The sequence below is a fragment of the Arachis ipaensis genome, chromosome B1 (assembly GCF_059453495.1).
Source record: "Arachis ipaensis isolate K30076 ecotype BB chromosome B1, ASM5945349v1, whole genome shotgun sequence".
In the NCBI taxonomy this organism is placed as follows: Eukaryota; Viridiplantae; Streptophyta; class Magnoliopsida; order Fabales; family Fabaceae; genus Arachis; species Arachis ipaensis.
Window position 1 is genome coordinate 89,500,984 of NC_142436.1, and position 72,089 is coordinate 89,573,072.

Genomic DNA, 72,089 nt, shown 5'->3' on the forward strand with positions numbered 1-72,089 from the left:
TTTCTTGCAATCTAAGTTTCTGCAATTTATATTAGTTGCACTTTAAGATTCAGCACATTTACCTTCTCTGCTCTTTAATTTACTGCAACTGTCCCTCTCCCTTTTAATTTCATGCAATTTAGCTTCTGTCGAATACAAACCACTCAAATCAACTCTTGATTCGCTTGACTAAATCAACCACTAAACTAAAGTTGCTCAATCCTTCAATCCCTGTGGGATCGACCTCACTCCCGTGAGTTTTATTACTTGATGCGACCCGGTACACTTGCCGGTTAGTTTTGTGTGTTTGGGATTCGTTTTTCGTTTTCCGAAAATACACATCAGTACTTATTCACTAAACTTTAATGGCATTCATAAATTAAAACGATTAATTTTAAAATAAAATTTCCTACCTCTATACGAAATCAAAACAACGGAAGTTCCGAAGAAGCTTTCTGATCGAGCTGTTGAAGAAGAAAATGTCAAAAATTGTCGGTACTTCCTAGAACTCTAATTGGTCGAACTCAAAGAAAAGGGGAACTACATCATTATCAACTTCTACAGGACAAAAGTAACGCCAACACATAGAGCAAAAAAATACAAATACATTTATCAAATTAGATTTTTTATTAGAATTACAAATCTCAAGAAATCGAAAGTCGAACATCAAAGGTTCCATGGTTCTCCTCACGGTTCACTCTCTTTCTCATTTCCTCTCCTTATGGTTCGATGACAATAAGAAACAATGAAGCAAAACTTGGTGATATGTGTCACATTTATATATATATGTATGCATATTAAGCCACACGTGGCTTGCTTTCTTTCTTTCATTATTATGTATATATGTAATGGATATATATAATAGCATATATGTATATATCTTTGGCGGAGAAGAAAAAACTACAATAATAATAATAATAATAATAATAATAATAATAATAATAATAATATTGTTGTTATCTTTTTTTAACTATTTTATTATAATAAAAATTATTTAAAAATTCTAATAAATTTTAAATTTAAAATATCATAAAATTTAATTTAATTACTTTTAGAAAAAATAATTTTTTAAATAAAATAATAAATCATAATTAAGATATTATTTAATTTTTAAAAATTCGGAATGTTATATCTTCTCTTTCTTGCTCAAAATTTTTTGAAAGGTTTCTTTCGGAGTGTTGTGCTTTAGCTTGTTGTAAACGCCTCCTTAGAGTCTTCTCAGGTTTAGGATCAGGAGTCAAGAGGAGTTTTTTTATCCCAATTTCTGGTCATAAACAAGAAAAGAAGAAAAGAAAGAAAAGAAGGAAGCTTTTTGTGCTACTTGGACCAAAGAGTTTCCAGTTAGATGTGAAGAAGAAGAAAAAGAAGAAAAAAAGAAAAGTGAAGATGAAAGATGAGATGGAAAAGTATTTTGAAAATAGGGGATAAGAGTTCGAATAAATAGAAGTAGAAAAGGAGAGAAGTAGAAATAAAAGAAATAATTAAGAATTAAAATATTTTTATTTTTATTTTATTTATTAATTAATTTTCAAAAATAGAAGAGAGAGAAGAAGAAGGAATTTTCGAAAATTAAGAGAGAGAAGAGTTAGTTAGAAAGTTTTGAAAAAGAAGAGAGAAAAGAGAAGTAGTTGATTAAGAAAAGATTTAAAATTAAAATAAGATAAGAGATAAGATAAGAAAAGATTTGAAATTACAAAAAAGATAAGAAAAGATAAGATAAGAAATTAAAAAAAATTTGAAAAAGATTTGATTTTAAAATTGGAAGTTAGAAAAGATAAGATAAGAAACAAAAAATATTTGAAAAAAAAAAGATAAGATTTTGAAATTTGATTTTGAAAAAGATTTAATTTTAAAATTTGAAATTTGAATTCTTAAATTTTGAATTTTGAAAAAGATAAGATAAGATTTTGAATTTTTGAAGAAGACAAGATGAGATTTTGAAAAAGATGTGATTTTTGAAAAAGATATGATTTTTAATTTTGAAATGATTTGATTTTTAAAAATTGAAAACTAAGATAAGATAAGATAAAAAATTTTGAAATTAAAATCTGAATTTTTATGTTAAAATTTTCAAAAATTTAATAAAAATAAAAATAGAATTTTTTTTATTTTTGAATTTAACGATGAAAGAGAAAAATAAGTAAAAGATACAAGAATTAAAATTTTTAGATCTAATGCCCCTAATTTTCAAAAATTTTGGAGGAAAACACAAGGGGACACCCAACTTAAAAATTTTGAGATCAAAACACAAAGAAAATTCAAGAACACTTTGAAGACTAATAAGAACACAAAGAACAAGACTCAAGAAATTTAAAGAACACAATAACATGTAAAGAACACCAAACTTAAAATTTTTGAAAACTAAAACACAATTTTTGAAAATTAAAGGAAAACAACACGAAGATACCAAACTTAGAAATTTGACACAAGATTTAACCAAAGAAACTATTTTTGAGAAATTTTTTGAAAGAAAGACTTATAGGGGACAAAAATTTTAACCAAGAACATAAACAAAAAAGACGCAAACTAAGAACAAAGATTAAACAAAGAAAATAAAAATATTTTTAAAAAGCATTTTAATTTTTTTGAAAAAATAGAGAAGAAGAAAATAAAAATAAAAGACTCAACAAGAACACAAACAGAAAGACTCAAACAGAAAGCTAAGGATGTTTGAAAATAAAATTTTTTTAAAAAAAAGGTATTTGGAAAAAGTTTTAAAATTTTCGAAAAAACTAAGGAAGAAGAAAACAAAAATTAAAAGACTCAAATAAAATAAAAATTACCTGATCTAAGGAGCGAGACAATTCGCCAGTTTCTCCAAACTCAATAATCCCCGACAACGGCGCCAAAAACTTGGTAGCACGAATCCCCACACATTCGTACTGTTCTACCAGCAAGTGCACTGGATCGTCCAAGTAATACCTGAGTGAGTCAGGGTTGATCCCACGAAGATTATGGTTTGAAGCAAGCTATGGTTATCTTGCAGGACTTAGTCAGGCGAATCAGAAGGTTGTTGGATTACGGAATTTAGAATTTATATAATAGGGTGCTAATATTTTATGAATTAAAGGATATCAGTGATAGGAATAAGGTAAATGATTGGAGTTGCTTTGCCTTTCTGAATTAACTATGGTATTACTGTCTTCATTACTTGTGAGTGTTCTCTTCAATGGAAGGCTGTAAGTGATTGGCGCCTTTATTGAGAGGTCGTCAATACTCCTCCAGATCTGAACCCCATGGTTAGTGTAGATCCAACTCTGCTTGAGGGTGAAGCGCGTACAGTCCATTCTCCTTAATAATCCTACTCAAAACGCCACAAACAAGGTCAGATCTTCCGGATCAAAGAATACTCTATTTTAGGGTTCTAGCCTCTACCACAGAGACCCTAATCTCTCCGTAAATTGGTTGAACTGGTGTCTCGAGAAGTCCCCAACGAAGTCGTGGATTAGCCGTCTTAGAGATGTATGATTCAAGTTGGTGGTGCGTGCTTTCCACTGAAGTATTCACACGAACCCAGGTAGACGCGGGTGTTTGTTAGGCACGTTCGTCTTAATGTGATGAACAGAGCTGATTGTCACTGATCATTCTATCCACCACGTTGAAGTACGAATATACATCTTAGAATTAATCAAACACGGATCGAAGGAGAAACAATAATACTTTTATTAATTCATAGGACTCAGCAAGGCTCCTCCCCTCAACCTAGGAGGTTTAGAAACCCATACTGAAAGGAAAATACAATGTAAAACTCGAAATAATGCTGAATGATGTGCATCCTCTCTAGAGGTCTGTGAATAACATGAATCTAATCCCTTAAATTCTAAACGAATGACTAGTAAGGGTAAAACAGTCTTTTTAGTGCTAAAATTCACTTATGGAGCCCACTTGGTGAGTGTTTGGGTTGAGCTTTGATGAGATTCATGTGCTATGAGGCTCCTAGGGCATTGAACGCTAGCTAGGGAGTCCTCTCTGGGCGTTTGGACGCTGGACTCTGGACGCCTGGAAGGGGGCAGAAAGCTGGCGTTGGAAGCCAGTTTTGGGCCTTTTAATTTGAAGCAAAGTATAAACTATTATATATTGCTGGAAAGCTCTGGAAGTCAGCTTTGCACAGCTTTTGAGAACGCTTCATTTAGACTTTTGTAGCTCCAGAAAAGCTATTCCGAGTGCAAGGAGGTCAGATTCGGACAGCATCTGTAGTGCTTTCTCTGAATCAGACTTTTGCTCCAGCTCCTCAATTTCAGCCAGAAATTACCTGAAATTGCACAAAAACACAAAAAATCATAGTAGAATCCAAAAATGTGAAATTAACACTAAAATCTATAAAAACTTAATAAAAACTAAACAAAACATACTAAAAACTATACAAAAATGTTGCCAAAAAACGTATAAAATATCCGCTCATTAGTATGGTTTTGGTTTCTCGTAGATAATATATAATGTTTTGTGAAAACATCAAATAGATGACCATAGGATAGGTTAAAAATGTGGGAATATGTTAATTCTAGTAACCTTGATGGAAATGTGGAATTATATTGTGAATGAGTTGATGAATGATGATTTTGCTGAGTTGGTTGTAGGAATTGTATTAACTAATATTGTTTATGGGAGTTGATGAATGATTATTGATGAATGTAAGTATTGATGATGAAATATTGATGATTGGTTGAGTTATATATATATGTGTGTGTGTGTGTGTGTGTGTGTGTGTGTGTGTGTGTGTGTGTGTGTGTGTGTGTGTGTGTGTGTGTGTGTGTTGAATAATGAATGAATTGAGAGTTGGAAACGATTTGAAAAGGGTTTGAAAGGTGGATTGGTTGGGACCCAAGAAGGGTGGCAAATTATGAATTTTTAAAGGAGATGCTGTCGAAATTTTTATAAAAATTGGAGATTTGGTTTGAAGTATTATTTAGATAAGCATGGATAAAAGAATTATATTATTTGAGTTTGATTTAGAAAGAAAAGAAATGCATTATGTTTTGGAACTTGATTTATTAAGAAAAGTATTATGTTGGAGTTTCAATTTATCAAGAAAAGTATCATGTTTTGAGTTTTATTTAGTTAAAAAGAGAATTATGTTTTGAATGTGAATTATTGATGAACAGAATGGGAGGTGTGATAATGATAATTGTTGAATGAATTGAATGATGATGAGGATGAATTTGATATGAAAATTGTTATGTGGGGATCGTGGTTATTTACCGCCCACCAGATTTTAAAGAAAATTGTTTTTTGGGGATTGTGGTTATTTACCGCCCATCAGATTTGATATGAAATTATTGTGGAGATCGTGGTTGTTTACCGCCCATGTGTGTGCTGTTGAAAACATCTGTGGGGATCGAGGTGGTTTACCGCTCACCAGGTGAGGATTGTGGTACTGTACCACTCACCAGTTTTCAACAAGACGATGTCTGGGTTAACTACCGGATATGTTGGGTTGGCTATATAACCGACAGATAAGACTCATCAGCCATAGGGCAGGCATACATCATATGCATATGTGTGTTTTGTTTGATTGTTCATTAATTGGACTTGCCTATGTGATTATTATGCTTACCTGCTATATTTGCTACATGTTGTATCTGTATTCTACTTATGTTTGCTTTGTCTGTACTTCTTGTCTGTGCACCGGAGTTTTGGAGGATTGGAGGAAGGCGAGTAGCTGAGGGAATAAGTAGAATTAAGTTAGACTTAGGAGCCTTTGATAGCTCACCTTGTATTATGGTTTTAAACTTTAATTTTAAGCTTTATATCTGAGTGTCGGATTTTTATGATTGCCTCTGACTTTCTCGGGACCTTATATCTTATGTACGTGGGCACCTTTACCATACTAAGAACCTCCGATTCTCATTCCATACATAAATTGTGTTTTTTAGATGCAGGACGCAAAGCACCGTACTGAGTATTCTGGAGACTCTTGGAAGTGAAGAACTATCTTGGGACTTGGTGTTTGTATTTTATTTATGTTTATATATGTATATAGATTCTCCATCTTGTATTTTATGCTTGTCCCTCTTAAAGGTTGACTTGGAGAAATAGGTTGTCAGTTTTATGAGTTTGGGATATTTTGGGTTACATGTATGTATGTACATATATATATATACTCTGGCCGGCCTTTGCTTCGGAGGTCGAGTTCGGAGCTTGATATTTGTATTTTGAAATTCTACTCTAGGTTTATGGTCTTTTAGCCTTCCTTACGATCTTGCTTATCCGTCAACGCTTATCTTTCGTGAGCGACGCAATTTCTGTTTCGATTTTGCTGAACTTCTTTTTCGAGGCTCTTAGTTATAACTTCTTTCAACTATATCTATGTACGTATTTTATTTTTAGAGGTCGTAGCACCGAATTTTTTATTTTAATAAATAAAATAAATGTAATATTTACCAAAATAAATAATTTTACGAGTATTTACTGATTTAAATTCCCTTACCATATCTCGTTTACAATGTGAATGAGATGATTTTTCACGTAAACGAGATATGGCACGTCAGCGTGACACGTGTATATCTCATTTACACTATAAATGAGATATACGCAATGTCATCTCGTTTGCACTATAAACGAGATATGGCCTGTCCGCGCTTATATATAGAAGTCGTTTACAGCTTAGTTCCGGGTCCCAGTTTGACTTTGTCAACTTCTTTCTCCCCTCTTTTAACCCTTTCTGACTATACCTTTGACCTAATCGATGATGGCGCACCAAGCGGAGAATGACGGAGATATCAACAGGCTGAACGAGACGACACATTTCGCCGAGGCGGCTGACTTCAAGGTCAGTTTTGTTCTATTTGTTTAATTTAAGGATGTGGACATTGTTAGGGTAGTCATAAAGAACTAGAACGTAGTTATGTGAATTTGGAGTTAGGTCTGTAGGAGGAATTTAGAATTCTATTCACTTGTGCTAGGTTGGTATGACATAATTATTAGTTTGGAACTCTGTTTTTCTTGTGTTTTGTTGTTAGTACTTATACGGTGTAGTTAGCATTTTGCCTATTATCGAATATGTAATGTGGAGACATGTGTAGGCTAGAAAGTTGAAATATTGTATTCTTAAGGTTAATTTTTTTTTCATTCTTCAGAGGCCTCGCCTCCTATTGCCCCGGTGAGTCAGCCATACTTTACCTCCACCGGACGCCATCATCCCGTATCTGGCTGAGGCTGGATTCGGTGACACGGTGCCCCTCAGAGATTTTACTTTTGACAATTCCCAAATTTCGGCACTGGTGGAGCGATGGCGTCCAGAGAAGCACACGTTTCATCTCCCGTGGGGTGAGGTCACTATCACCCTACAGGACGTGGCGTACCACCTAGGCCTACGTGCACACGGTAACCCCATCGGGGGTGCCTCCGTGACTTTGGTAGGTGGTACCATACGGAGACGTGGGCATTGGTAGAGTAGCTGCTAGGCGCCAGGCCTCCCGTGGCAGCACAGCAGGCGGAGCAGAGGAAGGAGTCCTTCACGTTGAAGCTTGTGTGGCGGCGGGATCGTGTCCGCCAGATACCCCCGACAGACGATCCCGAGACCCTCCGACAGTACGCCAGGTATTATATCATGTTACTGATCGGAGGGTATCTGATGACCGACGATTCTGACAATCTGGTGCACCTTCATTGGCTACCGTTGTTCCGAGACTTTGAGAAGTGTAGGGCGTTTTCCTGGGGCTCGGCTGTGCTGACTTGGACGTATCAGTCACTTTGTTCGGTGGCACAGCAGGGCATCATGGATATCGCTGGCTGCACTCCGCTATTGATGTCTTGGATCTATCAGAGATTTTTTTAATAGTGTCCACCAAATAGAGGGGTCTACTAGTATCCTCTGGCTACGATGTAAGAAATGTCTATTTATGTATTTGAGTTAAATAATTTTGTCAATTCTTTTCGTATGTTACTTAACGAACCGTATATGCTCTCCAGCGATGTGTTAGGTTGGTTAGATTGCCGCAGCAGAGCAGGGATCAGCATGAGGCCAGGGTCCTGCATTTTAGGGTTTCGATCGACCGGCTACAGTTCGACGAGGTTAGTTGTAAAATACTTATGTTTTTATTTTGGATAATTAGATAGATATCGTATGCTTTAGTATGCTTGTTATATGGATAATTAGATAGATTTCGTATAATAATTGTGTTTGTATTATGTCGAAAACTTTCTTTCTTCAGTTTGCATGGAGAGTCTATGATGACCCTGCCATGCAAGCTTTGTGTCCACCCTGGTTTCGTGAGGAGGAGGAGTGGGGCACATGGTGCCGTCCCGCTATTGTACTTTAATATCGTCCAATTTCACCACGTAGATCGGGTGAAACGGCAGTTCAAAAGAGAGTAGCAAGTACCAGGCACTCCGATAAATCTTGATAGGTGAGATTGATGTTATATTTCCACTTACTTATCTGTTGTTAGAGTTCAGTTATTATGAAGTAAGGAAGTATTTAACACACCGTTTTCATTGACAGGTACCTGACTATCACTGGTCGTGGTGTGGATGTATGGTGGCCACTGAAGCTGAAGGAGTGATACAATAGATGGCACCAGAGGTTTGATCCCGGTTGCTGGATCACTGTGCACCACACCTTCGATACCAGGCCGACCCTAGAGTACTATGACTGGTGGCGTGGGGCTTGCCGTGTTAGGCATGACAAACTATTTAAACTTAAAAGACGGCACTCCAAGTCAAGAAATGTCATCTCCATCCTGAAGCAGTTTCGGCACCTTGTTGTGCGAATCTTCCCAATCACCGTAGATCCGTGCAATTGCCTTTTGCTTTGACATCCACACCTTTCTGTATGAGGGTTTGAAGTGATAGCTAGCCTGGACCGCACCTTGCAAAATCGGGATACTGACAGAGGGGTTGGACTGAATCAAGGGCAATATGACCCTGCAGATGAGACTGCTATCTAACTGATGATGGTCTTGAGACATGGTGGGTGCTAAACAGCTGTGTGGTCCACCAAACCTCCGAACCTCCATAATCACAACAAAAAATTTATGCTTACACTATATCTCTAACCTACATAACATATCATAGAAAAGTACTTAAATTCACAATTAAATTTAAACTTACCAGTATCCGAGATTCTGACGAAGGGCCACACGGAGGCTCCATTGACATCCACTGTCGGCTTGATGGCACTGCACATAGTACTTTAACCGGTCGGGCTCGATCACCCGGTACTCAGCACTCCTGTAAATATTGTAGGTCTTCACACCTTGAAGCACCGCCTCTCGGCTTCTAAAACCTGTGTCTGACCCGAAACTCTACACTGCCGTCTAGGTTGTAATACACTTTACAGGTGTCAGAAATCGGGGTCCTCTCATGCATGGCGTCCAGATCTAGACTGTGATAGTGACTTGGCACAGGCGATAGCGCCAAAATCGGGTGAGGTGGAGGCAGCACATGGCACGCCACAGCCCCGGCAGGTGTCTCTGGCATAAACTCATCCTCATCGCCACCATCAGAAGAGTCACTGTCCACCAAGTAATCCTCGTCCGACTACTCCTCACCCTCCTCTGCCTCATGCTCCAGAATCGCGACATGAATGGGTGGTGGTGCGAGAGGTCGGTTGTCCTGAACATAGGTTTCGTGTATGGAACCCCCACTACCACAGTAATCCACCTCGGTAGACAGCTCCATTACCTGTTCACACATGATCCTCCCATGAATGTCGAACATCAGTGGCACATGCTCGTCCCCATGAAGTCGGAATAGTCGAAACCAGAAGACTCCATTTTCCATGGGTGCCAGCAACTTATACCCTACCCTACCTATCTCCCTCGCTTATGTACCACCGAGCTTGCTCAATATCAAACTATTCAAATCTTACAACGTCTCCACACGCTGAGTGCGAAACAATATCGGATCCTGACACTCAAATGTCACCCCGTTGTCACCATTTCTCATACGACAATTGGGATAAACAAGTACAACTATGAATGGATTGTTACTGGCCATTCAGCTTTGTTTTTGTGAGAAAACGAGACAAAAAAAGGATATGAAATGTGTGTGGAGAATACCAAGGGTTACACATCCTTTTATAAATACTTAATATTTGTCTTTTATTATCTCGTTTACACTGTAAATGAGATGACGTTTCCACATATCTCGTTTACAGTGTAAACAAGATATACACGTGTCACGCTGACGTGCCATATCTCGTTTACATTATAAACGAGATACGTAAAAAATCATCTCGTTCACAGTGTAAACGAGATATGGCAAAGGAATTTAAATCGGTAAGTACTCATAAAATTATTTATTTTGGTAAATATTACATTTATTTTATTTATTAAAATAAAAAATCCTCGTAGCGCCTCACCACCCCTGATTTACTGACTTATTGCTATTTTAGCCTCATTGTTGTTAATACTTATTGTTGGATTTCTTTGTTGACTTTATACTTTATTGCTTGGTATTGAATGTTCATGCTTAATAATTGTGCATACCAAGTACTTGTGAATTGCCTTCAAAGCACTCTAAATCTTTTGAATTATATGTTTTGGCCATCATGTGATTTAAATTCTTTAACCATGACTAGGCAATTTTCTGATTGTTGATGTTGTGCATTTATCTTAATACATTGTGTTGATCGACCATATGCATCCATATTGTTTATAGCTTTGATTACCCGGTTATGCTTATGCCTTAATAACATGTTAACCCTTAATTGTTTAATTATGTGCTCTACACATACTTGAAACTAGTTATTTTAGCACAATGCTTCATTTGTGAAATTAGATTGTAAGCTCATCTAGTGACATCTTTTTGAAATTCTCAAGCTATATGGACCATGCTTGCTATATGATTGATTTTACCTTATATCTCTCTTTTCCTAAGTTTCATAGCACCCATGTGCCCCACTTGATTGATGTGTGATTTCTATAGTTTCTTTTGTTCATTTAGTTCCGTTGCACATCAACCAATTTCCATTCATTATCCATTTCACAATCACTTGATTCTTGCTTGAGTACTTTCATGCTTCTTTATTACTTGTTTGTTTGTCTTAACCTACAAGTTTTATTTAAAGTATTTCAAGCACACTAAAATGAGTGAAGTGCATACTTCTTTTGTGTAGTTGTGACATAGCTTTTAAATGCTAATGTGTGAGTTTTAAGCCGCACGCAATTTAGAATTTCTGTAACAGCCCAGATCACCCGCTAGCACGATATTAGCCGCTTTGGCACACAAGGCCTCACGGTTTTTCCTTTGACGATAGGGATGATAGCCAAAGCCCCCCACACTCACTCGTCAAAATGCGTCATACTAGGGAGAGGTATCCACACCCTTATAAGGCATGCTTCGTTACCCTCTCCAATCGATGTGAGACCTTACAATCTACTCCATAAGGGAGCCCATCGCCCTCACTGGCACATCGATCCGGGCTCCGACTCTGATACCATCTGTAATAGTCCAGACCACCCGCTAGCTCGATATTGTCCGCTTTGGCAGTTTTTCTTACCACATTCTAACAATCCATGCTTCCTTGCTTTTACATTTACTCGTCTTACTATCCTGTTTTCTATCTTTTAGGATGACTTTCCATAAGAAAAAAATGGAAGTAGAAGAAAGAACATGCAGCAGCTGGTTGATCCACCAACTGAAGGTGTCAATCCATGAAGTCACTGATGAGCGGATAATTTATACGCTTTTTGGCATTGTTTTTAGTATGTTTTTAGTAGGATCTAGTTACTTTTAGGGATGTTTTCATTAGTTTTTATGTTAAATTCACATTTCTGGACTTTACTATGAGTTTGTGTGTTTTTCTGAGATTTCAGGTATTTTCTGGCTGAAATTGAGGGACTTGAGCAGAAATCAGATTCAGAGGTTGAAGAAGGACTGCTGATGCTGTTGGATTCTGACCTCCCTGCACTCAAAGTGGATTTTTCTGGAGCTACAGAACTCGAAATAGCACGCTTCCAATTGCGTTGAAAAGTAGACATCCAGGGCTTTCCAGCAATATATAATAGTCCATACTTTGGCCAAGAATATACGACGCAAACTGGCGTTCAACGCCAGCTCTCTGCCCAATTCTGGAGTTCAGCGCCAGAAAGGGATCAAAAACCAGAGTTGAACGCCAGAAATGGATCAAAACCTGGCGTTCAACTCCACAAATGGCCTCTGCACGTGGAAATTTAAAGCTCAGCCCAAGCACACACCAAGTGGGCCCCAGAAGTGGATTTATGCAGCAATTACTTACTTTTGTAAACCCTAGTAGCTAGTTTATTATAAATATGACCTCTTACTATTGTATTAGACATCTTTGGATTATCTTTTGATCCTGAGTTATATCTTTGGACGCCTGGTTCTTAGATCAGAGGGGCTGGCCATTCGGCCATGCATGGACCTTTCACTTATGTATTTTTAACGGTAGAGTTTCTACACTACATAGATTAAGGTGTGGAGCTCTACTGTTCCTCAAAGATTAATGCAAAGTAATACTGTTTTCTATTCAATTCATCTTATTTCGCTTCTAAGATATTCATCCGCACTTCAACCTGAATGTGATGAACGTGACAATTATCATCATTCCCTATGAACGCGTGCCTGACAACCACCTCCGTTCTACATTAGATTGAATGAGTATCTCTTAGATCTCTTAATCGGAATCTTCGTGGTGTAAGCTAGAATGATGGTGGCATTCAAGAGAATCCGAAAGGTCTAAACCTTGTCTGTGGTATTCCGAGTAGGATTCAATGATTGAATGACTGTGACGAGCTTCAAACTCGCGATTGCTGGGCGTAGTGACAGATGCAAAAGGATAGTAAATCCTATTCCAGCATGATCGAGAACCGACAGATGAATAGCCGTGCCGTGATAGGGTGCGTTGATCATTTTCACTGAGAGGATAAGATGAAACCATTGACAAGGGTGATGCCTCCAGACGATTAGCCGTGCCGTGACAGGGCATTTGGATCATTTTCCCGAGAGAAGACCGAAAGTAGCCATTAACAATGGTGATGTATCACATAAAGCCAGCCATGGAAAGGAGTAAGACTGATTGGATGAAGATAGCAGGAAAGCAGAGGTTCAGAGGAACGAAAGCATCTCTATTCGCTTATCTGAAATTCTCACCAATGAATTACAAAAGTATTTCTATCCTTTATTATTTATCTCTTAATTATCTAATCCAATCACATTTAACCCTACCTGACTGAGATTTGCAAGGTGACCATAGCTTGCTTTATACCAACAATCTCCGTGGGATTCGACCCTTACTCACGTAAGGTATTACTTGGACGACCCAGTGCACTTGCTGGTTAGTTGTGCGAAGTTGTGAACCATGGTATTGGCATCATATTTTTGGCACCATTACCAGAGAAAGAAAGAGCGATGAATTTTACATAATTAAAGTGTAATCACAATTTCTGCGCACCAAGTAACCCACTTCCACAAGTAACCCCTTACTCATCTTTGGTCGGTTGATGAACAAGCAGGTCCGGAAGTGGGTTGGTATTGGAGTGGGTCTGCTGCCAAAGTCTATGACTCACGCAATGGTTACTTGTGGTTGTGTAAGCAGCTGTTTGGTTGGGAGGAGAGGGAGAATTGGCTTTGGCTTTGGCGTCAGCTTGTTCCGGAAAAGCATAAGTTTTTGGCTTGGTTGTGTCTTAAGGAGGCTCTTCCTACTGCAAGTTTTTGCTTTAGAAGAGGGATGTCGTCATCGGATAGGTGTCCAAGATGTCTTTCTAGCCAGGAATCGGTTATACATTGTATTCGGGATTGTCCAAAAACTCAGTTTGTCTGGCAAAGGTTGGATATTCCTTGTCATCCTTTGGATTTGAAGAACTGGTTCTTGTATCATAGCAGAGAGCACCCGTTCAAGTTCTTTTCAGGACTTTGGTGGATATGGCGAGCAAGGAATAACGACATCTTTAATCCCCATGAAACTTGGCCTCCGGAAAAAGTCATTTGTCTGGCATTAACTTCAGAAAAGGAGCTTAGAAATATTTTTGAATTACAACGTATGTCCCTTCCCTCTACTCTAAATGGTTTTTGGAATCCCCCATCCATTGGTACTTTTAAGATTAATTGTGATGCTAGTTATTTTGGTTCGGGTGATAGTGTTGGTTTTGCTTGTGTTATTAGAGATTGTAATGGGAGCTGGCAAAGGGGGTGTTTGGGAATGATTGAGAGTAATAGTATTCTTCAAGGAGAATTGTTTGCTATTTGGAGAGGATATCTCTTAGCTTGGGATGTGGGTCAACGAGATGTTATTTGTGAGACGGATTGTGTGGAAGCATTTAATCTTGTTACCCAAGATGGTTTTGGGTTTATTGATCCACTGGTGCTCAAAATAAGAGATATCATGCATTGGAATTGGCGTGTTGACTTTCGTTTGATTATGAGAGATGCAAACACGGTGGCAGATACTATGGCAAAGATGGCGATGAAGTTACAATTTTCGCATGTGGAGCTTCTTTCACCTTGGGAGGAGTTTAAGAGTAGTCTTAAACGGGACTGTCCCTCTATTTAAGCAGTTCCTTGTTTTATTTCTTTTGTTTTTCTTTGTTTAATTTATTTCAGTCACCAAAAAAAAAATGTTTAAACCATATGCGTTGATACTCTTGTATATATTTTATTTCGAAAAAAAAAGAGAAAAATAAAGCAATAAAAAGGGGACAAATGTTAACCCCAAAAAAAGTAATAAGAATAATGCATATGGCATGTGACTTGAAAAATTGCATGAGTGTGTGAAAAAGTGAAGAATGGGTAGTTGGGTTTGCATCCGAATTGTATAGGTTATTATATGTGTTAGGTCAGAGTTTAAGTTAATCAAAGATTCAAATTTCAAGCTCACTTGACCATATGCATCCTTACCTTTACCCTAGCCCCATTACAACCTTTGAAAGTCCTCATGATATTTGTATGCATGCATTGAATAACTGTTGATTGATAGATGAAAGACAAATCTTAAAAAGCATGATTAGAGAAGAATTGAGCGGATCAACCCTAAACACTTGAGCGATTAGAGCATATACACATCCGGTGAGGGGTTCGATTGCTCAATTCTATGTTTCCACACGTTATTATCTCCTTCTTGCAAGTTGTTAAATTCTTTTCAATAACTCAATTCAATTGTAGATTTGATTTGATTGTAATTGCTTTAGACCTTATGTTTATACATGCTTTCTTGGGAAGTGATTTATTTTGACCAAGTAGTTGCATGAATGTAGATAGGTTGCATTTAGATAGTTTACATTGAATAAATATTGATACCCCTTTATTGTCTTTCTTGATTTTAGCATGAGAACATGCTATTGTTTAAGTGTGGGGAGGTTGATAAACCCCAATTTTAGGGTTTATTTTGTGTTGAACTTAGTGAATTTTATCAACTTATCTCAACTTTATTCAATGAAATAGCATGGTTTTGTGAATTTTTCCTAAACTGTGCTTAAGATTAAAAACATGCTTTTTAAACTCTTAAATTGCTAAATTTAATTTACTTTAATTTTATTCGATGCCTTGAAATGTTTATTAAGTGATTTGAAGCTTAGAAGGCAAAGATTGGATTGAAGAAATGAAGAAAAAGCATGCAAAGTGGAGAATTCATAAAGAAATGATAATTTTGTGGAAGTCATGGCCATGCTTACGCATGTCTCACGTGTACGGGTGAGTGGAGATTGGTCAGGCCACAGGTACGCGTGACACTTGGCACGTGACTCACTTAAAGAAAACATGGCTGGTGGTTTATGAGCTCATTCAAGTCCAAATCCAACTCATTTCTGAAGTATTTGAGACAAAATTCAAGAAGGAACAAGGGGGAGCAATTAGTGTAGCCTAGGAACCATGTTTTAGGTCATTTTTTTGAGAGAGAAGCTCCATCTTCTCTCTGGAATTATAGTAAATTTAGGTTAATATCCTCTTAGATTTAGGTTTTAATTCTTGTTTTGATATAGTTTCTTTTACTTTTCCTTGTTCTATTGCTTTAATTTTCTTGGTTCTTCTTGTTAATTTCTCATTTGTGCCATTTTTTAGTTTATGAACACTATTGTTAATTTCAATTTTCTTTCATGCAATTTGATGTTTTATGTTCTCTTAGTGCTTGTTTAAGTTATTGTTGTTATTTTCTTGCATTTGGTAGTTTTAGATTTTGTTATTCATGCAATTTATTATGCTTTTATTTTTATACGCACTAAGTATTTGATAAAATATTTGGCTTAGGTTAAAGTAGATTTTTGAGCATTCTTAGCTTGGAAAGAGAAGTTTGGTAGTTTTGAGTTATTAATACCCAACTTATGTTGGTGATCTAGAGTTGTTAGTTAATCTTGTTTCCAGTGATGCTACTTATGGATTGGGATTAACTAGGTCTACTTGATCTTCTCCCGATGTTGGAGATAACATAATAGGCTTAACTTTTGGTAATTATTGTGTTATGATTAATGACTAGGATAGAAAACATTGATTCTTAATCCTTGCCATGAATGCCTCTTTAATATTTGTTATCTTAGTTGTTTGATTTACTTTCTTGTCATTTAGATTATTGTCTTCTTCTCTACAAACCACTCCATGAATTTCATAACTAGTAACATGCATACCTCATTGTAATTCCTTTGAGAGATGACCCGAGGTTTAAATACTCTCGGTTTTTATTGGTTTGCATTGTGACAAACAAAATTAAACTTTGGTGTGGGTCAATTGTTGGTTTGGAACTATACTTGCAACGAAGCGACTCTTTTATGGAGAAAAAATTTCGAACCGACAATTCCTCCGACATCATACCTCCACTAATTTGATTTCGGATTTCACTCCACCATTTCCAAGGCTTATTAAAAAGTGGATGACATGCGTTAAAAAATGTGTGACTACAGTTTCATACTCTGTTATTGTGGATGGACAAGTTCATGGTTTATTCAAACCATGTAGAGGATTACGTCAAGGTGACTCTCTATCCTCCTATCTATTTTTGTGTGTGTAGAAGATGTTTCCTATCTACTCCATAGAAGAGAACAGAGACTAAAATTTTAGGATTGAGACTTAATCACAGATGTCCTAAGATCAACCTTCTATTCTTTATATATGATTCAATTTTATTTAGCAGAGTCACGGAGGATAATTGCCTAAACATGTTCGGATTTTGAGAAACTGAGAAATTAGAGGTCAAGTGGTTAATCTAGATAAGTCACCAGTCTTTTTTAGCCACAACACCCCTAATACTACTCATGATCACCTTACTGAAATTCTAATGGTTCCTCATGTTGGAAATCAAAATAAATATCTTGTGCTATCGGTAGTTATTCAAAAATAAAAAAGAGACACATTCAACTACATCAAAGACACAAATTTTCAAAAACTTTAATAGTAGAAGAGATCAGTATTGTCTGCGAGTACAAGAGAAGTCCTAATCAAGGCTGTAGTTACGGCAGTACCTCTGCATACAAGTTACCGGAATCACTGATGGATGAAATACAGAAAGCAATGCCTAATTTCTGGTGGGAACAAAAAGGTATGGAAAGAAGGATGCATTCAATAGGGTGGAAAATGTCTTGTAGACCGAAAGACCAGAAAGGCCTCAACTTTAAAGAATTAAAAGCCTTTTAACCTTGCAATGCTAGACAAGAAAGGTTGAAAACTTTTAACTCAACCTAACTAATTGATTAGCAAGGTTTATAAGAGCAAATAGTACATATATTCCAATCTCATGAGAGTAGAGTCAGGAAACAATCCGTCATTGAGTGAAGAAGTATAATTAAAGGATGCAAAGTGATAGAAAAAGAGTGTTATGTGAAAATTGATAGAGATAACTGATGAGCGGATAATTTATACGCTTTTTGGCATTGTTTTTTAGGTAGTTTTTAGTATGATTTAGTTAATTTTTATTATGTTTTTATTAGTTTTTAAATAAAAATCACATTTCTGGACTTTACTATGAGTTTGTGTATTTTTCTGTGATTTCAGGTATTTTCTGGCTGAAATTGAGGGACCTGAGCAAAAATCTGATTCAGAGGCTGAAAAAGGATTGTAGATGCTGTTAGATTCTGACCTCCCTGCACTCGAAGTGGATTTTCGGGAGCTACAGATGCCCAATTGGCACGCTCTCAATTGCGATAGAAATTAGACATCCTGGGCTTTCCAGAAATATATAATAGTCTATACTTTATCCGAGATTTGATGGCTCAAATTGGCGTTCAAAGTCAGCCTAAAATTTCTGGCGTAAAACGCCCAAACTGGCACAAAAGTTGGCGTTTAACTCCAGGAACAGCCCAAGCACGAAAAAGCTTCAATGCTCATCCCAAGCACACACCAAGTGGGGCCCGAAAATGGATTTTTGTATTATTTACTCATTTCTGTAAACCCTAGGTTACTAGTTCATTATAAATAGGACCTTTTACTATTGTATTTTCATCTCTAGAACACATTATGTAACTTTTATGTTCTGAGACCTCCATGGGAGGCTGGCCACTTGGCCATGTCTACCCTATTTTCACTTATGTATTTTCAACGGTGGAGTTTCTACACCCCATAGATTAAGGTGTGGAGCTCTGCTATTCTTCATGAATTAATGCAATTACTACTGTTTTCTATTCAATCCAAGCTTATTCTTATTCTAAGATATACATTCGCACTTCAACATGATGAATGTGATGATTATGTGACATTCATCACCATTCTCACTTATGAATGCGTGCTTGATAACCACTTCTGTTCTACATGAAAACGAGCTTGAATGCATATCTCTTAGCCTCCTGGTTCACGACGCATGGTTGCCTCTCCTAACAACAGAGCCTTCCATTCCGTGAGATCAGAGTCTTCGTGGTATAATCTAGAATCAATTGGCAGCATTCTTGAGATCTGAAAAGTCTAAACCTTGTCTGTGGTATTCTGAGTAGGATCTGGGATAGAATGACTGTGACGAGCTTCAAACTCGCGAGTGTTGGGCGTAGTGACAGACGTAAAATGATCCATGGATCCTATTCCAACATGAGTGAGTACCGACAGATGATTAGCCATGCGGTGACAGTGTATTTGGACCATTTTCACTGAGAGGACAGACAGTAACCATTAACAACGGTGATCCCCCAACATACAGTTTGCCATGGAAAGGAGTATGAATGATTGGATGAAGGCAATAGGAAAGCAGAGGTTCAGAAGGAACAAAGCATCTTCATACGCTTATCTGAAATCCCACCAATGAATTACATAAGTATTTCTATCTTATTTTCTGTTTTAATTATATTTTAATTATCAAAATCCCATAACCATTTGAATCCGCCTGACTGAGATTTACAAGGATGACCATAGCTTGCTTCAAGCCGACAATCTCCGTGGGATTGACCCTTACTCACGTAAGGTATTACTTGGACGACCCAGTGCACCTGCTGGTCAGCTGCACAGAGTTGTGTGAAAAGTGTGCGATCACGATTTCGTGTACCAAGTTTTTGGCGCCATTGCCGGGGATTGTTCGAGTTTGGACAACTGACGATTCATCTTGTTGCTCAGATTAGGTAATTTTATTTTATTTTAAGCTTTTATTTTTTATTTTATTTTTGAAATTTTTTTTCAGAATTTTTAAGAATGAATTCTAGAGTTTCATGATGATCTGTTGAAGTCTGGCTAGCTGTGAAGCTATGTCTAATCTTTTGGACCGAGGTTTCAACTTATCATCACAAGAGCTTGTTGATTTCTATCAATCTTGCTGTTGAATGTAATGATCTGCCAAAGCTTGGCTGGCCATTGGCTATGTCTAGTGTTTTGGACCGAAGCTTTCACTGAAAGCTTGGCTGGCTAGTAAGCCATGTCTAATTCCTGGACCGGAGTTTTAAACTAACATTGCATGATTCTTGGAATTCTCATTAAGAATTTTGAATTCCTTATTTTCTTTTTCAAATAATTTTAAAAAAAATACAAAAAAATTTTTATAAAATCATAAAAACCAAAAATTTTGTGCTTTTTTTGTTTGAGTCTAATGTCTATTTTTAAGTTTGGTGTCTTGCATATTTTTAATTTTCTTGCATTTTTCGAATATACGCATTATGTTCTTCATCGATCTTCAAGTTGTTCTTGATGATTCTCTTGGGTTTGATCTTTAAATTCTCTTGTTTTGTGTCTTTTATTATTTCTCATGTGCATTCTCAATTTGTTAGTGTCTCGAATATGAAAATTTCTAAGTTTGGTGTCTTGCATGCATTGTTTATCTGATCTTAGTTTTCCATGATTAGTTTTATTTTGTTGTTTTTCATCATTAAAAATTCAAAAAATTTTCAAAATTATGTCTTTTGAAGTCAATAATACAGAGAATTGAAGATTCAGAACATACAGCAGAGGAATTACAGAGAAAAGGCTGGGCGTTTAAAACGCCCAGTGAGGAAGGAAAACTGGCGTTTAAACGCAAGCCAGGGTACTTGGCTGGGCGTTAAACGCCCAAAAGGGTAGTATTTTGGGCGTTAAACGCCAGAATGGATATCATTCTGGGCGTTTAACGCCAGGACAACACAAGGGAGGTAAGTTAGTTCTTAATATAAATCCTTTTCAAACTTTCATAATTTTTCAAAATCAAATCTTTTTTTTTAAATCATATCTTTTTCAAAATCAAATCTTTTCCATTTTTCCCTCACTATTTTTTAAAATCCTTGCTACAAATTAATGATTTGATTCAAAAATTTCAAGTTTGTTACTTCTTTGTTAAGAAAGGTTCAATATTTGTATTTTAGAATCATATCTTTTAAATTTCTTGTTAGCCAAGTCATTAATTTTAAAAATCAAATCTTTTTTTAAATTGTTTTTCAATCATATCTTCTCAATCATATCTGCTCAATCACATCTTTTTCAAAATAATTTTTAATCATATCTTTTTTACTGCTAATTTCAAAATCTTTTTCAAAATCACTTAACCACTTTCTCACTTTTAATTTTCGAAAGCCATCAACCACTTTTTCAAAATTCCTTTTAATTAATTTAAATTTTTTAATTTTGTTTTCGAAAATTCTTCTCTCTCCTCACCTTTTTCTATTTAAGACTAACACTCCCCCTCTTTTAGCAATTCGGACTCACTTCCTCTCTATAAGTTTGAATTTTCCTCTCTACCTCATCCTTCTATTCTTCTTTTCCTCTGACACCTCAAGGAATCTCTATACTGTGACATAGAGGATTCTATACTTTCTGGTTCTCTTCTCTTTTATATGAGCAGGAACAAGGACAAAGGCATTCTTGTTGAAGCTGATCCTGAACCTAAAAGGACCTTGAAGAGAAAGCTAAGAGAAGCTAAAGCACAACTCTCTGGAGAGGACCTAACAGAAATTTACAAAAGAGAAGAAGACATGACAGCCGAAAATAACAACAATGCCAACAATGCAAGGAAGATGCTTGGTGACTTCATTGCACCTTCTTTTGACTTCTGTAGAAGGAGCATCTCAATTCCTGCAATTGGAGCAAACAACTTTAAGCTTAAGCCTCAATTGGTTTCTCTAATGCAGCAGAATTACAAGTATCATGAACTTCCATTGGAAGATCCTCATCAGTTTTTAGCTAAATTCTTGCAAATCTGTGACACTGTTAAGACCCATGGGGTTGACCCTGAGGTCTACAGACTTATGCTCTTTCCTTTTGCTATTAGAGACAGAGTTAGGACTTGGTTGGACTCAAAACCTAAAGAAAGCCTAAACTCTTGGGAAAGGTGGTCAATGCCTTCTTAGCAAAGTTCTTTCCACCTCAAAAATTGAGTAAGCTTAGAGTGGAAGTCCAAACCTTCAGACAGAAGGAAGGTGAATCCCTCTATGAAGCTTGGAAAAGATACAAGCAATTGATCAGAAGGTGTCCTTCTGGCATGCTTTCAGAATGGAGCATCATATGCATATTCTATGATGGTCTGTCTAAACTGTCCAAGATGTCATTGGATAACTCTGCTGGTGGATCTCTTCATCTGAAGAAGTCGCCTGAAGAAGCCCAGGAACTCATTGAGATGGTTGCAAATAACCAATTCATGTACACTTCTGAAAGAAATCCTGTGAATAATGGGACAACCCAGAAGAAAGAAGTTCTTGAGATTGATACTCTGAATGCCATATTGGCTCAGAATAAAATATTGACTCAGCAAGTCAATATGATTTCTCAGAGTCTGTCTGGAATGCAAGCAGCAATAGGCAATACTAAAGAAGCATCTTCTGAAGAAGAAGCTTATGATCCTGAGAACCCTGCAATGGAAGAGGTGAATTACATGGGAGAGTCCTATGGAAACGCCTACAATCCTTCATGGAGGAATCATCCTAATCTCTCATGGAAGGATCAACAGAATCCTAATCAAGGCTTCAACAACAATAATGGTGGAAGAAATAGGTTTAGCAATAGCAAGCCTTTTCCATCATATTCTCAGCAACAAACAAAGAATTCTGAGCAGAGTCTCTCTAGCTTAGTGGTGCACGAAATTGTGATACATATCCATGGCTTCAAAAGCCTGGTGCTCTGATCTAGTTTTATTGTCTGTCACAACTTCAATACAACTAACCAGCAAGTGCACTGGGTCGTCCAAGTAATACCTTACGTGAGTAAAGGTCGAATCCCACGGAGATTGTTGGTATGAAGCAAGCTATGGTCACCTTGTAAATCTCAGTCAGGCAGATATAAAGTGATAATGGTGTTTTCGAATATTAAATAATAAAATAGGGATAGAGATACTTATGAAATTCATTGGTAGGAATTTCAGATAAGCGAATGGAGATGCTTTCGTTCCTCTGAACCTCTGCTTTCCTGCTATCTTCATCCAATCAGTCTTACTCCTTTCCATGGCTGGCTTTATGCAAGGGCATCACCGTTGTCAGTGGCTACATCCCCTCCTCTCAGTGAATAATATGCTCACGCACCCTGTCACGGCACGGCTATTCATCTGTCGGTTCTCGATCATGCTGGAATAGGATTCACCCTCCTTTTGCGTCTGTCACTAACGCCCAACAATCGCGAGTTTGAAGCTCGTCACAGTCATTCAATCATTGAATCCTACTCAGAATACCACAGACAAGGTTTAGACCTTTCGGATTCTCTTGAATGCCGCCATCATTCTAGCTTACGCCACGAAGATTCTGGTTAGGAGATCTAAGAGATACTCATTCTAGCTTAATTCATGTAGAACAGAAGTGTTTGTCAGGCACGCGTTCATAAGGGGGAAGGATGATGAGCGTCACACATAATCATCACCTTCATCACGTTCTTGGGTGCGAATGGATATCTTAGAAGCGAAATAAGAAGAATTGAATAGAAAACAGTAGTACTTTGCATTAATCCTTGAGGAATAGCAGAGCTCCACACCTTAATCTATGGAGTGTAGAAACTCTACCGTTGAAAATACATAAGTGAAGGTCCAGGCATGTCCGAGATGGCCAGCCCCCTAAAACGTGATCAAAGGATCATAAGGTAATCCAAAGATGTCAAATACAATAGTAAGAGGTCTTATTTATAATAAACTAGCTACTAGGGTTTACATGAGTAAGTATTTGATGTATAAATCCACTTCCGGGGCCCACTTGGTGTGTGTTTGGGCTGAGCTTAAGTGTTGCACGTGCAGAGGCCATTTGTGGAGTTGAACGCCAGTTTTTGTGCCAGTTTGGGCGTTCAACTCTGGTTTTGGATCCTTTTCCGGCGCTGGACGCCAGATTTGGGTAGAAAACTGGCGTTGAACGCCAGTTTACGTCGTCAATTCTTGGCCAAAGTATGGACTATTATATATTTCTGGAAAGCCCTGGATGTCTACTTTCCAACGCAATTGGAAGCGCGCCATTTCGAGTTTTGTAGCTCCAGAAAATCCACTTTGAGTGCAGGGAGGTCAGAATCCAACAGCATCAGCAGTCCTTTTTCAACCTCTGAATCTGATTTTTGCTCAAGTCCCTCAATTTCAGCCAGAAAATACCTGAAATCACAGAAAAACACACAAACTCATAGTAAAGTCCAGAAATGTGAATTTAACATAAAAACTAATGAAAACATCCCTAAAAGTAACTAGATCCTACTAAAAACATGCTAAAAACAATGCCAAAAAGCGTATAAATTATCCGCTCATCACAACACCAAACTTAAATTGTTGCTTGTCCCCAAGCAACTGAAAATCAAATAGGATAAGAAGAAGAGAATATACTATAAATTCCAAACTATCAATGAAACAGAGCTTCAATCATATGAGCGAGACTTATAGCTTTTTGCCTCTTGAATAGTTTTGGCATCTCACTTTATCCATTGAGGTTCAGAATGATTGGCATCTATAGGAACTTCAGATTTCGAATAGTGTTATTGACTCTCCTAGTTCAGTATGATGATTCTTGAACACAGCTTCTTTATGAGTCTTGGCCGTGGCCCTAAGCACTTTGTTTTCCAGTATTACCACCGGATACATAAATGCCACAGACACATAATTGGGTGAACCTTTTCAGATTGTGACTCAGCTTTGCTAAAGTCCCCAATTAGAGGTGTCCAGGGTTCTTAAGCACACTCTTTGTTTTTGCTTTGGACCTTGACTTTAACCGCTCAGTCTCAAGTTTTCACTTGACACCTACACGCCACAAGCACATGGTTAGGGACAGCTTGGTTTAGCCGCTTAGACCAGGATTTTATTCCTTTTTGGCCCTTCTATCCACTGATGCTCAAAGCCTTGGGTTCCTTTTTATTTCCCTTGCCTTTTGGTTTTAAGGGTTATTGGCTTTTTGCTCTTGCCTCTTGGTTTTAAGAGCTTTGGCTTTTTCTGCTTGCTTTTTCTTTTTCTTTCTATTTTTTTTTTCGCCTAATTTTTTTTTTTTCTGCAAGTTTTGTTCTATGCTGCTTTTTCTTGCTTCAAGAATCATTTTTATGATTTTTCAGATTATCAAATAACATGTCTCCTAGTCATCATTCTTTCAAGAGCCAACATATTTAACATTCTTAAACAACAACTTCAAAAGACATATGCACTGTTCAAGCATACATTCAGAAAACAAGAAGCATTGTTACCACATCAATATAATTAAACTAAGTTCAAGGATAAATTCGAAACTCATGTACTTCTTGTTCTTTTGAATTAAAACATTTTTCATTTAAGAGAGGTGATAGATTCATAGGACATTTATAACTTTTAAGACATAGTTACTAACTACTAATGATCATGTAATGAAGACACAAACATAGATAAGCACATAACATAGAAAACGAAAAACAGAAGAAATAAGAACAAGGAATGAATCCACCTAAGTGATGGTGGCGTTTCCTTCTTGAGGAACCAATGATGTCTTTGAGCTCTTCTATGTCTCTTCCTTGTCTTTGTTGCTCCTCCTTCATTGCTTTTAGATCTTCTCTGATTTCATGAAGGATGATGGGGTGCTCTTGATGTTCCACCCTTAGTTGCTTCCAATAATTGTGTGGAAGAAAATGTATCCCCTGAGGTATCTCAGGGATCTCTTGATTTGCAGTCAAATGTTCTACCACTGAGCTATAGACCCTTGATGGAAGCTTTTGTCTTCCCTTTCCTCTTTCTAGAGGTTTCTCTGGCCTTAGGTGCCATCAATGGTTATGGAAAAAACAAAAAGCTATGCTTTTACCACACCAAACTTAGAATGTTGCTCGCCCTCGAGCAAAAGAAGAAAGAATAGAAGAATAAGAAGAAGATATGGAGGAGATGGATGAGAGTATGTATTCGGCCATATGGGTGGGATTGGGTGGGAGAGAGATGTTGAATTTTGAAGGTAGTGGTTGTATGGATGTGAGTGGTAAATGGAAAACAGAAGGGATGATCATGAATGGAAAGAGAGATGATGAGGTAGGTGGGGATCCTGTGGGGTCCACAGATCCTGGGATGATCCTGTGGGGTCCACAGATCCTGAGGTGTCAAGGCATTTACATCCCTGCACCAATTTAGGCATGCAAAATGCCCTTGCACACAACTCTGGGCGTTCAGCGCCAGGTTGGTGCCCATTTTGGGCGTTCAACGCTCTTTTGCTGCCATTTCTGGCGTTGAACGCCAGAACCATGCTTGTTCTGGGCGTTCAGCGCCAGGATGCTCCCATTCTGGGCGTTCAGCGCCAGAACTATGCTCTGTTCTGGCGTTTGAACGCCAGACAGATGCTCCTCCAGGGTGTGATTTTTCTTCTGCTGTTTTTGATTCCGTTTTCAATTTTTCTATTTATTTTGTGACTCCACATGATCATGAACCTAAGAAAACATGAAAAACAATAAAAATAAGAATTAGATAAACATTGGGTTGCCTCCCAACAAGCGCTTCTTTAATGTCAATAGCTTGACAGTGGGCTCTCATGGAACCTCACAGATGTGCAGAGCTTTGTTGAAACTCTCCAACACCAAACTTAGAGTTTGGATATGGGAGTTCAACACCAAACTTAGAGTTTGGTTGTGGCCTCCCAACACCAAACTTAGAGTTTGACTGTGGGGGCTCTGGTTGACTCTGCTTTGAGAGAAGCTTTTTCTGCTTCCTCTCCATGGTTGCAGAGGGAGATCCTTGAGTTTTGAATACAAGGGAGTTCTCATTCCATTGAAGGACTATTTCACCTCTGTCAACATCAATCACAGCTCTTGCTGTGGCCAGGAAAGGTCTTCCTAGGATGATGGATTCATCCTCTTCCTTTCCAGTATCCAGGACTATGAAATCAGTAGGTATGTAAAGGCCCTCAACCTTTACTAATACATCTTCTACTTGTCCATAAGCCTGTCTTCTTGAGCTGTCTGCCATCTCTAGTGAGATTTTAGCAGCTTGCACCCCATAGATTCCCAGTTTCTCTATTACAGAGAGGGGCATGAGGTTTATTCCTGAACCAAGGTCACACAGAGCCTTAAAGATCATGGTGCCTATGGTACAGGGTAATATGAACTTTCCAGGATCCTGTCTCTTCTGAGGCAATGTCAGTTGATCCAGATCACTTAGTTCATTGATGATCAAGGGAGGTTCAACTTCCCAAGTATCAATGCCAAATAATTTGGCATTCAGCTTCATGATTGCACCAAGAAACTTGGCAGTTTGCTCTTCAGTAACATCCTCATTCTCTTCAGAAGAGGAATACTCATCAGAGCTCATGAAGGGCATAAGGAGGTTCAATGGAATCTCTATGGTCTCTAGATGAGCCTCAGAGTCCTTTGGTTCCTCAGAGGGAAGCTCCTTATTGACCACTGGACGTCCCAGGAGGTCTTCCTCCTTGGGATTCACGTCCTCTCCTCTCCTCTCAGGTTCGGCCATGGCGCTTATGTCAATGGCCTTGCACTCTCCTTTTGGATTCTCTTCTGTATTGCTTAGGAGAGTACTAGGAGGGATTTCAGTGATCCTTTTACTCAGCTGGCCCACTTGCGCTTCCAGATTTCTAATGGAAGACCTTGTTTCATTCATGAAACTTACAGTGGCTTTAGATAGATCAGAGACTAGATTTGCTAAATTAGAAGCATTTTGTTCAGAGTTCTCTGTCTGTTGCTGAGTTGATGATGGAAAAGGCTTGCTATTGCTAAACCTGTTTCTTCCACCATTATTAAACCCTTGTTGGGGCTTTTGATCCTTCCATGAGAAATTTGGATGATTTCTCCATGTTGAGTTATAGGTGTTTCCATAAGGTTCACCTAAGTAATTTACCTCTGCTATTGTAGGGTTCTCAGGATCATAAGCTTCTTCTTCAGGAGAAGCCTCTTGAGTACTGTTGGATGCAGCTTGCATTCCATGCAGACTCTGAGAGATCATATTGACTTGCTGAGTCAATATTTTATTCTGAGCCAATATGGCATTCAGAGTATCAACTTCAAGAACTCCCTTCTTCACAGGCGTCCCATTACTCACAGGATTCCTTTCAGAAGTGTACATGAACTGGTTATTAGCAACCATGTCAATGAGTTCTTGAGCTTCTGCAGGCGTTTTCTTTAGGTGAATGGATCCACCTGCAGAAGTGTCCAGTGACATCTTTGATAGCTCAGATAAACCATCATAGAATATATCCAGGATGGTCCATTCTGAAAGCATGTCAGAAGGACACTTTTTGGTCAACTGTTTGTATCTTTCCCAAGCTTCATAGAGGGATTCACCTTCTTTCTGTCTGAAGGTTTGAACATCAGCTCTAAGCTTGCTCAGCTTTTGAGGAGGAAAGTACTTGGCTAAGAAAGCCGTGACCAGCTTATCCCAAGAGTTCAGGCTGTCTTTGGGTTGAGAATCCAACCATAATCTAGCTCTGTCTCTTACAGCAAAAGGGAAAAGCATGAGCCTGTAGACTTCAGGATCTACTCCATTAGTCTTAACAGTATCACATATCTGCAAGAATTCAGTTAAGAACCGAAAAGGATCTTCAGATGGAAGTCCATAAAACTTGCAGTTCTGCTGCATCAGAGAAACTAATTGAGGTTTCAGCTCAAAGTTGTTTGCTCCAATGGCAGGAATGGAGATGCTTCTTCCATGTAAATTGGAATTAGGTGCAGTAAAGTCACCAAGCATCTTCCTTACATTATTATTATTTTCGGCTGCCATCTCCTTTTCCTGTTCGAAAATTTCTGAAAGGTTATCTCTGGATTGTTGTATTTTAGCTTCTCTTAATTTTCTCTTCAGAGTCCTTTCAGGTTCTGGATCTGCTTCTACAAGAATGTTCTTATCCTTGCTCCTGCTCATATGACAAAGAAGAAGGCACAGAAAAATAATAATAATAATAATAGAGATCCTTTATACCACAGTATAGGGATCCCTTTGTGAGTGGAAGAAAAGAGGGGGAGACAAAGAATGTGATGTAAAGGAAGAAACACAACTGTACCGATGGAAGAGATGTGAGATGAGATGTTAGGATATGAATGAATAAATAGAATAGGATGGGGGAGGGATAATTTTCGAAAATTATTTTGAAAAAGAGTTAGTGATTTTTGAAAAATGGTTTTTGAAAAATGTTAGAAATTTTCGAAAAATTTTTAAAATTTAAAAATAAAAATAATTAGTTAATAAAAAAGAAATTTTTGAAAAAGAGGGGAGATATTTTCGAAAATTAGAGAGAGAGAGTTAGTTAGGTAGTTTTGAAAAAGTTAAGAAACAAACAAAAAGTTAGTTAGTTGGTTGAAACAAATTTTGAAAAGATAAGAAGTTAGGAGGTTAGAAAAGATATTTTGGAAAGATATTTTTGAAAAAGATAAGATAAGAAGATATTTTTAAAAAGATATGATTGAAATTTGTTTTGAAAAAGATTTGATTTTTAAAATCTCAATTAATGACTTGATTCATAAGAAATCACAAGATATGATTCTAGAACTTAAAGGTTGAATCTTTCTTAACAAGCAAGTAACAAACTTCAAATTTTTGAATCAAAACATTAATTGATTATGTTATTTTCGAAAATTTGGTATAAAAATAAGAAAAAGATTTTTGAAAAATATTTTTGTAATTTTCGAAAATAACTAAGAATTTTGAAAAAGATCTGATTTTTGAAAAAGATTTTGAAAAAGATAAGATTTTCAAATTGAAAATTTGATTTGACTCATGAGAAACAATTTGATTTTTAAAAATTTTTGAAAAAGTCAACTCAAATTTTCGAATTTGATGAGAGAAAAAGGGAAAGATATTTTTTTTTTTTTGATTTTTGAATTTTTATGATGCAAGAGAAAAACAAGAAAAATGATGCAATGCATGAAATTTTTAGATCAAAACAATGAATGCATGCAAGAATGCTATGAATGTCAAGATGAACATCAAGAACACTATGAATGTCATGATGAACATCAAGATGCAATTTTAAAAAATTTTTAATGCAAAGAAAACATGCAAGACACCAAACTTAGAATTCTTTAATGCTTACGCACTAAGAATTCAAGAATGCATATGATAAACATGAAAAGACACAAAACAAAAATTCATCAAGATCAAACAAGAAGACTTACCAAGAACAACTTGAAGATCATGAAGAACACTATGAATGCATGATATTTTCGAAAAAATGCAAGATGCATATGCAAGTGACACCAAACTTATGATATGACTCAAGACTCAAACAAGAAACACAAAATATTTTTGATTTTTATGATTTTCTAATTTTTTTGGATTTTTATTTTATATTTTTCGCATATTAAAAGAAAAAACAAGGATTCCAAAAATTTTTAATATGAATTCCAGAAATCTTGCCATGTTAGTCTAAAGCTTCAGTCCAGGAATTAGACATGGCTCACTAGCCAGCCAAGCTTTCAATGAAAGCTCCAGTCCAAAGCACTAGACATGGCCAATGGCCAGCCAAGCTTTAGTCTTTAACACGAGAGTATATTGCTCTTTGATAACAAATTGCAAGCCTCAGTCCAAATAAATTTAGACATGACTTTACAACCAGCCAGGCTTCAACATGCTTCATGAAACACTAGAATTCATTCTTAAAATTTTTGAATAAATTTTTGAAAACATTTTTTTTTTTCGAAAACAGATGAGAAAATTTTTGAAAATATTTTTGAAAAATTTTGAAAATAAAATAAAAAGAAAATTACCTAATCTGAGCAACAAGATGAACCGTCAGTTGTCCAAACTCAAACAATCCCCGGCAACGGCGCCAAAAACTTGATGCAGTTGCCGGATCAAAAGGGAATCTGGCACTGATGTTACCGGACCAAAAGCTTGCCGAAAACTCAAACAATCCCCGGCAACGGCGCCAAAAACTTGGTGCACGAAATTGTGATACATATCCATGGCTTCAAAGGCCTGGTGCTCTGATCTAGTTTTATTGTCTATCACAACTTCGATACAACTAACCAGCAAGTGCACTGGGTCATCCAAGTAATACCTTACGTGAGTAAGGGTCGAATCCCACGGAGATTGTTGGTATGAAGCAAGCTATGGTCACCTTGTAAATCTCAGTCAGGCAGATATAAAGTGATAATGGTGTTTTCGAATATTAAATAATAAAATAGGGATAGAGATACTTATGTAATTCATTGGTAGGAATTTCAGATAAGCGAATGGAGATGCTTTCGTTCCTCTGAACCTCTGCTTTCCTGCTATCTTCATCCAATCAGTCTTCCTCCTTTCCATGGCTGGCTTTATGCAAGGGCATCACCGTTGTCAGTGGCTACATCCCCTCCTCTCAGTGAATAATATGCTCACGCACCCTGTCACGGCACGGCTATTCATCTGTCGGTTCTCGATCATGCTGGAATAGGATTCACCCTCCTTTTGCGTCTGTCACTAACGCCCAACAATCGCGAGTTTGAAGCTCGTCACAGTCATTCAATCATTGAATCCTACTCAGAATACCACAGACAAGGTTTAGACCTTCCGGATTCTCTTGAATGCCGCCATCATTCTAGCTTACGCCACGAAGATTCTGGTTAGGAGATCTAAGAGATACTCATTCTAGCTTAATTCATGTAGAACAAAAGTGTTTGTCAGGCACGCGTTCATAAGGGGGAAGGATGATGAGCGTCACACATAATCATCACCTTCATCACGTTCTTGGGTGCGAATGGATATCTTTGAAGCGAAATAAGAAGAATTGAATAGAAAACAGTAGTACTTTGCATTAATCCTTGAGGAACAGCAGAGCTCCACACCTTAATCTATGGAGTGTAGAAACTCTACCGTTGAAAATACATAAGTGAAGGTCCAGGCATGGCCGAGATGGCCAGCCCCCTAAAACGTGATCAAAGGATCATAAGGTAATCCAAAGATGTCAAATACAATAGTAAGAGGTCTTATTTATAATAAACTAGCTACTAGGGTTTACATGAGTAAGTATTTGATGTATAAATCCACTTCCGGGGCCCACTTGGTGTGTGTTTGGGCTGAGCTTAAGTGTTGCACGTGCAGAGGCCATTTGTGGAGTTGAACGCCAGTTTTTGTGCCAGTTTGGGCGTTCAACTCTGGTTTTGGATCCTTTTCTGGCGCTGGACGCCAGATTTGGGTAGAAAACTGGCGTTGAACGCCAGTTTACGTCATCAATTCTTGGCCAAAGTATGGACTATTATATATTGCTGGAAAGCCCTGGATGTCTACTTTCCAACGCAATTGGAAGCGCGCCATTTCTAGTTCTGTAGCTCCAGAAAATCCACTTTGAGTGCAGGGAGGTCAGAATCCAACAGCATCAGCAGTCCTTTTTCAACCTCTGAATCTGATTTTTGCTCAAGTCCCTCAATTTCAGCCAGAAAATACCTGAAATCACAGAAAAACACACAAACTCATAGTAAAGTCCAGAAATGTGAATTTAACATAAAAACTAATGAAAACATCCCTAAAAGTAACTAGATCCTGCTAAAAACAATGCCAAAAAGCGTATAAATTATCCGCTCATCACTTAGCAACCATAGTCTCTGATCTATCTAAAACCACACTAAGTTTCATGACTGAAACAATGTCCTCCATTAAAAATTTAGAGGTACAGGTGGGTCCGCTGAGTAAGAAAGTTGCTGAACTCCCTCTTAGTGCTCTCCCAAGCAATAGAGAAGAGAATCCCAAGAGAGAGTGTAAAGCCATAAACATGTTCCACATGGCCGAATGCATAGAGGAGGGAAAGGCAGTGATTTCCACTGAGAAAGACCTCAATGGACGTCCACTGGCCTCCAAGGAGTTCCCTAATGAGGAACCAAAGGAATCTGAGGCTCATATAGAGACCATAGAGATTCCACTGAACCTACTTCTGCCATTTTCATGAGCTCTGATGAGTATTTTTCCTCTGAAGAGGATGAAGATATTGCTGAAGAGCAAGTTGCTAAGTACCTTGGAGCAATCATGAAGCTGAATGACAAGTTATTTGGTAATGAGACTTGGGAGGATGAACCTCCATTGCTCATCAATGAACTGAATACCTTGGTTAGGCAGAAATTACCTCAGAAGAAACCGGACCCCGAAAAATTCTTAATACCTTGTACCATAGGCACCATGACATTTGAGAAGGCTCTGTGTGACCTAGGGTCAAGTATAAACCTCATGCCTCTCTCTGTAATAGAGAAATTAGGGATCTTTGAGGTGCAAGCTGCAAGAATCTCACTAGAGATGGCAGACAATTCAAGGAAACAGGCTTATGGAACTGTAGAGGATGTCTTGGTAAAGGTTGAAGGCATTTACATCCCTGCTGATTTCATAATCCTGGACACTGGGAAGAATAAGGATGAATCCATCATCCTTGGCAGACCCTTCCTAGCCACAGCAAAAGCTGTTATTGATGTTAACAGAGGAGAGTTGGTCCTTCAAGTGAATGAGGACTACCTTGTGTTTAAGGCTCAAGGATCTCCCTCTGTAACCATGGAGAGGAAGCATGAAAAGCTTCTCTCAATGCAGAGTCAAAGAGAGCCCCCACATCCAAACTCTAAGTTTGGTGTTGGGAGGCCATCATCATGCTCTGAGTATCTGTGAGGCTCCATGAGAGTCCACTATCAAGCTATTGACATTAAAGAAGCGCTTGTTGGGAGACAACCCAATTTTTGCTTATCTATGTTAAATTTCTATTTTCCATTATTATTTTATGTTTTCTTTAGGTTGATGATCATGTGAAGTCACAAAAATAACTGAAAAAAGCAAAAACAGAATGAAAAAAACAGCACACCCTGGAGGATGATCTTACTGGCGTTTAAACGCCAGTAAGGGTAGCAGAATGGGCGTTAAACACCCAGTCTGGCACCATTCTGGGCGTTTAACGCCAGAAAAGGGTACCAGACTGGCGTTTAACGCCAGAAATGGGTAGCAACCTGGCGTTTAACGCCAGGATTGGCACTCAAAGGGGCGTTTACATGCCAAAATGGTGAGGGATAAGAAGTCCTTGACACCTCAGGATCTGTGGACCCCACAGGATCCCCACCTACCTCAACTCTCTCTCTCTCTCTTCTTCACACCTTTCCATAACACCCTTTTCCAAATACCCCTCACCAATCACCTCCATTACTCTTCCCCAAAAACCCCACCCACCTCACAATTCAAATTCAAATTCTTTTTCTCCCAAACCCAACCCCTAATACACGAACCCTACCCATCTCTCCACTCCTATATAAACCCCTCATCCCTCCTTCATTTTCACACATCATAAACACTTTTTCCCCCCTTGGCCAAACCACTCACACCTCTCCATATCCTCCATTTTCTTCTTTTTCTACTCACTTCTTTCTTCTTTTGCTCGAGGACGAGCAAACCTTCTAAGTTTGGTGTGGTAAAAGCGTTGCTTTTTGTTTTTCTATAACCATTTATGGCACCTAAGGCCGGAGAAACCTCTAGAAAGAGGAAAGGAAAGGCAAAATCTTCCACCTTCGAATCATGAAAGATGGAGAGATTCATCTCAAATGTCCATCAAGACCACTTCTATGAAGTTGTGGCCAAGAAGAAGGTGATCCCTAAGGTCCCTTTCAAGCTCAAAAAGAGTGAATATCCAGAGATCCGACATGAGATTCGAAGAAAAGGTTGGGAAATTCTCACTAATCCCATTCAACAAGTCGGGATCTTAATGGTTTAAGAATTCTATGCTAATGCATGGATCACCAAAAACCATGATCAAAGTGTGAACCCGGACCCAAAGAATTGGCTTACAATGGTCCGGGGGAAATACTTAGATTTCAGTCCGAAAAATGTAAGGTTGGCATTCAACTTGCCAATGATGCAAGGAGATGCACGCCCCTACACTAGAAGGGTCAACTTTTATCAAAGGTTGGACCAAGTCCTTATGGACATTTATATGGAAGGCGCTCAATGGAAGAGAGATTCAAGAGGAAAGTCGATTTAACTAAGAAGGCTTGACCTCAAGCCAATGGCTAGGGGATGGTTGGAGTTCATCCAACGCTTAATCATTCCCACTAGCAACCGGTCTGAAGTTATTATAGACCGGGCTATCATGATCCATAGCATCATGAATGGAGAGGAAGTAGAAGTTCATGAGGTTATATCCCTAGAACTCTATAAGGTGGCGGACAAATTCTCTACTTTGGCAAGGTTAGCCTTCCCTCATCTCATTTGTCACCTTTGCAATTCAGCTGGAATTGACATAGAGGAAGACATCCTCATTGATGAGGACAAGCCCATCACTAAGAAAAGGATGGAGCAAGCAAGAGAACCCACTCATGGACCTCAACAAGAGCATGAGGAAATTCCTCATCATGAAATCCCTGAGATGCCTCAAGGGATGCACTTCCCTCCACAAAATTATTGGGAGAAAATTAACACCTCCCTAGGAGAATTAAGTTCCAACATTGGACAACTAAAGGTGGAGCACCAAGAGCATTCCATCCTCTTTCATGAAATTAGAGAAGACCAAAGAGCCATGAGTGAGGAGCAACAAAGGCAAGGAAGAGACATAGATGAGCTCAAGCGTTCCATTGGATCTTCAAGAGGAAGAACTAGCCGCCATCACTAAGGTGGACCCGTTCTTTAATTTCCTTGTTCTTATTTTTCTGTTTTTTTCGAAAATTATGCTTTATGATCTATCTATGTTTGTGTCTTTACTACATGATCATTAGTGTCTTAGTGTCTATGCCTTAAAGCTATGAATGTCCTATGAATCCATCACCTTTCTTAAATGAAAAATGTTTTTAATTGCAAAAGAACAAGAAGTACATGAATTTCAAATTTTAAAGTAGTTTAATTATTTTGATGTGGTGGCAATACTTTTTCTTTTCTGAATGAATGCTTGAACAGTGCATATTTTTGAATTTTTTGTTTATGAATGTTAAAATTGTTGGCTCTTGAAAGAATAATGAAAAAGGAGAAATGTTGTTAATAATCTGAAAAATCATAAAATTGATTCTTGAAGCAAGAAAAAGCAGTGAAAAAAATGGCGAAAAAAATAAAAGAAAAAGAACAAGCAAGCAGAAAAAGCCAGTAACCCTTTAAACCAAAAGGCAAGGGTAAAGAGGATCCAAGGCTTTGAGCATTAATGGATAGGAGGGCCTATAGGAATAAAATCCTGGCTTAAGCGGCTAAACCAAGATGTCCCTAACCATGTGCTTATGGCGTGAAGGTGTCAAGTGAAAAGCTTGAGACTGAGCGGTTAAAGTCGTGGTCTAAAGCAAAAGAGTGCGCTTAAGAGATCTGGACACCTTTAATTGGGGACTCTAGCAAAGCTGAGTCACAATCTGAAAAGCTTCACCCAGTTATGTGTCTGTGGCATTTATGTATCCGGTGGTAATACTGGAAAACAAAATGCTTAGGGTCACGGCCAAGACTCATAAAGTAACTGTGTTCAAGAATCAACATACTGAACTAGGAGAATCAATAACACTATTTGAATTCTGAGTTCTTATAGATGCCAATCATTCTGAACTTCAAAGGATAAAGTGAGATGCCAAAACTATTCAGAAGCAAAAAGCTAAGAGCCCCGCTCATCTAATTAAAACTGATCTTCATAGATGTTTTCGGAATTTATTGTATATTCTCTTCTTTTTATCCTATTTTGTTTTTAGTTGCTTGGGGACAAGCAACAATTTAAGTTTGGTGTTGTGATGAGCAGATAATTTATACGCTTTTTGGCATTATTTTTAGGTAGTTTTTAGTATGATTTAGTTATATTTTATTATGTTTTTATTAATTTTAAATAAAAATCACATTTCTGGACTTTACTATGAGTTTGTGTATTTTTCTGTGATTTCAGGTATTTTCTGGCTGAAATTGAGGAACCTGAGCAAAAATTTGATTCAGAGGCTGAAAAAGGACTGTAGATGCTGTTGGATTCTGACCTCCCTGCACTCAAAGTGGATTTTCTGGAGCTATAGACACACAATTGGCAGACTCTCAATTGCGTTGTAAAGTAGACATCCTGGGCTTTCCAGAAATATATAATAGTTCATACTTTGTCCGAGATTTGATGGCCCAAACTGGCGTTCAAAGTCAGCCTAAAATTTCTGGTGTAAAACGTCCAAACTGGCACCAGAATTGGAGTTAAACGCCCAAACTGGCACAAAAGCTGGTGTTTAACTCTAGGAACAGCCCAAGTACGAAAAAGCTTCAATGCTCAACCCAAGCACACACCAAGTGGAGCCCGGAAGTGGATTTTTGCATCATTTACTCATTTCTGTAAACCCTAGGTTACTAGTTCATTATAAATAGGACCTTTTACTATTGTATTTTCATCTCTAGAACACATTATGTAACTTTTATGTTCTGAGACCTCCATGGGAGGCTGGCCACTCGGCCATGTCTAACCTATTTTCACTTATGTATTTTCAACGGTGGAGTTTCTACACCCCATAGATTAAGGTGTGGAGCTCTACTGTTCTTCATGAATTAATGCAATTACTACTGTTTTCTATTCAATCCAAGCTTATTCTTATTCTAAGATATACATTCGCACTTCAACATGATGAATGTAATGATTATGTGACACTCATCACCATTCTCACTTATGAACACGTGCCTGACAACCACTTCCGTTCTACATGAAAACGAGCTTGAATGCATATCTCTTAGCCTCCTGGTTCACGACGCATGGTTGCCTCTCCTGACAACAGAGCCTTCCATTCCGTGAGATCAGAGTCCGCGTGGTATAAGCTAGAATCAATTGGCAGCATTCTTGAGATCTGGAAAGTCTAAACCTTGTCTGTGGTATTTTGAGTAGGATCTGGGATGAAATGACTGTGACGAGCTTCAAATTCGTGAGTGTTGGGCGTAATGACAGACGCAAAAGGATCAATGGATCCTATTCCAACATGAGTGAGAACCGACAGATGATTAGCCGTGCGGTGACAGCGCATTTGGACCATTTTCACTGAGAGGACAGACGGTAGCCATTGACAACGGTGATCTCCCAACATACAGCTTGCCATGGAAAGGAGTATGAATGATTGAATGAATGCAATAGGAAAGCAAAGGTTCAGAAGGAACAAAGCATCTTCATACACTTATCTGAAATCCCACCAATGAATTACATAAGTATTTCTATCTTATTTTCTGTTTTAATTATATTTTAATTATCAAAATCCCATAACCATTTGAATCCGCCTGACTGAGATTTACAAGGATGACCATAGCTTGCTTCAAGCCGACAATCTCTGTGGGATCGACCCTTACTCACGTAAGGTATTACTTGGACGACCTAATGCACTTGTTGGTCAGCTGGACGGAGTTGTGTGAAAAGTGTGCGATCACAATTTCGTGTACCAATAACACTGTTCGTATTAAAAAAAGATTCCTGGATATATGAATTTATAGCAATTCCAAATTCTATACTAATTATTTTTTAAAATGGGTATCCAATTTAATTCACTCATTTAGACAATGGAATTAAGTTTTGATCAGAAATATTTATAGCCCAAAAGTAGTTACAACAATTCTGAATACAGAAATTTATGAAAAAAAAGATACAATCATATGGCTAAAAGAAAAATCAGATAGCTATTTAGTGGCATTTGAATACAAAGTAGCCTTCCATTGTTTTCGTCTACCATAAGAGTTCTTGTTTGAACAATGTCAAAATAAAAAATATTTGACCAAATCTTTGGAAACTTAAATGTCAACTAAAAGTGAAGAATTTGTTATGAATGATTTTTCATAAGGTTTATCTATTAGATAGAAACTTCATGCCAGAATCCCATTAGTGGATCCGACTTGTCCTCGATGTAGATTGACTCTAGAATCAGTGTTTCATTGTCTCCGGAAATACTCCAAAACATAAAATACTTAAATTATAAAAGTTATTATAAAATATTATTATGCACTCTTCTATCATTTAATAAAATAGTAAAATAATAACCATAATTTTTAAATACCAATCAAATTTTTATTATACCAAAAATTTAACTAATTAACTAATTAAAATTATTTTTTAGTATATTTATTTTAATAAAAACATCATAAAATAGTAAAAATATATTAAGTCAGAGATAATACAAAATAGTGAAGAGAGAAAAAAATAAAAAAATATATATAACAATTTATATTGATAGTTAATTTGTACATAAATTTATACATTCTGTAACTATTTATGATGATAATCAATTTATACATAAATTTTTACACTCTATAACAGTTTATTATGTATAAAATTTTGAAACTTCTTACCTTGTAGTGATTTATATAAAATAAATACAAGATCAAAACGGAATTATTTTTAAAAAGTTGCAATTGGATATTCATTATTTATTTATGTAATTTGTCTTTAAATTAAATATCTTAGACTTTATTTTTTTCTATCTCTAATATGCATTAAAGTTTACATTTAAAATAATTATAAGACAAATATGAATGATGAAATTTACTGTGTATGTAATATTAATATTGGATTATTTAAATATTACGTAAAAATAACTATAAATATTAAAAGTACACTAATAAACCTTTTCGTTTGGATTGCCTGCAATATATTTGCCTTCATTTGGTCAACTATGCGTCCTTACTTAATTTGTTGATCCTTGTTTTCTTGTTATTTCTATTTCTACTTTTTTCTACTAAACTCTCTTTATATTTTCAATTCAAAACTTCACTTACTTTCACACACACTTTCTTTTGGTAAAATAAAAAAAAAAACTTCTATTATCCTTCTTCCTTTATGAATGAAGCCACTAATTGCGTATATATACATAAATTTTCCTTTTATTTTTGTAGGCATGAACTGCGAAAATTGAAATTTAAATTCCACGCATTTTCATTGCGTAAAAATAGAGTAAAATTTTAGATATTTTCGTAATTGTAACATGTAAAAATCAAGCAAAAATTCTATTTGCATTTTCGCATTTATAGTGTGGGACTACTTCAAAAGTTATTTTCGTAAGTGCAGCTTGCGAAAATGTGACTGAATGCATAAATTCATAATTATTCTAATTTGGTTTAGATTGGTAAACAATATGATTTTTTATTTAAATAAAAGTACCTATTTCGATAAAGGTATATTCAAATGCGAGGGATGCGCATCCGAATTCAATTAACGGGATTGCGAGCTCTCCTTGTCACTGAATTTGATCATATTTTAGAGCTATACTACTAGCAGTCCATTAATTACATGCTTTGCTTTCGCAAATTTAATGTACTTTTGATTCAATACACACACACATATATATATATATATATAGTAAATGCTACCCAACTCCCTCTAGTATAACCAGCGTCGATATCATTGCTATCTCCTGTCTCACTCGATTCCTCTCTCTGCTGTGGATCACTCCTTACTAACATAATTAATGGTTAATTTGGTTATTAAATTTTTTTATTAAAAAATATATCTTTATTTAATTATATAATAAAATATATATTCATATATAAAATATAATATAATAAAAAAAATCTGTTTAAGGTACTGAGAATATAATTAAAATCATGAACATATAAATATAATAGTAAAATTTGTACTTTAAACAAGTAAACATATGTTTTATCATACATAAATTATTTAAAAAAATTGAATAAATTGTTAAAATTAATAACAAAAATTTAAAATGATAAAATCCAACTTTCTTATCGTATTTTTTATAATATTTTATTTTTTTAATTTTTAATTTATTAGTACTTTATTATTTCATTAATGATTAAATAAATTATTTTTATGAAAAATTATTTTTTGTATTATCTTAAAAAAGAGACCAATATAACAGTTTAAAAAATAACGTAAAAATAATATTTTAAATAAAAAATATTTAATATTAAAATTTTTAAATACAAAAATAAATTATATAAATATTTAAAAGATAAATATGAAATACATGCCTAAAATAAATAAAACATATAAATAGAAGTACTCTTGAGAAATAGAGAATTATTTTTGTCTGTTTTATTTATTTTAGGCATGTATTTTATATTTATCTCTTAAATATCTATACAATTTATTTTTGCATTTAAAAATTTTAATATTAACTATTTTTTATTTAAAATATTATTTTTACGTTATTTTTTAAACTATTATATTGGTCTCTTCTTTAAAATAATACAAAAAATAAATTTTCATGAAAATAATTTGTTTAATTATTAAATAAATAATAAAGTACTAATAAATTAAAATTTAAAAGAATAAAAATACTATAAAAATACTTGTAAAAAAGTTTAATTTTATCATTTTAAACTTGTGTTATTAATTTTAATAATTTATTCATTTTTTTAAATAATTTATGTATGATAAAAGATATGTTTATTTGTTTAAAATACAAATTTTATTATTACATTTGTACCTAATTTTAATTATACTTTTTAAGTACTCTGAATAGATTTATTTTATTATATTATATTTTATATACGAATATATGTTCTATCATGTAATTAAATAAAGATATTTTTTTTAATAAAAAAATTTAATAACCAAACTATTAATTATGTTGATAAGGAGTGATGCGCAGAAAAAGAGATCGAATGAGAGGATAGGAGATAGCGATAAGGTCAGCACTAGTTATATTGTGAAGGACGACAAAATTACGACGAAAATTTAAAGAAGTCGAGATGATGACGACGACGTTAGCGGTTCTTGTCACGACGGTGATGCTTGAAAGAATGGAAGCTACGCGATGAAGAAAGAATGGAGAAGCGAAAAGGTGCTTCAATTAACGGAAGTGGAGTTTTGATATTTTAAGAAATTATATAATTACCCATCTCAAATAATAAATTACAAAATAATTTAACTATGGTTAAGATAATGACCAATTAAAATTTGACACATAATAAAAAATAAATTACATGTTATTTTAGAGAAGGTTGAATAGAATTCACCTCTATATATATATACTGTTTGTGTAATAACGATTTTTCTTTTTAGCTAATTAACCGTCTAGTTTTAAATAAAAAATATTTAAATACATTAAATGCTTTAAAAAGTAAAAACATTAAAACATAGAAATATTCTTTTTCTTTTCTCAGTTAGGAATAAGAAATAATGAATAAAAAATTATTTAAGAAGATGCTAATTAAATAATTTCCCTAGCCAGCTATATCATATGATATGACCCATAAGGTGGAACAAGTAGTCAATGGTGGTCTATTCCTGGTGCCATTTTCTGAGGGGTCCCTCCTTGGTGTTAGGAATGGGACCTCAATTTCTAGCATTGCCTCGTTATAGAAAGAACCTAGCATTTCTTCTTATGAATCCTATATGAACAAGATTATCATTTATATGCCGGTGCCATATGAACGTATTGGATTGGAGTTTTGCAAAAAAAAAAAAAAAAAAAAAAAAAAACAATTAAGGTCGTTCTCCTATCAAAGGTAATTAATATAGTTTGGGATTCGCAACAAATATTAATTTCTCCACAAAAATAAATAGGAAATAAAAGCACCATAAGTAATAATGCATGGGCATAGATCATTCTATGAAAACTTTTAAATATAACCTAAGTGTTTGTAATTTTTAGGGTAAAACGTACCATTAAACCAAACTATAGATGTTACATGAATGTTACTTTTAAATATAGATGTTACTTTTAAATATACAATTCACTCAAATCTAAAAATGTTACATGAATCTACTAAATGCACGTTTTATATAAATCGAATGAGTCTCATTCGATTTGCCAATTTTTCTACTAAATTGAAGTTGTCCGATTCGAATTACCAAGAAAAATGCAAATCGAATCAGTCTGAGTCGATTTATGCATATATGTAACGTCCCCTAGTAAATCGAATCACATTGATTCAATTTATGTATGTATGTATCGTCCCTAGTAATTCGAAACAAGCTGTTTCGATTTACCTCTGATTTTGTTCTTTTATAATTTGAATAGGGCTGATTCAAATTACTATGCATTCATAAATCGAACTAGGCAAATTCGATTTAGTGTGAAGCCAACATATATAAATATGATATGAACGTGAATTCCTTATGAAAGTGAAACACAATGGCTAGTTAGGGTCGTTTTTTAGTATTGGTACACTATAGAGGGTCGATTAAGAAAAAAACACGTTCTGGAATTAAGTTTACTGATAAGGATCTCCTTAGTGTTTTCCTGAAACCGTCAACGAGTTTCACTGAGTTCCTGAATTCCATAATCCAAAAACTGGGGTTGCAAGGCATGAAACGGGTTGAGAAGTTATTATATAGAATTTCGATTTCAGTTTTGCGGGATGATGTAAAATACGATTCGATTGTCATAGGAAGTGACGAAGATTTGCAAGTTCTGTTCCATTGTCGTCAGCAGTTTCCCAAGGTCAGGACCCTTGAGCTGTTGGCTAAGCTTGTAATGTGGTCTCCAGCTCTGGAGGTTCGAACCGAAATCCTCAACCTCCAGCAACGGTAGCCTATTCTACTTCGAGGTATGTTTGTGCCTCTTCATCCGTGCCTGTGATTGCACCTGAGACAATGTTGGTTGCCTCCCCGTCCTTCGCAACTGATCTAAATTGCAGTGGTGGTGGAGAAGAAGGTATTATTGATATGGCACTAGTTTCATTACAGGGTGGAGTACCGGATGGTATAGACGATGTACTGCGGGATGATGATGTGGAGCCAGGCATAATTACCGATGATAGTGGTGATGACATAGCAGGGAGTAAACCAGCTGGGGGTGGTAGAGCATCTAGTTCAAGAACTCAACAGTACCCCCCGCACTTTTCAAATTTGGACTTGGATGCCATGAGACAGCAGGGGGTTCCTGGCAAACCTATTGAATTTGGTACCAGAGATAATAGGATACTGGAGGACTAGTGGAGTTTCAGGTTGGTTAGCAGTTTCAGGATAAAGAGGAGGCTGTGTTAAATGTGAAGACTTATAGCATTTGACGCAGGGTTCAGCACAAATTGGTGGAGTCTGATTATCGCAAGTACTATGGGAAGTGTAAGGAATTTGGCAACGGATGTACATGGTTGATTCGGATCATTCTCCACCAGCGCAGAGGTATTTGGGAGGTAAAAAACGGTACAATGGATCTCATACTTGTCTGGCCACGTCGATATTGAGTGACTACAGGAGTCTTGATTATCATGTGATCTCGGCATTCATACTGCCAATTGTTGGAACTGATGCTACCGTGTGTATCAAGGTACTGCTGAATGCAACGGAGGTACATTTCGATTTTAGACCGACTTACAGGAGAGTTTTAGACCGACTTATAGGAGATGATGCCACCGCTAGTCACGCTGACTCGTCCTAGACCTCGCTGGGTCACCTCGATTGGAATAGGAACTACCCTAGGGTCACCGAGGAAGAGCTCATGTGATAGGTGATGGAAGGAAATCTTCGGTTCAGAATTTCACAAGATAATCGCGTTGATAGTATAGTTCCAAACCAATAGATAACTCTCAATCAAAGTTTAATTTGCTTGTTACTTAAGTCAAACCAATAAAAACCGAGAGTATTTAAACCTCGAGTCGTCTCTTAAAGGAAAATCGGGGAAGTGAGCATATTATTGGTTATGAGAATTTTTGGAGGTTTTTAGTATGATGAACGGAAAACGTAAATTGTGAGAAAGTAAATCTAACAACTAAGATAATATAAATGCTAAAACACACTCCTGGCAAGGATTAAGAGTTAAGGTTTCCAATCTAGATCATTGACTACAACATGGTAATTACAAACGGTTAATTCCACTTAGTTATCCTCTAACATCGGAGGGTGAAGTCAAGTGGACATAATTGATCCTAAAACCAACTAACAACCTTAAATTACCAATCACACTGGACATTAATGACATCAAGGAACCTAAGTCCTCAATCTCAAGGCAAGAGTGCTAAAATCTACTCTAAAACGAAACCAAGTATTTTATCTAATACTTGGAAGGCATAAAATGAAAGGATGGTAAAATAATAATAATAATAATAATAATAATAATAATAATAATAATAATAATAATAATAATAATAATAATAATAATAATAATAAAATCTAAAGCTACCAAATACAAGATAACAATAATAAAAACTCAATTAAACATCAAATTGCATTAAATAGAAATTTAAATCAACAAGGGTTCATAAGATCAAAAGCAACAAAATAAAGGAAACAACAAGTAAAACTAAGAGAGCAAGGATGTAGTAATAAGAAATTGCAAGAAAAATTAAATTAAGACAGGATTAAAACCTAAATCTAAGAGGTAATTAAGCTTAATCTATCCTAATTCTAGAGAGAATAGAGAGAAGAGAGAACTTCTCTCTCTAGAAAAGATCCTAAAACATGATTTTAATCTAAACCCAATTGCTCTCCCCTTGTTCTCTCTTGAATTTGGCCTCAAATACTTCAGAAATGAGTTGAATTGGGCTCTGGAAGGATGGAAACCGCGACCCACGTTTTGTATTTAATGAAGTCACGTGCCTCATATCACGCGTACGCATGATATGGCGAAATTTTCAACGCACGCGTACTCTCAAGGCAAGCGTACGTGTGACCATGAATTTCTTCAAATCCTAATTTTTTCATGAATTCTCCACTTTGCATGTTTTTTCTTCACTTCTTCAATCCAATCTTTGCCTTCTAAGCCTGAAATCACTTAACAAACACATCAAGGCATCGACTGAAATTAAAGTAAATTAAATTTGGCAAATTAAATACCTAAAAAGCTTGTTTTTTACTCTTAAGCACAAATTAGAAAGAAGTCACAAAACTATGTTATTTTATTGAATAAATGTAGAAAAAGTTGATAAGATCTACCAAATTCAATACAAGATAAATCATAAAATTGTGGTTTATCAATAGGAATCTCCTGCCATGCTGGCTCCACTAATCCAAAAACTCTTGCGACGGGCCTGGGTTTGGAACAACATCAAATCGAATGACATGATCCGTCTAGTTGGTCCAATAGAGGTGCTAAAACTGCAAGCTTTATAGGACCACTGATCACCACCTCTGCCATCCTTTGCCATCAAAAAATCGATATCGAGTGTGGCTCGTGGTCGAGGTTGTACTCCACCAACTGTGGTAGAACCCGATCTATCTGGTACCACTCTATGACAACAAAATATATCAACGCTGTCACGGACCTCCACAATGCCGTATACTAACGCTCTAGTATCTCTGGATGCACCACCTGAACTACATCATGAGAGCTATACGGTATCCAAGTGAACTGTGAATAGAAATAGTTATGAAACGTCATCATTAAATATACAGTGTTGCCAAGCTTACATCAAAATTAACTATTTAGATTTGACAAGATACTTACATCCCCAGCATGCAAGAGATCTATTCTAAGCCTCCAATGAGCAACTCGAGGTCCCTTCTAGCTCGTGGTTGGGTTGTGACCTGACCACCTGCACCCCAAACACACGTTATCACTAAATGAAAATAACACCAAAAAATTGTGACAAACATAGCATATAAATAGAACACCACCTCGAGGCCAAAGGCCAACCAAAGGTATCATATCCAGCAGGCCTGAAACCAGGAAACCGCCAGAAGATCCATGATTGAAGTAGCTGCAATGGACCAGCTAACATCACAACGTTTCTGTTTGCCACGTGGGACATGCACTGGTATAACCATGACAGCGCAGCTGATCCCCAACTGTACCCACCCATGTCCTCAAGCCTGGCTACATATGGCAGCCACCGAATGTGTAGGCGAGTACCAGACTTGTCGCCAAATAGTTGAGTCCCCAAAAGCATTATGATGTAAGCCCAGGCATACCTCCTAATAGTGGCGTCATCGGCGCCATCAGGAAGCTCCCGAATGTGTCCTGCATCCAACTGCATCTCACCGTGAACTTGTCAATGCAGTTTACAGGAGGCAAAACACCCAGCATCTCCTCAAACCACACTCAAGCTGGGTGACCACCCTTGATGTATCGCTCAAACTCCGTTACGCATCTGCTAACATAATTTCCTTCGATCGACAATCCTAACTCGTACGCCACGTCCTGCAGTGTAATCGTTCACTCTCCCGAATGGTATATAAAATGTGTGCATCTCCAGACGCCGTCGCTCCACGAATGCACTCACCAACAGCTCATCCGACCTAAACTAAGTCTCATTCAGCCACGCAAGATAGTATAAACCGGCCATCTACAAGTACGGAATGATCCTCTCGTCCAGCGCATACCCTGCTGCCGTCTCATGCTCGTAATACATCGGTGGGTCTGCGTAAACAACATAACAAATTATCTCTTAGGACCACATCAAAACATATTTATATAACAATATCAACTAATGCATCTCTTAATCCAAAGAATACCATAAACGCAACCAATAATATTACGAGTTCAAACAAAAAGTAAAATCATATGTTCATCAAACTTGGCCTAATAAAAATAAGTTTAATATTAATAAAAAAATTTGACTTAATATAGACGTCACATGAATTCTAAATAAAACAGCAAGTCATTACCCATACTTTCTTTAATAAAAACCCAAATTATAACATAGACTCCAATAATTACTCTTACTCTAACTAAGTTTCACTACCTATTATCTTCACTACTCATACTATTCTACTTATCTATAATCACTATCCAAATTAGAACTTGCTTCGTCAAATCTCTAGAAATTAATAAGTCACTAATTTAACCACTCTATCTAAATTGACAATTGTAAATAAGGACTAGCGTTAAAAGAGACAAAAAAAGTAAAACATTTAATACTATTTTCGAAAAAAAATGTATACACTAACCTCTTCATTAATGACATCAGCAATATGGACAACTCCGTCCAAAGGATAAAGACGGTCCAGGTTATCCCCCATCAGCAAAATATTCGAATGTTGGAATGTTTGGGTTGAGGTTTCTCTGGGATTTGGTAGGGCAGGGTTTTTGAGTTATGGTTCGAATGAGCTCAATTTAAATTCTATTTATAGGAATACTCTTGGTAAATTGAATGAGTTTCATTCGAATTACCATGGGCGCACATTGTGTGTAATTCGAAACAGGCCAATTCGAATTATTATGTGCAACAAACTGTGGATAAATCAAAACAGGTTGTTTCGAATTATTGTGGACGTATGTGCATGGGTAAATCGAGCTATAATAATTCAATTTATTAGGACAACATGCATGCATGCATAAATCGACTCAGACTGATTTAATTTGTATGTTTCCTTAGTAATACAAGTTAGGGTCATTCGATTTACTATGAGAGTTGCTAAATCGAGTCTAGCTCATTCGATTTACATAGAGAGATGCATTAGGGAGATCCATGTAACGTTTTTAGGTTTATGTGAATTGTGTAATTTTGAGTTGGATTTGGTTTATTTGTGCGTTTTACACTAATTTAGTATCCTTTTAAGAATGTGAGGTTAATTTCGATAGGGTCCATTAAACATTTTATTCAATAATGAAAATACATGATCAAGTCATGTATAAATTATTGGTTGATCAATTGGATTAGAAAATTTTCTATAAAAGTAATATTTCTTAGAATTTAATACTAGTTTTTTTCTATGAATTGCAAAATCTCGAATTTTTAAATAAATAAAATAAATATTTTATTTATGGATATAAATAATTTGTAGCATTTTTATCGATTTGCATTGCATTACTTATTTCATTTACAGTATAAACAAAATAAGTATGTGTATATCTCATTTACACGAATTTTGAAGATCAACTAGAAGACAGGTGTAAGAACAAGGTTTGGGATCCCGCATACATGAGGATCAATTTTGGGAGCTCCTGACTTGTGTGGAACTTCATCAGAGCTTGGTGCACTTCGTTGAAAATTCTGACAATCAATTGAAGTCCAAGCATTGGTGGAAGTTCAAGGACGAGTTCAAGTATAAGCCACCATGACAAGGAGCTCCCCAAAATGTCAAACTTAAGGACTATAACTAAAAATGTTAGGTGGGAGACACCCAACATGGGACAACTAAGGGTGGAACATCAAGAGCACTCCATCATCCTTCATGAAATAAGAGAAGATCAAAAAGCAATGAGGGAGGAGCAACAAAGACAAGGAAGAGACATAGAAGAGCTCAAGGACATCATTGGTTCCTCAAGAAGAAAACGCCACCATCACTAAGGTGGACTCATTCCTTGTTCTTACATTCTCTGTTTTTCGTTTTCTTTATGTTGAGTGCTTATCCATGTTTGTGTCTTATTACATGATCATTAGTGTTTAGTAACTATGTCTTAAAGTTATGAGTGTCCTATGAATCCATCACCTCTCTTAAATGAAAAATGTTTTAATTCAAAAGAACAAGAAGTACATGAGTTTCGAATTTATCCTTGAACTTAGTTTAATTATATTGATGTGGTGACAATGCTTCTTGTTTTCTGAATGAATGCTTGAACAGTGCATATGTCTTTTGAAGTTGTTGTTTAAGAATGTTAAATATGTTGGCTCTTGAAAGAATGATGACAAGGAGACATGTTATTTGATAATCTGAAAAATTATAAAAATGATTCTTGAAGCAAGAAAAAGCAGCAAAGAACAAAGCTTGCAGAAAAAAAAATAACGAAAAAAAAAGAAAAAGCAAGCAGAAAAAGCCAAAGCTCTTAAAACCAAGAGGCAAGAGCAAAAAGCCAATAGCCCTTAAAACCAAAAGGCAAGGGTAAATAATAAGGATCCCAAGGCTTTGAGCATCAGTGGATAGGAGGGCCTAAAGGAATAAAATCCTGGCCTAAGCGGCTAAACCAAGCTGTCCCTAACCATGTGCTTGTGGCATGAAGGTGTCAAGTGAAAACTTGAGACTGAGCGGTTAAAGTCAAGGCCCAAAGCAAAAAAAGAGTGTGCTTAAGAACCCTGGACACCTCTAATTGGGGACTTTAGCAAAGCTGAGTCACAATCTGAAAAGGTTCACCCAATTATGTGTCTGTGGCATTTATGTATCCGGTGGTAATACTGGAAAACAAAGTGCTTAGGGCCACGGCCAAGACTCATAAAGTAGCTGTGTTCAAGAATCATCATACTGAACTAGGAGAATCAATAACATTATCTGAACTCTGAGTTCCTATAGATGCCAATCATTCTGAACCTCAATGGATAAAGTGAGATGCCAAAACTATTCAAGAGGCAAAAAGCTACAAGTCCCGCTCATCTGATTGGAGCTATGTTTCATTGATAGTTTGGAATTTATAGTATATTCTCTTCTTTTTATCCTATTTGATTTTCAGTTGCTTAGGGACAAGCAACAATTTAAGTTTGGTGTTGTGATGAGCGGATAATTTATACGCTTTTTGGCATTGTTTTTAGTATGTTTTTAGTAGAATCTAGTTACTTTTAGGGATGTTTTCATTAGTTTTTATGTTAAATTCACATTTCTGGACTTTACTATGAGTTTGTGTATTCTTCTGTGATTTCAGGTATTTTCTGGCTGAAATTGAGGGACTTGAGCAAAAATCAGATTCAGAGGTAGAAGAAGGACTGCTGATGCTGTTGGATTCTGACCTCCCTGCACTCAAAGTGGATTTTCTAGAGCTTTCCAGCAATATATAATAGTCCATACTTTGGCCGAGTTTAGACGATGTAAAAGGGCGTTGAACGCCAGTTCTACGCTGTTGTCTCGAGTTAAACGCCAGAAACACGTCACAAACCAGAGTTGAACGCCAGAAACACGTTACAACCTGGCGTTCAACTCCAGAAAGAGCCTCTGCACGTATAATATTCAAGCTCAGCCCAAGCACACACCAAGTGGGCCCCGGAAGTAGATTTATGCATCAATTACTTACTTCTGTAAACCCTAGTAGCTAGTTTATTATAAATAGAACTTTTTACTATTGTATTATCTATCTTATGATCTTCGGATCATCTTTGATCACGTTTTGGGGGCTGGCCATTCGGCCATGCCTGGACCTTTCACTTATATATTTTCAACGGTAGAGTTTCTGCACTCCATAGATTAAGGTGTGGAGCTCTGCTGTTCCTCAAAGATTAATGCAAAGTACTACTGTTTTTCTATTCAATTCTAAGATATTCATTCGCACTTCAACATGAATGTGATGAACGTGACAATCATCATCATTCCCTATGAATGCGTGCCTGACAACCACTTCCATTCTACCTTAGATTGAATGAGTATCTCTTAGATCTCTTAATCAGAATCTTTGTGGTGTAAGCTAGATTGATGGCGACATTCATGAGAATCTGGAAAGTCTAAACCTTGTCTGTGGTATTCCGAGTAGGATTCAGGGATTGAATGACTGTGACGAGCTTCAAACTCGCGAGTGCTGGGCGTAGTGACAGACGTGAAAGGAGGGTGAATCCTATTCCAGTATGATCGAGAACCTCAGATGATTAGCCGTGCTGTGACAGAGCATTTGGACCATTTTCACAAGAGGATGGGATGTAGCCATTGACACCGGTGATGCCCTTACATAAAGCTTGCCATGGAAAGGAGTAGGAATGATTGGATGAAGACAGCAGGAAAGCAGAGGTTCAGAGGAACGAAAGCATCTCTATACACTTATCTGAAATTCTCACCAATGATATACATAAGTGTTTCTATCCTTATTTTATGTTTACTTATTATTTAATTTCGAAAACTCCATAAGCTTTTGATATCCGCCTGACTGAGATTTACAAGGTGACCATAGCTTGCTTCATACCAACAATCTCCGTGGGATCGACCCTTACTCACGTAAGGTTTATTACTTGGACGACCCACTGCACTTGCTGGTTAGTTGTATCGAAGTTGTGAATGAAAAACAATTTATTAAGACGTGCGTACAGAGCTTCTTGCGCCGTTGCCTGAGATCACAATTTCGTGCACCAAACATCAAGCGCCAACACTGGGATTGGGACAAGAGGATAAAGGAGTTGGACACCCGTCAAAGCACAGTGAGGAGGAGGAGCAGGATCCACCAGCTGATAGTGGAGACAGCGATGATTTCTTCCACTCCACATGATTTCATGAGCACCGAGGAAGACATTTGATTTTAAGTGTGGAGAGGTCATGCATCAAATTAGCATTTTGGGTGAAAATTCTTCCATTTCAAACACTTTAATTTTAGTTTTTATTATGCCATTTTGGATATTTTGGTAGCATTTTCATATTTTTGATATATTTTAGTTTATTTCACATTTATTAGTTTGGTTTGTACATAACTGGTATCTTTATAGTTTACTGTACTTTTATTTTTCTTGTATATATGCCTTTAGTCTTTAGTAGTTGGTTATGATCGGATAATGCGATAATTGAACCTTGTTTAATTTTCTATATACATGATATTTTGGATTGATTGAGAATAGAAAATGCACTTAGGCATTTTGATGATTTTTCATCCAATCACATTATATATAGAATAAGCTTAGTCAAATAATGAAATTTTTAAGGAAAACTCTTAATAGGGCATCCCGATTGATTTGAGTCGATATTTTTTATTTGAACTTGCTTGAAAAATATAGTTTTAGAGCTAGAACACACAACATTGTGAGTTTTGAGCCTTAATGTGTCGTTACATCATATTAACTACTACTTTTATTCTTGTGTTATTCTCTTTCTATGATTCTAATATTTAATTTTTTTAATTCTTTATGTCCATTATTTAGTCTATGAATGCATTTATGTGATTGAGGTCGCTATTTCATACTAGCTTACTTACCCATATAATCTTACCCTTTTCATCTACCTTTGTTAGCCAACTTTGAGCCTTATTAATTCCCCTTTTGTTCTTAATTTTAGCACATCACTAGGCATAAGTGAAAAATAATAAATGTTCTTAATTTGGATCTTTGATTAGCATAGGCTAGTGAGAGTGTGTAATATCTAAGTGTGGAAAAATTTGGAAACATTGGTTGATAAAAGTGTATTTTGTATTTTTATTAAAAATTTTAGAAATTGGGTACATACTCATGTATTAATTATGTAAACCATATGCATTGGCACTTGTATGTGTGTGTGTGTATATATATATATATATATATATATATATATATATATATATATATATAAAAAGAGAAAAGGAAAGAAAGTAAAAGAGTAAAAAGGGGACAAAATGCCCCAAAAAAGGTAATAATAAGAATGCGTATGTGTTGTGATTGAAAAGAATACATGAGCGTGTGGAAGAAGAAGTGAAATAATGGGTTGCTAGTTTCGTATTAGAATTTTATAGGTTATTATATGATTAGGTGAGAGTTTAAGTTGATGAAAAATTCAAATTTCAAGTTTACTTGACCATATACATCCTTACCTTTACCCTAGTCCCATTACAACCTTTGAAAAAGTTCTCATGATAATTGTATGCATACATTGAATAATTGTTGATTGTTAGATGAAAAAATAAATCTTAAAAAGAAAGATTCGAAGAGAATTGAGTGAATCAACCCTATATACTTGAGCGATTAGAGCATATACACATCTGGTAAGGGGTTCGATTACTCAATTCTATGTTTTCACCTAGTATTATCTCTTATCATGCAAGTTGTAAACTCTTTTCAATGAATCTAATCAATTGTTAGATGTGAATTGGTTGCTATTGTCTTTAGCCCTTGATTGTTTACATACTTTCTTGGAAATTGAATTATTTTGACCAAGTAGATAGAAGTAAATAAAGTACATAGAGGTAGGTAGTATTAGGTAGGTTCGTTGCATGCATTTACACATATTGCATTTAGATAGCTTGCATTGAATAAATGTTGATACCCTTTGATCTTGTTTTCTTGATATTTAGCATGAGGACATGCTATTGTTTAAGTGTAGGAAGATTGATAAGCCACAATTTTATAGTAAATTTTAGGTTGAATTGAGTGGATTTTATCAACTTTCTTCCATTTATTCACTGAAATAACATAGTTTTATGAATTTTTCCTACTTGTGCTTAATGATTGAAAACATGCTTTTTAGATTCTTAAATTGCTAAATCTAATTCACTTATATTCCATTTGATGTCTTGATGTGTTTGTTGAGTGATTTCAGGCTTAGAAGGCAAGGATGGCTTGAAGAAGTGAAGAAAAAGCATGCAAAAGTGGAGAATTCATGAAGAAATAAAGTTTGGAGTTCCTCATGGTCATGCGTACGCTCGCCTTATGCATACGCATCTTCTGGAAGATCGCCAATTTGCGCGTACGCATCTGTCATGTATACGCATGACTGTTAGCACGTGATTTACTTAAGTAAACATGTGGGTCGTGATTTCAGGACTTTCTTGGGTCCAATCCAACTCATTTCTAAAGTATATGATGCAAGTCTCAAGAAGGATCAAAGGGAGAGCAATTAGGATAGTTTATGCCATGTTTTAGGTTAATTCGTAGAGAGAGAAGTTCTCTCTTCTCTCTAGGATTTTAAGGTTTTTAGTTTAATTTCTTCCTAGATTAAGGTTTTGATTTTGTCTTAATTTAGTTTTTCTTACTTTTTATTGTTCTAGCATCTTAATTCTTGTAGTTTTACTTGCTACTTCCTTTATTTTATTACTTTCCTTAGTTTTACTTGCTTTTAGTTTTATGAACTCTTGTTAATTTTGATTTTCTTTAATGCAGTTTATATTTTATGCTTATTGTTGCTCCTTTTAATTTTTGTTATTTCTTCCTTGTATTTGGTAGTTTTAGATTTTATTATTATTGCAATTTTATCATGTTTTACTTTTATGCCTTCCAAGTATTTGTGAAAATACTTCTCTTAGTTTTAGGGTAGATTTTACACTCTCGGCTTGAAATTAAGTAATTGAGGTAACCTTGAGTCATTAATGTCTAAATTGATTGATAATTTAGAGATTTTAACTAATCTCATTTCCATTAATGAGTAAGACCTATGGATTGAGATTGACTAAGTACGATTGACTTATCTCACTATTAAAGGTTGACTAATTGGGTTTGCTCTTGTAATTATCATGTCGTAATTAGTGACACGAGAGTCATTGATGTCTAATATTGATTAGAGATTTAGGGTTGTTAGTTTTCTTAAAACCCCCTTATTCTTTTAGCATTTATACCCTTGTAGTTGTTAGCTTTACTTTCTTGTCAATTAATTTCTTGTTAGTTGTTTCTAAACCCCCCCCCCTCAAAGGTCAAGCATGTCCCTAAACTGAATGGTGGTAGGCTGCACGTCATCCGTGAGAGTAAAAAGCATGGGATCATCAAGCACGTCTTGGCCGAATAGATGTCTGATGCGGTAAGCATGCTGGAACCAGGCCGATTGGTAGTCAGCAAATGGCTAAATAAAGATTTCGTGGCCTTCCTCAAAACGAGACTTCCATCTATCAAACCACTGCACCACACGTCTTCACCCTGTCCTGTGGTGGTCAGGAACCAGTCGACATTGACCGGGTCTTCAGGCGCCCACTGCTCGTCATCGAACTAGCATTTCACCCGTTCAAAATGGTGAAACTAAAAAATGTTGAAGCAGACAAGGGGAACAACACTCATCCATGCCTCACACTCTATCTCCTCTCTCAACTAGTCTGAAATGATGGCTTGTAGGGCTGGGTCGTTATACGCCGTCCATAGAAACTGTTAAATATCATCAGGTTCAGTTCATTACATAGGAGAACTAATCATTTAGAGAAAACTAACTAAAACACATTCACATACCTCATCCAATTGTAACTGGTCCAATGAAAGACGCCATCAGAGGACCCGTTGGTCAAACTGATCTCTACTCTACTGGGCTATACCTATTAACTTGTGAACATATGCAACAATAACAATCTCTTCATCTATACAACAAAATTTTGAATTACATACATAGAAGGTACAATAACTGTGCATGAAAATAGTTACCTCACGAACAGCGAAAATGTTAAAATCTATCTCTTGGGTGGACACTACTGAGAAAATCTATGGTAGATCTATGAGACCAGTAGAGGAGTGTATTCAGCAACGTCATTGGTAAATCGATGTGCTACAGAGCATAAGAAGTGGTACGTCCAGACAAGCACAGCAGATCCCCAAGACAAACTGTGGCACCTCTCGAAGTCCTCCAATAAAGGTAGCCACTTGATATGGACCTAATTATTTGATTTGTTTGTCATCATTTAATCATAATCAGCAATAGGGTATAACACCTCGTGTATTGTCGAAGGGTGGCTGTAGTAGCTGGCATATGTCGTACTTGGTCCCTCAGCTACGTCAGGTTGATGGAGAATGACTCCTTCCTCTGCGCCCCCTGTTGCTGACCATGAAGAGACCTAGCACCGAGGAGCTCCCCTACCACTCCCAAGTCAGGTGCTGGTACCATGTGTGAAAATCATGCAAGTACCCACTCACTGGCTCTCCGTGAGTGCATAACACAACGTGGTACACAATGTCCTGCAGGGTGATGGTGCACTCACCCCAAGGCAAGTGGAAAGTGTAGGTCTCTGGACGCCAATGCTCCACGAATACAATAATCAGGGAGTTGTTAAAGACAAAGACCTTGAGCTGGATCGTATCGCTAAACCCAGCCTCCCTCAAAGAAGGGAGAATGGAAACCGATGGTGCAAGAGTGTGACTTAGTCACCTAGGGAGTAATAGGCGAGGCCTTTGTTAAAAAATAAAATATTTTAATAACAAATCTATTTCAATTGTAAAGATTTTTATTTAAAAAAAATAAAAATAATAATAAATAATTATTTTACATTTCAGAATAATTAACTTTAAAAATAAAATATTTAAAAAATTTATCCAACATCATTGTAACAAATATCTAGTAAAATAAGTTACTAGCATATTCAAAATTAAAATTAAAAATATCAAAATCGATTTAAAGAAATAAGAAAACCTAATAAATATTGAATAAATTAAATTAAATTAAATTAAATTAAATTAATTAATATTTACTAAAAATACATTTCACCACCTAACAAATGCTAATAACATGCCAATTAACCTATTTTATATTATCAAAACATAATCTATTCTAGTTATGTATAAACAATACTATATCTATAAAAGTACCTTAACTATAATTATATGCTTATTTATTTAAAAGAGAAAAACAATAACACTAACACGGAAGTCGATTGCTCCCGCAATGTGCCAAGTTGTATTCAGACATTTGATGTCATTGTCTCATTTATTTGCACGTACCATAATATCCGAATATCTCAAAAATATCAAAAAAAAAAATATCCAACAAATGAAGAAATGAAGGTCAAGGGGCAATGAGTGTGACACTTGAAGCGTTGTGAACGAGTTCTTTATATAGGCGCGTCTAGGCCTTATCTTATTTATTCTGTAAACGAGATATATAATACAATTTAAATTGATAAAAACGCTCCAAATTATCTATATTCATAAATAAAAAATTTATTTTTTTTATTTAAAAAATTTCAAAATCTCTAGTTATTTTATTTTAATAAATAACTTTTTTAAAAGGTGCATAATTGAAAAGTGACATGCGTAAAAGGATGGTAAGAGATGTTTCCCAACATTATTTATACTATATATTAGTATATAGATGTTTTACATAAATATTTAATTTAAAATTATTATATTAATAAAAATAACAATCTTTTACCTTATATAATTAAAGGTGAATATTATAGTATTTATAACATTATGTCTAATTTATTTTAAAAAAATAAATAAATAATATTTAATAAATGTTAAATATTTTATTTTTATTTTAAATATTTTATTTTTTACTTCTAAAAATAAGTTAAACAATTTAGACACCACAATAAAAAACATCATAAAATTCACCTTATTTAAATAGTAACTTAAAAGAAGGACTTAGTTCAGTTGATTGTATAGCATACATCAAAATAAGCTAAACCAAAAAAGTGAACTTGTAAGACGGAAATTGTATATCTTGAACTTTTGTTTGATGGTCCACAACCAAAAAGTTTGTCTTCTATTTTCATTGATTTTTATTTTTAGAATTTTACGAAAATAATAAAACTGTATTATTTTTTTTCTTTATTAAATGATGAAAATAGAAAATATTAAAAATAAAAATAAAAAATAAAATCACAAATTAAACACACTCTTTGTTTAAATTACATGCTTATTATATATTCGAATTTTGAAATTACCTAGATGGTGCTTCGGATCGGTGGTTCCATCATAAAGATCCATGTCTGGATTCTTAAAATTTCTAGAAACTTTAGTCCGCATAATTTTTTCTATGAATGGAACTTCGCTTATCAGAGGCATTTCTTTTTGGTCAGCTCGGGTTCTCCTATCTTTAAAGTCGGACTCCAGTTTCAAGAGCTTTTCTTCTATCTCCCTTCGTCATGAAATTTCCCTTCTCAAAACTCTTTCAGATCCTCGTTGTCGCTCTAACTCCTTCTCGAGTTGTTCTAGCCAACCTTAAAGTACAAGGACAAGTCCCATGATCTCCATGGGATCCCTTGGCCCGGATCCTCTAGGTAGGTATACTTCTAAACTTATCCTGTGTCTGTCCGAATTTGATGGCTGTGTATCTCTGGCTACACTTTTCCCTCTATTAGCTCGGGGAAGTATGACTAATGCTCATTTGTCGTTGTGTTATTCTTCCTCTCGGGCTTCCGAATCAAAAGTTGTGTGTCTATCTTATGGGATGTCGTCTGCCATCATATGGTCTTGATTTCCAGGTCTCCAGCAACGGCGCCAATGTTTCGAGGCCTAAAACTAGATTGTTTTGAGGTTGATAGTGAGGTCCAAATGTCTTTGGGTGATTTGAGTAACGTCTTCTCCAACGAGGATGAATCCGTCTGAGTTGTTTGTGAGTAGAAGTGGGGGTGGTATGATAAACCCCAATTTTGTGGTTTATCTTATGCTTGATTTAGGGAATTTTATCAACTTTTCTCACATTTATTCAATGAAATAGCATGCTTTTGTAATTCTCCCTAAATTTATGCTTAAGAGTGAAAACATACTTTTTAGGCCTTAAATTTGCCAATTTTAATTCACTTTAATTCCATTCGATGCCTTGATGTGTTTCTTGAGTGATTTCAGGTTCATAAGGCAAGTGTTGGATGGAATAAGTGAAGAGAAAGCATGCAAAGTGGAGAATTCATGAAGAAATGAGCATTTGGAGTATTTAGAGTGACGCGCACGCGTGACAAATGCGCACGCGTGAAGAGGTGCATCGTCCAGGTGACGCGTACGCATGACACAATGTATGCGCGTGACAAGAAAAAGCCAGACGACGCGTACACGTAACCCATGCGTACGCGTTACAGCCAGCACGTGACCTCATTAAAGTGAAAATATTGGGGGCGATTTCTGAGCTTTCCAGGCCCAAATCCAACTCATTTCTGAGGCTATTTCATGCAGAATTGAAGATTGGACAAGGGGGAACAATTAGATTAGATTAAGATCATGCTTTAGGTAGTTTCTAGAGAGAGAAGCTCCCTCTTCTCTCTAGAATTAGGTTAGAATTAGGTTAATTTCTCTTAGATCTAGGTTTAATTTCTTGTTTTCATCTTGTTTCCTTTTCAATTTCTTGTTTTATTGTCTTGATTTTCCTATTTTCTCTCGTTAATTTTTTATTTTGGTTACTTTTATGTTCATGCACTCTTGTTAATTTTTATTTCCTTTAATTCAATTTTGAGGTATTTCATGTTTAATGTGCTTTTCTTAGTTGCTATTGTTAATTTCTTGCATTGGGTAGTGGTAGAATTTACTATTTCTTGCAATTTACCATGCTTGTCTTTTATACCTTCTAAGTGTTTGATAAAATACTTAGTTGGATGTTAGAGTAGATTTTTTAGCATTTTTGCCTTGGAAAGAGAAATTACGCAATCTTGAGTCACTGATATCCAACTCATGTTGGTAATCTAGAGTTATTAGTTAATATTGTTTCCATTGACTCTAATCTCTTGCTAACCCAATTAGTAAGTTTATTAGGACTTATGGATTGAGATTAACTAGTCTTATTTGACTTTCTCTCATGTAAGGATAACATTATACGTTCTTCCATTGTTGGAGATGATGAAATAGGATTAGCTCTTGTTAATTATTGTACTATGATTAGTGACTAGGATAGAAAGTATATAGTCTCAATCCTTGCCATGAATGTCTCTCTTTAGTTATTCTTTCTTTAATTGTTTGTTTTATTTACTTGCCATTTATTTTTTTACACTTTTACCAACCCACCCCTTGGATACCATAACTAATAATGTGCATACCTCACTGCAATTCCTTTGAGAGACGACCCGAGAACTAATACTCTCGGTTATTTTTATTGGGTTGGACTTGTGACAACCAAAAATTAAACTTTGATTTGAGGATCGATTATCGGTTTGGGTTATGCTCACAACGAAATTATTTTGTTAAATTCCGAACCGGTATAAATCCTTCACATCAAGTTTTTGGTGCTGTTGCCAGGGAATTGCAATGTGTGCTTGTTATTGGTTATTGTATATATGTTAATATTGTGAATATTTTGCACTTTTGTTGGTTTGCTTGTTTGAGTTAGTAGTTAGATTTTATCTCTTTGTTTTTGTGCTTTTTGTTTTTGTTTCTCTACTATGAATTCTCACCCTTTTGGCTTTGAGTTTAGTTTTAACTATGTTGTAGGAAATGGGAACTACAATGACAACATACATCAAGGATGGAACAATCAAAGATGAGAGGAGCCTCAAGAAATTGATCACCCTTCTTGGCAACAACCTCTAATTTCTTATAGGTATAATCCAACTCCTAATGCATATCAATCTAATGGATGTGGTGACCCTCATTGTGGTTGTCAATCACAATCACCATATGCCTATGAACCACCTCCTCAACATAGTTTGGAACCACCATATTCACAAGCCCCCTACCACCAAATAGATATGACCTTAATCCTTATCCACCATACCAACCATCTTATGAGCCATATGAACCATACATAGAACCACAATAATTCCAACACAATTACTCCCAAGAACCACCTCGATATACAACATCTCTATACCCTTACCAAGATGAACCACCTTCCAACTATGAATCCTTTCTCCCAAACAATGAACCCTCTCTTCCACCACCGCCTCCAATGGATGAAGCTCTCAATGCCTTCATACTAGAACAACGAAGAGAAGCAAAAGGAGCTAAAGAAGCTAGAAGTCATGGTTGCTACCATGGCGGAAGCTAATAACAACATGGCCTCCCACCTAAGCTCATGCATCCTAAGTACTCCCATTGACGAATGTGGAGGATCAACCAAGGAGCATAGTTAGGGAGTGAATTTGAAACTTCAAGGTGAAGAAGAGGAGTTGAGGCAAGAATTCAAACAAGGGAATGGAGTAGAGACAATTGATCCGAAAAGAGTGGTTGAAGATTTAGGAGATGTTGGAAGTCCATGGGAATGTAGAATTATAGAACCTTCTTCCAAGAAGCTTGATGTTGATGTTGAGGAGGGTGTACAACGTCCAAGGCATATCACGGTTGAAAACCTCGAAGAGGTTGATCGAGAGATGGATTCAATCATTGATGCGTTTCTATTTACAATTGAATCCTTTCCCATTGGACATGAAATTGAAGTCATAGAAGAATATGCACAACCTCCCATATCCTCGGTAAGCAATGATAAAGAGGAAATTAAATTGGAAGAAAGCTACCAAGAGGTTGAAATTGAAGAAGCTTGCAAAGAGGCATAAGTTGTCAAGGAAGAATACAAGGGAGTAGAGCTTGCAAGAACACTGGAGACACCTCTCCCCAACGCATCACCTTCCATCCTTTCATTCAAGTGGGTAAATTTCTTATCTCTAAGCTTTATTATCCCACTTGAATATGGTTTACTTGAGACGGATGGTCAACTTAGAGCTCTTTGTGGCTTAAAAAGCAAAAGAGAGTTGATTAGTGGTAAGCGTCACAATCCTCGGTTCATTAAGGTTGGAAGCTCAAGGTTTAGGAGCGATGGTTGGTGTAGAACCAATTTGCATGGATCTAGGAGGATGTTTAGGTGCTTAAATGAGAATTCCAAGGCTAAACCACCCGGATGGAATCATGAAGATCAACTTGAAGACGGGTGTGAAAACAAAGTGTGGGATCTCGATTCGCACAAGGAGGATCAATTTTGGGAGCTCATGGTTTGTGAAGAACTCCATCAAAGCTTGGAGCTATTAATTTTGAATGATGAAGCTTATTGGAGATTCAAGCATTGGTGGATGTTCAAGGATGAATTCAAGCACAAGCCACCTTGATGAGAGCTCCCCATAAGTCCAACTTAAGGACAATAAATAAAAGTGTTAGGTGGGAGACATCCCACCATGGTAAAATCTTTTTATTTTTCTCTTTTGTAAATACTGGTAAAATAAGTTTAATTTCATGTTTAGTTTTGTTTATTTGGTTTATTTAGTAGTCTAGTATGTTAAATAAGGTTTTATGGTATTTTGGTAGCTGTTTGGAGGTTTGGAATGCTTGGTTTGGTGCAAGAACTTGGAAAAATTTTGAAAAACAGAGCACCATGCAACGCGTACGCGTCACCCACGCGTACACATGACCCCAAGTTTTTCGACCACTCACGCGTACGCCTTGCCCACGCGTACGCGTGATATCCAAATTTTTCAGGGCCATTACAAAAACCAGAGAGTTGCACGTGGAGTGTGCTGGAATTGTGCCCCTGGCACAATTTTCACCCACGCGTATGCGGGACCCACGCGTACGCGTGACACGAAGCGTACGCGTGACCCTACCCTGTTTCACCACTCTTCTTTTCTTCTCTTCTTTCCATTTTTTTTCCTTCTTCTCCCTTCTCCTTTTTTCTTTCCCTCCTTCAACCATCATCCAATATTACTAAGCACCATCTATCACCATTTCTCTTAGTTAGTTAGTTAGTTTGATTTATGTTTATTTTTTGTTTTTCATTATAAGTGTTAGATTATTAATCTTGTTTGCTGTTTATTGCTGCTGATTACTGAAAGAATGCTATTTTAGCATCATTTTTGTTAATATTCATTGTTGGGTTCCTTTATTGAGGTTACACTTTGTCACTTGGTTTTGAGTTTTTCATGTTTAACATTTGTGAATACCAAGTGTATGACATTGCCCTCAAGTATCCTAAATCTTTCAAATTGCATATTTTGGCCAGCATGTGATTTGATTTCTTTATCTATAATGAGGCAATTATGTATTGTCAATGCATTTTTTTGTTAGGCGATGCTTGTTTATGATTGATCCTTATTTACATCACCTATTTCATGCATTGAGATTTTGAAATTGTGAAATTAGATAGAAAGCTTACCTAGTGAAATATTTTTGAGCTTTGTAAAGCTTTGTGGGCCATGCTTGCTATGTGATTGAGTATAATTTCTATCTTCTTTTTCCTAAGTTCCATAGCACCCATGTATTCTACCTCTATGTTACTTAGGTGTTGCAAAAAAACTTCAATATGTGTCATTGTTTGATGTGTGAGCTCTCTATTTCATTTGGTTCACTAAGTTTACTTACACATCAATCAATGTCCATTCATTATCCAATTCACGATTGCGTGATTTTTGCTTGAATACTTTTATGCTTCTTCATTCCTTGTTTGGTTGTCTTAACCCACAAGTTTTCTTTGAAGTATTTCAAGCACATTAGAAAGAGTGAAGTGCATGCTTCTTTTGTGTAATTGTGACATAGCCATCTATGCTAGTGTGTGTGTTATAAACCGCATACAACTTAGAACTCACACACTACTCTTCCTTAATGTCACACTAATTCACTCACTTCATTCTAGTGGTGCTTACCTTATTCCAACAATTTACTTTTCCTTGCTTTTGTATTTTCTCATCTTACTGTGCTATTTTCTATTTTTCATGGGTGAGTCACTATAAGCAAAAACGGAAGTGGGAAAAAGAACATACAGCAGCCGGTTGATCCACTAGCTGAAGGTGGCAACCCGGAGAGTCGCCGTACCCCCTAGATAATCTTTGAATGCACTAAGGATGGTACAAACTTTTAAGTGTGGGGAAGTCGTCCGACCGATCGGCGTTTTTGGGTGACAAATTTCTAATCCCAACACGTTCACATTTCATTTTAGGCCTTTTAGGATTTTTAGTTGCAATTTCTTAATTTGCATATATATAATAAGCATAGTCAAAATAATGAAATTTTCAAGAAATTTATCTATAGGGCACCCCAATTGATTTGAAAAAAAATTAGAACTTACTTGAACTATACATTGTGGAACATGTTTTTGAGCTAAGAACACATAAGCATGTGAGTTTTGAGCCTAATTGTGTGGTTGCATCATATAACCACTATTTCCATTCTTGTGTGTATTATTCTCTTTCTATGATTGTAATCTTTGATTTATTTGATTCTTTATGTCCATTATTTTGTGTATGAATGAACTTATATGATTGAGGCCATTGTTTCAATTAGCTCACTTACCCAAATAGCCTTACCTTTTATCTTCCATTGTTAGCCAACTTTGAGCCTATGCAAAACCCATTTGTTCTTAATTTTAACACATTACAAGCTAAGTCTTAAAGCAAAAAGTAATAAATATCCTTAATTTAGATCTTTGATTAGCTTAGGCTAGTGAGAGTATTTATCATTTAAGTTTGGGAGAGTTGGGAACATTGGTTGAGGTAAAAATGTATTTTTGTATTTTGTTGAAAATATTGGGAATTGGGTACATACTTATGTATTAAATATTTAAACCAGATGCATTGATACCTTTGTATATAATTCATCCAAAAACAAAAGAGGAAAACAAAAGAAAAAATAAAAAAAAATAGAAAAAGAAAGAAAAAGAAAAGCAATAAAAAGGGGACAAAATGCCCTAAAGTAAAGTTCAATAAAAATCAATGCATATGTATGGTGATCAAAAAGAGAATGCATGAATGTGTGAAAAGTGAAGAATAGGTAGTTAGGTTTGCATTAGAATTAAATAGTTTGTAGGTTAGGTGAGAGTTTAAGTTAATCAAAGATTCAAATTTCAAGCTCACTTAATCATATATAGCCTTACCTTGACCCTAGCCCATTACAACTTATGGGAAAGTGCTCATGATATTTGTATGCATGCATTGAATAATTGTTGATTGTTTGATGGGGAAAAAATTGTCAGTAAAGATTTTCACAAAAATAACGCGTTGCAAGTACAGTTCTAAATCGACAATTAAACCTCAATCAATATTTAAATTGTTTGTCACTTAAGCAAACCCAATAAAATTAACCAAAGTATTAAACCTCGGGTCGTCTCTCAAGGAATTGCAGGGAAGTGTAGTTATTATTGGTTATGGAAAAGTATATTTTTGGGTTTTTTAAATGTTGAACAAGGAATGTAAATGATAAAGAAGTAAACTAACAATTAGGAAAAGTCCTAGCAAGGATTGAGAATTAGAATTCCTATCCCCATTATCATAGTCACTTGTGGTGGTAATTTCCTTTTGCCCTCACTTAGTTAACCTCTAACAATTGAAGATAAGTCAAGTGAGCAATTCAACTTGAGCTCACAAGTCCTAATCAAAGATTAGAGTTAGTGAAGCTCAAGCCAACTAGCAACTTTCAATCACCAACCAACAAGAGACTTTGACAATTCAAGAGTCTCTAATTGATCAATCCAAGTTAAGAACGTAAAAATCTAACTTAAAATCCAACAAAGTATTTTATCAAACACTTGGTAGGCACAAAATAAAAACATAGAAAAGTAACAAGGAATATTAAATCTAAACAACCAATTGCAAGCATCAATGACTAACAATTAAAGAGAGTAACAATAACCATGGATAACATAAATTACATTAATATGGAAATTGAATCTAACATAAAAAGAGTTCATAAACTAAATTGGAAAATAAATAAATCAACAAGAAAAGATAAACTAAGATGCTAGAATAATAGAGTGGAGAATAGAAACTAAAATAAAGCAAGATGAAAATCTGAATTGGAGAAGAAATAAAGCTAAAAACCCTAAAACTTAGAGAGATAAGAGAACCTCTTTCTCTAGAAAACTACATCTAAAATCTAAAATTATGTGAATAAATGTTCAATCTGTGTTATCGGGCATGGAACTGGCCAAAAATAACCTAGAAATCGCCCCCAGCATCTTTTGTGTAATGCAGCACGTGACGCTTTGTCACGCGTACGCATCGTCCACGCGTATGCGTCGCTTGACAAAAATCCTGGTCACGCTACGCGTCATGTCACGTGTACGCATCATGTCACGCGTACCGTCGCTCGTCTGCTGCACTGGTCACGCGTACGCGTCGCCCACACGTACGCGTCGCTGCCAACTTTTCAAAACATCATTTTCTTGCGTTTTTTCCACTTTTGCATGCTTCCTTTCTGTCTTCTAAGCGATTCCTGCCCTATAAACCCTGAAAACACTCAGCAAACATATCACGGCATCGAATGGTAATAAGAGAGGATTAAAATTAGCAAATTTAAGGCCAAAAAAGTATGTTTTCAATCATAGTACAAAATTAGGAAGGAAAATGTAAAACATGCGAATTATATGAATAAGTGTGAGAATAATGGATAAAATCTACTAAATTAAGCACAAGATAAACTCTAAAAATGGGGTTTATCATTGTTAGATGAAAAACAAATCTTGGAAAGCATGATTAGGGGAAAATTGAATGAATCAACCCTATACACTTGAGCGACTAGATTGGATACACATCCGGTGAGGGTTCAATCGCTCAATTACATGTTTTAACCTATGATCATCTCTCATCTTGCAAGTTTGTATATTCTTTTCAATAACTCAATTCAATTGTGGGTTTGACTTGGTTGTTAATACCCTTAGCCCTCATGTTCATATATGCTTTCTTGAGAATTGATTTATTTTGACCAAGTAATTGCATGTATTTAGATAGATAGCATGTAGATAGGTTGCATATAGATAGTTTGCATTGAATAAATGTTGATACCCTTTGTCTCTTTCTTGGTTTTAGCATGAAGACATGCTTAGTTTAAGTGTGGGGAGGTTTGATAAACCCCAATTTTGTGGTTTATCTTGTGCTTGATTTAGGGGATTTTATCAACTTTTCTCATATTTATTCAATGAAATAGCATGCTTTTGTAATTCTCCCTAAATTTGTGTTTAAGAGTAAAAACATGCTTTTTAGGCCTTAAATTTGCCAATTTTAATTCACTTTAATTCCACTCGATGTCTTGATGTGTTTGTTGAGTGATTTCAAGTTCATAAGTCAAGTGTTGGATGGAATAAGTGAAGAGAAAAGCATGCAAAGTGGAGAATTCATGAAGAAATGAGCATTTGGAGTATTCAGAGCGACGCGCACGCATGACAGACGCGCACGTGTGAAGAGGTGCATCATCTAGGCGATGCGTACACGTGACACGACGTGTGCGTGTGACGAGAAAAAGCCAAACGACGCGTACGCGTGACCCATGCGTACGCGTCACAGCCAGCAGGTGACCACATTAAAGTGAAAACGCTGGGGGCAATTACTGAGCTTCCCAGACCCAAATCCAACTCGTTTCTGAGGCTATTTCATGCAGAATTGAAGATTAGACAAGGAGGGAGCAATTATATTAGATTAGGATCATGCTTAGGTAGTTGCTAGAGAGAGAAGCTCCCTCTTCTCTCTAGAATTAGGTTAGAACTAGGTTAATTTCTCTTAAATCTAGGTTTAATTTCTTGTTTTCTTCTTGTTTCCTTTTCAATTTCTTGTTCTATTGTCTTGATTTTCCTATTTTCTCTTGTTAATTTCTCATTTTGGTTACTTTTATGTTCATGCACTCTTGTTAATTTTCATTTTCTTTAATTCAATTTTGAGGTATTTCATGTTTAATGTGCTTTCCTTAGTTGTTATCGTTAATTTCTTGCATTGGGTAGTGGTAGAATTTATTATTTCTTGCAATTTACTATGCTTTCCTTTTATGCCTTCCAAGTGTTTGATAAAATACTTGGTTGGATGTTAGAGTAGATTTTTTAGCATTCTTGGCTTGGAAAGAGAAATTAGGCAATCTTGAGTCATTGATATCCAACTCACGTTGGTAATCTAGAGTTGTTAGCTTATATTGTTTCCATTGACTCTAATCTCTTGCTAACCCAATTAGTAAGTTGATTAGGACTTATGGATTGAGATTAACTAGTCTTATTTGACTTTCTCTCATGTGAGGATAACATTATACCTTCTTCCATTGTTGGAGATGACGAAATAGGATTAGTTCTTGTTAATTATTGTATTATGATTAGTGACTAGGATAGAAAACATATAGTCTCAATCCTTGTCATGAATATCTCTCTTTAGTTATTGCTTTCTTTAATTATTTGTTTTATTTACTTGCCATTTATTTTCTTGCACTTTTACCGACCCACCCTTTGGATACCATAACCAATAATGTGCACACCTCACTGCAATTTCTTTGAGAAACAACCTGAGAACTAATACTCTCGGTTATTTTTATTGGGTTGGACTTGTGACAACCAAAAATTAAACTTTGATTTGAGGATCGATTATCAGTTTGGGCTATACTGACAACGAAATTATTTTGTTAAATTCCAAACCGGTATAAATCCTTCACATCATGGTACCTACAAGGGACTCCGATGCTTAAGTTAGAAAGGGTTTAAGTAGGTGTCTAGTAGTTTGGGTTCGAATTATACCTGAGGATGTCAGGGTATTTATAAGTGTAGATGTAGGGTCAATAACCACCCTTTGAGTAGTTCCACCATTGATGTGGGTAGTCGTTTTTCCTTTATTAAGGAGGTTGTTAAGATTTCCTTTCTAGATTAATAGGAGATATTGAGGAGGTTAGTTACTGATTTATATAAGAAGGACTAAGCCCCTGCCACAGTGTCCGACCTCTATGAGGTTGGGTAGATGCTGGTCTAGACAACATATGTAGATTGGGCTGTATTCATTTTGGGCCTGGCTAAGTAGTGGGCCAGGGTATGAACAATGCCCCTACTCGAAGCCGAGCCTCTTTGGTTCAAACTTAAGCATTCCAAGTTGGTCTTGAATTTTTGTGGATTTCAGTTCATCACGTCGAGTATACCACCTTTCTTGGGGCTAGGTCGGACATTTGACGCATTTTTGAATCTGAATATTTCGTCTTTTCATAATCATTTGCTCATCTTTTCAATTACCTTCGTAACTGCACCTGTCATTAAATGATGGGTAAATATACCATTTTTCCCCTAGTGGATATATATATATAAACGTTGCCATTTTCTTTTTTTCTCTTTTTCCATTTCATCTTCTATGCTTCTGCTTTGTCTCTCTTAATTTTTCACTTTCTTTACTATGATTTTGTTTCCGTCGATCTTTTTAGGGTCTTTTTTAAGTTCTTTAACTTTTGCATATCACACTTATTTTAAGGTTTATAAGTGTTTTTTTGTACCATTGCTTGACTTGCATGTCGCGCTTTAGTTTGTTTTATCAAACATAACTTAACAAACTTTTTGTTATTCGAGGATGCTATCCTCTTTTTGGGAGTCAGTAAGTGTTGAGGAATTTCTTGGATACTTTGTTTAGATCTTTTTGAACGAAATGTTGTGGAGTCAGACGATAGTTTACTTTCGAGACTTAAATCCGACCTTAATAGATCGGCCTTTTATCAAGTTACTTTTGCAATTCGTTTTAGACTTGCCTCTTTTGCTAACTTGTTTTTGTACAAGCAGCTTAATGAGGTCGGACCACGATCTACTTATATAACTTCTTATACTAATTTGGATCTCGTCGCTTTATCTTGCCAACCATCTAGGTCGGGCAATGATTTTTGCTCTTTGTCGAGCTTAAATCGGTGTGTGCAGTAGAAAAATTAATTTGTAGAAAATGAGATAAATTATCATTGATGAAAAATGATTTACAAATGCTATTCTAATACTAAGAGTTTTTATATTTTTAATTACTAGCCCTTGCTATGATACCTCGTTAAAATCCTTTTCAGGTAAACCCATTTTAGAAAAAAAACCATGAAGTTGGAAAAAAGAGTACACCAAAGAGTGATGTGCGCTTTTCTAGTTGTAGTATCTCTTCATATTGCATGCGTGCCATGACCTTGGGAGCTCGTTCCCTTCAGTGATCTTGTAAGGTTCTTTTAAATTCGCAGCCAACTTTTCTTTGCCCGACTTCTATACTCTGATGTCATTTCTGATAAGTATGAGGTCGTTCATAGTGAAGTTTCTTCCGATGGCTTTCTTGTTGTACCTTGTAGACATCCTTTGTTTCAACATTTTCTCTCTTATCCGAGCTTGTTCTCGGACTTCTAGGAGGAGGTCGAGTTCTTCTTTTTGAGCTTGGATGTTTTCTACTTCATTGTAGAACCTTACCCTTGGGTTCTCTCTCCATTTACTTCAATAGGGATCATGGCTTCTATGCCATAAAAAGCAAGTCAGTACGGAGATTCTCCAGTTGTGGAGTGGGGAGTTGTCTGATACACCCATAAAACTTGGGTGATATCTTCCACCTGTGTTCCTTTTGCATGTTGTAGTCTTATTTTGAGCCCAGCCAATATGACTTTATTCGCAACTTTTGCTTGTCCATTGGCTTGAGAGTGCTCTATCGATGTAAATTGGTGCTTAATCTTGAGACTTGCCACCAAATTTCTGAAGGTCGAGTCGGTAAATTGAGTACCATTGTCCTTAATGATAGAGTATGGGACCTTAAATCTGGTGACAATATTTTTGTAGGGAAATCTCTGACTTCTTTGGCCTATAATGGTTGCCAAAGGTTCTGCTTCAATCCAGTTAGTGAAACAATCAATCCTAACTATGAGGTATTTCACTTGTCTGGGTGCTTGAGAAAACAGTCGGAGCAGGTCCAAACCCCATTTTACAAAAGGGCATGGTGAGGTGACACTAATAAGCACTTCTTATGCCACATGGAAATTGACATGCATTTGGCAAGGCGGGCACCTTTTAATGAAGTCAGCCGCTTCCTTATGCAATGTCAGCCAAAAGAAGCCAGCTCATATCACTTTCTTAGCTAGTGACCGTGCTCCTAGGTAATTTCCACAGATGTCACTGTGAATTTCTTCTAGGACCTCTTTAGTTTTGGAGGTCGAGATGCACTTCAGTAAGGGTGTAAATATTCCTCTTCTATAGAGAACGTTGTGAACCAGGGTATAATTTTGTGATTTCTTATGAGTCTTCATGCTTCCCTTTCTTCTTTAGGAATGATATCAAATTTGAGATATTCGATAATAGGAGTCATCCAACCTAAGTTTAGATTAGAGATTGTCAGTGCATCCAACTTGTCGATTTCTTTAGGCACTGATAGTGTAGGAAGAGTTTCATGGATCAGGCTTTTATTGTTGCCCCCTGACTTATTGCTAGCCAATTTAGAGAGGGCATCAGCTCGGTAATTGAGTTCTCGAGTTATATGTTTGACCTCTGTTTCCTGAAATTGTCTGAGTTACTCCAGTGTTTTCTCTAAGTACTTCTTCATGTTAGGATTTTTAGCTTGGTAATTCTGATTTATGTAAGAGGTTATCACTTGGGAGTCACTTTAAATACTGTGACTTTTGATGCTTCGACTTCTTTAGCTAGCTTTAAGCCAACAAGCATGGCTTCGTATTCGGCTTGGTTGTTGGAGGCTGGAAGCTCGAGTTTTAACGAGAGCTCTACTTGAGTTCCTTCTTCATTCTCAAGAATAATTCTTGCTCCACTACTAGCTTTATTTGATGATCCATCCACATACAAATACCAAGTTGTTGGATTTTTTTGTTGTTCACTAGTGTATTCGGCCAAGAAGTTGGACAAGTATTGAGATTTGATTGTAGTACGAGTTTCATATTTAAGGTCAAACTCGAGTAATTCCACAGCCCATTGTAGCATCCTGATAAACCATTATTTTATGGTTTATAATATTATGCTTAATTGTGTGGTTTTATCAAATCTTTACCCACTTATTCATATGATTAGCATGCATTTACAATTCCTTCCCAAAGTTACTTCATGGTTGAAACTTGCTTCCTAGAGACTTTTAATTTTGTATTTTAAAGTCTCCTTTATTCCATTCGATGCCGTGATCTATGTGTTAAGTGTTTCAGGCTTTATAGGGCATGAATGACTTGGAGATTAGAAAGGAATCTTGCAAAAATAGAAGGAACACAAGAAATGGAGGAGATGGCCAGCGAGAAGTGATGCGGACGCATGGCTCACGCGATCGCACGACATAGAGGAAATTGCAGTGACGCGGACGCATAGCTCACGCGACCGTGCGGATTGGAAACTGCACAAGTGACGTGAAGGCGTGGACGACGCGCACGCGTGGCAAGACAAAATGCTGGATGACGCGAACGCCTGGATGACGCGATCGCGTGACATGCGCAATCTGCAGAATTTGCTGGGGGCAATTTTGGGCCCTGTTTTGATCCAGTTTTCGGCTCAGAAAAGCAGATTAGAGCCAGGGAACATGCAGAGACAGAAGAACAACGTTCATTCCGCATAATTTTTAGTTTTAGATCTGATTTTACTCCTCCTCTAGGTTTTCTCTCTACACATTCATAGTTCTTAGGATTTTTATTTTATTGCTTTTTGGACTGGGATATTAAGAAGCGTTATTACTTCCGTCAAGACTTCATTACTCTAGTTTGTTTCCTTACTTGTCACTTACTCTTCTATATCCTTTTTTTACTCAGAATTATTATTGGATTATTTTTAGAATTTATTAATACAAGAACTATTTCTTATTTTATTTTTAATTGATCCTTTTGATTATTATTTATCATGTCTTTCAATATTTCCTTTTCTTATTTCATGGATTTTACAAACATAATGAGCGAGTAGTTCCATAACTTGATTGGAAGTTGATTGAAAGGAGGACCTTGAGTTGGATGCTCAAGA

At 36.2% G+C, this 72,089-nt stretch overlaps 2 non-coding genes across 2 annotated transcripts; one reads left to right on the top strand and one right to left on the bottom strand.

The window, feature by feature from the left end:
- Positions 1-21,619: 21,619 nt before the first annotated feature.
- LOC148577412 (small nucleolar RNA R71) lies at positions 21,620-21,723 on the bottom strand. The gene has a single exon (XR_015903962.1). It is a non-coding gene; the product is annotated as a small nucleolar RNA R71 (small nucleolar RNA).
- A 6,130-nt stretch (positions 21,724-27,853) lies between these two features.
- Positions 27,854-27,961, top strand: LOC148577413 (small nucleolar RNA R71). The gene has a single exon (XR_015903270.1). It is a non-coding gene; the product is annotated as a small nucleolar RNA R71 (small nucleolar RNA).
- Positions 27,962-72,089: the final 44,128 nt, after the last annotated feature.